The sequence below is a fragment of the Rattus norvegicus genome, chromosome 17 (assembly GCF_036323735.1).
Source record: "Rattus norvegicus strain BN/NHsdMcwi chromosome 17, GRCr8, whole genome shotgun sequence".
In the NCBI taxonomy this organism is placed as follows: Eukaryota; Metazoa; Chordata; class Mammalia; order Rodentia; family Muridae; genus Rattus; species Rattus norvegicus.
Window position 1 is genome coordinate 74,867,716 of NC_086035.1, and position 72,089 is coordinate 74,939,804.

Genomic DNA, 72,089 nt, shown 5'->3' on the forward strand with positions numbered 1-72,089 from the left:
AATGTTATTCCCTTTCCCGGTTTCCTGGACATAAGTCCCCTATCCCATCTCCCTCCCCTTCTTCTATAAGGGTGTTTCCCTCCTCATCCAATGCCCCCTTCCTGTCCCACCTGACATTTCCCTACACTGGGGGTCCAACCTTGGCAGGACCAATGGCTTCTCCTTCCATTGGTGCTCAACAAGGCCATCCTCTGCTACATATGCAGTTGGAGCCATGAGTCAGTCCATGTATAGTCTTTGAGTAGTGGTTTGGTCCCTGGGAGCTTTGGTTGGTTGGCATTGTTGTTTTTATGGGGTTGCAAGCCCTCTTTCAATCCTTTTTCTAATTCCTCCAACGGGGGTCCTCTTTTCAGTTCAATGGTTAGATGTTTTCTGTGTTTGTTATTGCTGTTGTTTGTATATTTGTTTTTGTGTGTTTTATTTTATCATGGGTAGGTTGCAAGGGCGAAGGGCAGATATGAGGGAGATGGGGAGACTGGGGTGCATGATGGGACTCTAACAAAGAATTCATAAAAAGGTTTTTTTCCTTCCTTTTTAAGTTCAGGTTTGGAGTACCTTTGATTTTAAGTCTTTCTTGACACTGAGCATGGAAAATAGATTTAGAACACTATTTTTATTTATTCATGTATTTTATTGATTATTTGAGTGTCTCATATGCACCTTGATTGTGCTCACCACCCAGTCTTCCCATGTGTGCTCCGATCCCATGACTCCCACACCCCGCCACAAACAGAAAAGGCAATTCCATTTTGTGTTGTCGATATACTCAGTGAAGCATAGTCAAATTCTTAGCGGCCAGCCCAGCAGGGAGGATGACTCTTACTCCGTCTGCATCTGCACCAGAAGATATCAAATGGAGGAGAACTATCCATTGGTCAGCAAAGCCTGAGGCCAGTTTTCCTGTGAGGGTCAGGGCCGGCTCTCCAGAGCCCTAAGACCCTAACTTGGCTTCAGGAGGTATCCTCACCATGGACATGGATATCCACGTGGACACTGGTGGTAGCATGGCAACAGACATCATCACTACCCCCAACTCTCTCAGGGCCATTGGCCTACTCATAGACCTGACTAGCTGAATGGGCCACTGGTCTAAACATGGCCTCAGGTGAAACACAGGCCATTCACATCAGAATGCCCCTCCCTCTGCCCCTCAACACTCTTCCAGATAGTAAACCCAAGGACATCACCAAAGTCCGTGGCACGTACTCTGTACCTCTACATGAATCCCTGACTTTATCATGGCCTGGAAAAGAAGCATGGATCACAGACACACTCTTGGCCTCAAGTGGCTTTGCAAATCATCTTAGTTTTTCGAAGAGGGTCAACCCAGAGAGTGAGCCTTGCTTCATCTCAGGCTTCTGTTAATGCCCAGAGTTGAGGGATCTTTCTACCCAGCGGATGCCAGGTTTCAGAGCTGAGTCTTCATCTGTATGAGCTCTAGGCTGTTGTGTACCGACCCTACAGGACAATGACAGCGTGCCCTTTCTTTCATGTGTTGCCCTTCAAGCTGTTTCTGCTTCTCTCTGTAGTGCACACACTGCTCTAATTTATTCTATCTTTCCCACCTCTCCATCATATAATTGTTTATCATAGTGGTGCCTGCCCATCCTGGGCAGTTGCAGGGGTGGTACATGGGTGTCTCCTGCTAACCCTTTGTATATAACATATGAAAGTGATGTACAAAGACATATGTGCACACACACACATCTTCTTGTTGGGTACAATATTGAATATTCATTCTGTTCTTGGTTGCTTTTTATACAAGCTATCATTTTGGTCCTGTGAAGGAATTTTATAATGATTAGCAGCAAATCTTCCTCCATGGAGAAACGGTGTCTAATATCCTGAATCAGAGCTCTAAACAGAACGAATGTTTCCAACTAGTCATTCTTCTTTACATAAAAGACTGAAGGCTTTGGAACCCTAAATTATAAGCACCCCTTATCAGTAACTAAAAGACCAAAACAAAGTGTAGCATAAGGCTCTTAAACTTATTTTTATATTAACAGTGCCTTTCATGGAGTTGTGAGCTCAAGCTCCATATGTACCAAATATTAGTACTACTGTGACTACTTTAAGATTACTTTCTGTGACAATTTGTGATTATCTCTGACAACGTAGTCAGTGTAGACTTGTGCAGAATATCCTTATGGCAAAGGGAGTTCTCATTCGGAGGAGTTTAGTTATGAATGAAAAGTTTGGCATAGAACTATTAGCATAATGCATATTGAGTCTTTTCCCTCCACCACCCTCTCATCACTTTTTTGTCCCTTTGCTCTTTTTTTTTTAAATGTTCTTATTTACCAGGGGACTTAATATACACACAAGTTCTGTGGAAATAACATTGCATTTAATCACACTTAAGACCATACATATGAAGATGTCTGTGGGGAAAAAAAAGTCCTAGAAACAAGAATAGTTGCTTCTTGTATGTTGCTTGCATTAACCTCCCATAACCACTAACAATTGACTGCATGTGAAGTGATATGAAATGAGACAAAAATAGCAAGCATATTTATTTCACTTAATTTTAACCAACTGAATAAACATAACCAGAAGAATAATTTTGTGACAGTAATACAAATACTAGAAAAGAGGTCCAACAGGCAGAGGTCCAAATCAGTAACACCATTGCCCAGGGGACTTGGCAAATATACAAGCTGATGAAAAGGTGCGTAATCAATCAGAAATGGAAAATAGGATCACATAAACTTTTCTATATGACTATACATAATAATATTATTGGGAACTTATTGGCATTGTTGGGTTAGGTTTCTGTGGTTATTAATTAAAGTTCTACCTGTATATTCTCATCTGACACTGATCAAGGCTCTATGAGTTATTCATGTTATATACATTAAGGTTCTCCATATGTCCATTACCAATCAGCTTTATCCATAGGGTGCATTGGGATCTTTGAAGAACTTTTTGTGTAATAACCCAAAGCTGTAAAACTATTTATATTTTGCCAGTTATAAAAATGAGGTTAAACTTCTCTTCAAAATCATGTAGTTCATGATTTGTAGACTCTTAGATTCAAACTTAGGAAATTCTGAGATAAAAGGAAAACAGGAAATAAGAAAGTTGGGGGGCTGTGAGAGCTTTTGATAGAAGAGAGCTGTAAATGGAAACCTACCATTTATAATTAATTCAGAGGGACACATATGTTGTCCCTGTAGTGGCAGCCGGTATGTGCACCATTGATCAGGACTTCTGTCTTCTTGAGAATATTCAAGCTCGTGGACATTTGCCTCTGACTGAGAACAGTGCTGTGCCCTACCCTTTACAGCCATTCTTAGGTAGTGAAGTTCTCCTTCTCCGTATTCTCATGGAGGGAATTTCCATTTCCCGTCTTCTGTCATTTTTCCATCAATCTCTCCACTGTAAACCAAACACAGAAACATGAATATGAACACACATGCTTACACCCACACCAGATCTTTTGGGAAATAAGCTCAGTTCCCTGTAACAAAATAACGTATAATTTCCTTAGGTTTCCATTTTCTGTACTCTCCAAAGACCTGTACACTGACAACACTAAAGTTTCTCATGGTATTTCTTGTGCTGTTCCAATTGAAAACATAGATCATCTAATTATCTCCCATTAGATGCTGAATGATTTTGTTAATCTAGTTTTGATTTGGATTTACTTTGGCATTCTATACTCTCTGAAGGATATATATGGAGATGATTCTGGCTCAATATTAGTTACTAAGGTAATCATCCTGCTACACGACAGGTGACTGGGCAAGTTTCTCCCACAGATTGATTATTGTATTTCACACCCTCGCCTTATCTTTATATATCCTGTTTTTCTTTCTCACTGACATTGGTTTTAATGCATTTTAAAAGTGCATTTGTATTTTAAAAAATAATTTACTTAACTATGCATGTATGTGCCTATTTGTATAAACACATTGGGACATATGTCTCCACATAGGACATATGACTCATGAGGATCAATGTTGGAATGAATTCCTACACTGCCTTTCCACCTTGCGACAGAGTGGATTTGCTTCAGCTTTCTTACTCTATACAGATGGTTAGGATTCCATATCTATTTGTTGAATTGATACCTGCAATTTTGTGAAGCGTTCATAACTGCCTTCTCCTCTCATTATGTTTCTTCATTTATCGTCTCTTGAGGTATTGATAGTTATACACATAAACCATCATTTAAGCAGCAGAAAACATATCGTGTTTCTAAAATCAATTCTGAATGATACAAATTTATACTTGAAGAGTTAATACAGTTATTACAAAAATTTATGGTTGTTACAGGTAGCATAATACTTATCATTTTCAGCACTTTAAATATATGATATTTAAGACATTTATATTGTATTTCAATTATCAAAACCAGTTATCTCCAAACCTTCCAACTTCTTAGATTGAAACTGTGTCTATTAAACAATTCCCCATTTCCTCTCCTCAGCTCCTGATAATCCTCATTATGCTTACTGTACACATACACTTTTCTATTAATATATCATATGAATAGAACAATATAAGATTTGTCTTTCTGTGTTTGAACTGTAATGTTGAATGTTGTAATGCTTCAAGGTTAATACATGCTGTAAAAGGTGTCACAGTGTCCTTCCTTTTTAGGTCTGAACAGTATACCTTTACATGAATATAGAGTATTGTATCTGTATTTCCTTTATCAAGACATATTGGTAAAACATTTACCATTTAGTTATTGATAATGATGTTATTAATACTGTAGGTGTATTTGTAAATATTTCAAAAGCTATTTGAAATTCAGGTGGTTGGTGCTACAGGACCAGAAGTAATGCTGTTGAAATTACAGCCATTCTATTTTTAATTGTTTGAGAAACTGACTAGTTATTTTCATGAGTGGTTGCAGAATTTGGATTCACAATCAGAATATGTAAGTTGCAAGGTTTATTGTATTTATCTTAATGAACTTAATGACTAAGTTATTAAATTACCTGGATTTATTTGGCTTCTGTTGTAGTCTTTTATTCAGCAGTTGGTGATGGAAGGTTCTGGGAATGGTCAAATTCCTGACACCTTTCTCTAGAGCTTAATAACAATGTCTTGGATTCACATGTGTACATCCGGGAGACAAGGGACAAGATAAACCATACAGTGTCACTTGAGGGTGCACTTGGAAGTAGAGCACAACCAGCATCACTAGGAGATTGGTTTTGTAGCATCAATAAACGGCATAAACTCTGCCACCCAGGACATAATGTAATTACGTTCTTGGAATAACACCACCATCAGAAAAATTAAATTCACCACTTAGAAATAAGAAGTAAGTGTATATGAAACCAGTGCTACAAAAGGTTGTCTAGGTAGGAGACTTTGTCCAATGTAGCAGAATGGGAAGGAGGAGGAGGAGGAGGGGAAGAGGGAGGAGGAGAAGGAGAAGGAAGAAGCTGACAATTAACCAGTATCACTGCATTCATTAGATATGTAACCACACACATCAATACCTGTGAGAATCAACTTAAAGGAAAAAGGGTTTATTTTGTCTCATTGCTTCAAGGTATAGACTATCAGAGCAGGAAAGATTTTGTAGTAGGACTGGCTGCTGGTTGTGATGATATGGTCATTGAACTGTTTGTGCATAACTGGGTTGACCAGAAAGCTAGGAGTGGTCAGAAAGAACTAGGCATCAAAATTTCAAGTCCTTAAAACAGTGACTCACTTCTTTCTGCAAGCTCCTAAAAGTCCCTAACAACATCTCTAAACCAGCCCGCCTGCTGTGAGATTGGGTCAAGAAGCCATGCACATGAACCTATGGGGGAATAATTCCTATATAAACAACCACAGCACAGATTATATCACAAACCATTTCACCCTCACATCTCAGTGACATTTGGGAGATAATTTCCTCAGGGTTATTACTTGGCAACAAACAAAACTGATGTTGAAATATTTAATTTTGAGTCACATCACAATCACTGGGTTGAAATTTTCACAGTGAGAGCTAAAGAATGAGACAGCTGACGGCTTAGCACAAATCAAAATGTTAGTTGTAAGCTGTGCATATGGTTTTTGTCTACTTCTCAAATTCTTGTACTCTAGACTGCCATACAAAGATAGGAAAGAAAAATTCTATTAAATTGTTTTCCTTGTGTACCAACCTTCAGTGCACATGCTCGCACACGTACATACACACACATGTACTGTGTGTGTCTTTTTGTGTGTACACTGTAAGAAGCTGGATATACATCTTAAATATTTCTCTTTCATGCAAATATATGGTGATTGCTGTCTTGAGGAACACTTGTAAAATTAATAGAATTATTAGCTACACTAGCTTTGTTATTTTCTCAAACATCATTTTAATTTAAAAGAATGGTTGACTAAGTATGGGATTTTTAGATTGGAGTCATTGGAACACATTTTATCAAAATAACTGCAGTTGGAAAATTAGTAAAGTGATCACTGTGCATACACAAAGACCTAAGACTGATTCCTAGAGCCCACATTTAAAGGGCAAGTATGGTAGTGCCCAATTGCAATTTCAGTTCTGACTGGCAGAGATCGGTTCATTTCTGGTCAGCCAGCCTAGCAGAACTGTCAAATTCCAGGAGAAAGTGAGAGAGCCTATCAGAAAATATTGAGGGTCTGGAAAGATGATTCAGTTATAACACTTGATGTTCTTGCTGTGGCCCCAGTTCATCTCCCAGAATCCACATGGTGGCTCACAGACGTCTGTAACTTCAGTTCCAGGGAATCCAGAGACTTCTTCCATGGACCCTAGGAACACATGCAGTGCACATATGTCCATTTAAACAAAACATTCAAATACATGAAATAACATTCGACAAATGAAAAGTAACAAAAATGATAAAGTTGATGGCATTCTACGGAACAATACTTTATGATCAACACTGATATTCATTCATACATGGGCCCACCAATGTGTGCACACACACACAGACATTACAGTAGTGGATGAAAGGCTATGGCAAGAGCATCAAGTGCTTATCATCATCATCATCATCATCATCATCATCATCATCATCATCATCGTCGTCGTCGTCGTCGTCATCATTTAATCCTTTTTTGAAGTCCAGTCTTCATTCCTCTCCCAATCTGCTCCCTGACTGTTCCCCATCCCATTTCTCATCTTCCAACCCTGTCTCCAAAAGGATGTTCCCACCTGCTACTATCCTTCTACCCTCCAACGCCACCTTAACAGACCTCCCTACTCCCTGGGGTCTTAAATCACTGAGGCCAGAGTAGGCAGTCCTCTGCTATATATGTGTCAGGAGCCTCATATCAGCTGGTGAATGCTGCATGGTTGGTGGCTCAGTGACTGAAAGGTCTCTCGGATACAGGTTAGTTGAGACTGCTGGTCTTCCCATGGGGCTGTCCTCCTCTTCAGCTTCTTCCAGCTTTTCCCCAGTTCAACCACAGGGGTCCCCAACTGCTGTCCATTGGTTGGGTGCTAGTATCTGCATCTGTTTCTTGCTCTTAATCTCTGAATCATCTTTCCACACCCTCAATTTTTGAGGGACAGGCTCTCTCACTTTCACCTGGAATTTGCCAATTCTGCTGGTCACCTCAAAGAAAAGAAACACTGGGATTTATCCCAGGAAGGAGATTAGTACTGCAATACTAAAATAAAATAAAATAATAAAATCTTTGAGTTTTAGAAATGTGATATCTGCCATTAAAATGTCACTTTTTGTTGGTATATGAAATGAGCACCCTTTAGAAAATCCGGGTAACTCAGAACTCTAGGGATTTTCAAAACCTTTTTCACAAGCACACTCAAATAAAGCACCCATTCAATGTGCAGAGTACAACACTGGACAGGATATAATAAAATGCGGACACATCGCTGCTATTGTTGTCCTAGTCTTCACTGCAGTTAATGTTTAAGACGTTATCACCTAAGTTTGAGTCTAGTGTCACGGGGTGAGAGCAACCAAGATGACTCGTAAAAGACTCCTCTATTTTTCAACTCTTTGCATAATGCTGGCTTATTTTTCTCAACCTAAACCACATATTTCAAAGGCTTAAATCCAGGGGAAGACTTAATTATGCAACTGCCTTCGCTAGTATGTATGTTGGAGAGACCAGAAAGCGTAGTTACTATAGTTATTTACTATGTTGTCCTTCGGAAACATTTGTGTTTTCTACAAAAAGTTATAATAGTATATTGCCAATCTACTATTGTTTTCCAAAGATTTAAAAAAGATCTCTTTAACCTCCTCAACATGTATTAGGAAGATCTAAAATCTCATATAAAATTGTGAGACCTGCCCATAAATAACTGCTGAATATTGGGTCATTTTTATTTTACCCACTAGATATGAAAAATGTAAATATCAACTTTTCAGAGGTAGAATTTGTGTAATTTTATCTTAGTATACAGCAAAATGATAGCGCAGTATGTACTACCTTTCACTAAGTACACAACTAAGAAATGTCTCATCAATTGAATTATATCTAACTTGTACGTTCATAAAATAGTGTTATGCTACATCAGTTGGTGTTTTAGGTATAATGCAATCTTAAAGAGAGCGGATACATACTCTCATCTTGTTTGAAGTTATTCCAAAAGCCATTTAGTTTAGTTTGCCTTTTTCAAAGATTCTAGCCCCAAAGGCCTTTGGTCTAGATATCAACATAGCCTTTAACAAGTGGACAAATTGCAGACACCATAGATATACAGTGGTGTAATGGCTTTGTCCCTAGTAATGCCTCATAAGCTCAACAATACACAATGATAATGGGGGATCTGCATCATCCAGAGTGGATCTTTCTTAGAAAAATTATAACCCTCTCCTTAATCTGGTCTTATTGAGCAAATTTGAGAAAACAAATGCCCGAAAGAAAAATGAACTTGGCACATGGTTCCAAAAGAGCTTCTTGTGGTCAAATACAACAGAAACTTAGCTCCATATTCACTAAGAATGGCTTGCCTCCCTTAATCCCAACTTCTGCCTTTGATGGGAACAGATAGAGACCCACAGCTGGACAATGTGCAGTAAGAGAGATCTTGGAACACTTAGAGCCAAATGGGCTGCCTCCATCAAATCCCTTTCCTCAGGGCTCTGGAAATCCTGAAGAAGAGGAGGCAGAAAAGGTAAGAGTCAGAGGGGATGAAGATGTCCAAAGAGTCAAGGTCTAAACACAGCAGGATTGATACACATATGGGTGCTCAGAGTATAGACATGCACACGTTGGGGACCTGTGGAAATCCCTTGACTGAGAGGGGAAGTGAATATAAACCCATATGTCCAACCTTAAAAATGAATAATTAGTTTTCTCTAACAGAAATCTCACTTGGGAGGCAAATCACTCTTAAAGACAGACCCCATTTCCAGCAGTAGATGGCCAATACAAAATCAACTAAATGATTCAATGACATTTTGCGTGTGTGTGAGAGAGCGCACACACGCATAAACATGTGTGATAAAGTTTTGTCAGGGCTTTTTTTTCTAACATCAAATAAATGATATGCTATATTCTCTTTTCTGATTTCGTGGTTTTGTGGAGGAGTTTAGTGTGGTAATATTTGCATCTATATTTCTTTGGCTCCCCCTCCCCCGTTTGTTTAGCTCTATTCTTCCAGTTGTTAGCATTTGTTTTACATTATTGTATTTCATTGTTATTTTTAGATGCTTGGTTGCTTTATAAGTAAAGAAAGGGTAGGAATTTGGAAGGGAGGGGAAGTGGGAGAATCTTGGAGGAGTTGGGAGACAGGAAACCATACTCAGAATATATTCTATGAAAAAAATCTATATTGAATCAAAAACAGAAAAAATATATGAAATGCATCAGTATGTGTGTATGTGTGTGTGCACATGTGCGCGTGCAAGCGTGTGTGTGTGTGTGTGTGTGTGTGTGTTGTAAATAATTAGAGCATTCATTTGCTTCAGGACTTGTTTGAGAAATAATCACGTCCTGAGATGGCTGTACTGAAAGGAGAGAAGTACGTACTGAGTATGTCTTTGTGCTTTCAAACTTAGGTCTCCATGTGTAGGCTCGTCTGGTCTGGAACTTGTGGCAGTCTCAAGCCTCAGTCTCCCAGTTGCTGCGCTTACAGATATATACCACTACATCTGTCCAAACCATCATTCTTGAAAAAAATTGAGGTAACAGATGGACAATAATGCTTGGGGGAATCTTGTGCTGAACGAAATGACTGCAATTATGCTATGAACTTTCTGCCACTTAACACAGACACTTATCAAAATTGTAGGTGACATAAAGCTAAAGATAACAATATATTGGGTAGAAGCGTTAGTCTCTAAAATAATCTCCATAATTTTAATATTAGGTCAAATTTGACAGAGTTAAATTTAGTTAAAAACTATATGTTTTACATTTAAGCATTCAAAGAAGCAGCATACATTCGAGGAAATTATTGATTATCGGCTCAACATTGGTCAAAAAATAAATAACACAACTTCATCAATAGAAATTGGGCTTTATTTTTAGTATCATCATGTCTTTGTCACTTAAATTCATGAGACTTAGTTGACGTGGCAAGACTTTATGCTACCTACTTTCAGAGAACTTAAATTTGAAAAGTAGGGCATAGTTGTACAGAACAATTCTGAAACTTAGGAATCCTTGAAACTGCCATACAAGAAGCTGTGGAGCTTGGAGATAGTAACTCATCCTGTTCCTATACGCTCTCAACACATCCACGGGTTTTTAACTCTATGATTAATATCCAAGAACATCAGTCAAACGTATTGGAAGAAGTTCTACCAGGCATGCCCCAATAGCTCCTGACCTTGAGTTTCCTTCATTTCCTCCTTATTGATCAATACCATTCTTCATTCAATACCATTCTTTATTCAATTTTAATTTTTTAAAAAAGATTAATTATGTGTGTGTTTATTATATATGCCACAAAGGCCAGAAGGACCTACCTGTTCCCCTGAAGCTAAAGTTACAGGCAGTGGTAAACTGCCGGGCAAGTGTCTTGTGCATTAAACCTTGGTCTTTTGTAAGAGCAGTGAACGCATTTGAGTGCAGAGCCAACTCTCACCCTAGTAATTCTTTTCAAAAGTAGCATTTAATGTCGAGGATCCTATTCTTTATCAGATTTAAATTGGATTTGACCTTCTAGACTTCTTTGCTTCAGTCATCGCAGATAAAGTTCAGGGAATTCTATTCCAACTAGATGGAGAACTGACTCAACTTGCCTTAGAGGTACAGGCTCTTAAAACTTTCTAGAAATAGATTTCAAGGGTAAATCTAAAATGCAAATTAGGAGATTATTAGAAGACTCTTATTAAAAACAACTTCCTAGTAGCTAGAGTCATCTAATGTGATTGGAGTGAGCCTTCTTAATGCTAAGGATTTTTCTCACTCCTACAGATTTATCAAGAGAGGGTTCTTCTATTTATGGCATTCTTGAAAAGTCATTAATTAAAAATATGGTCTTTTATTCTGATATATATATATATATATATATTTATATATATTTAAGTATAGATAGTTCTATACACTACTTTATCTCTCTCTCAATATATATATATATATATATATATAATTTTTATTAGATATATTTCTTTACTTACATTTCAAATGTTATTTCCCTTCCCGGTTTCCTGTCCATAAGCCCCCATTCCCTTCCCTCCCCCTCCCCCATATGGGTATTCCCCCATACATCCCCCTTATTGCCCCCCAATATTCCCCTGCACTGGGGGTCCAACCTTGGCAGGACCAAGGGCTTCCCCTTCTCCTAGTGCCCCAACATGGCTATTCTCTGCTACATATGCAGTTGGAGCCCTGGGTCAGTCCATGTATATTCTTTTGGTAGTGGTTTAGTCCCTGGAAGTTCTGGTTGGTTGGCATTGTTTCTTACCAAGCCTTTGGAGGCCAAGGAAATAAGTAAAGGGGTTGAAAATACAATCCAGTAGCAGAGCATTTGCCCAGTGTACATAAGACCATGTGACCTGTCCTGGTTCTAGAATAAGGTAACATAAACTACAAGTCTGATTTTTGTTACTTGGGGTTTGAGGACATGGACAGTGGATAAAGTCCAAGTTCGGCAAGCATGAGAACTAAGCTTGGGTCTCCAAAACATACATAAAGGCCAGCTATATTGCTGTATGCCTTGACCCAAGCCCTGGTCCAGGCGAGAATGAGAGTGAGTCTCTGGGTTTCATCGGCCAACTAGCCTGGCTGAAATAGTACTCTCCAGTTCATGGAGAAATTAGTGGTAGAAAGACAGCTTAGTGAATAAAGAATTTGCCCTACAGCTAAAGGACCTGAGTTTGTTCTCCAGAAACTGTATAAAAACATTAAATATGATGATACATCCTGGAAATCCAAGCTCGGAGACAGAGACAGGAGGATATCCAGGTATTACTCAATAGCAGGTATAGCCCAGTCAGTCGGTAAGCTCTAAGCCAATGGTACAAGGTATCTTAAACAAGCAAAGAGGAGTGCTAACATTATTCAAGGTTGTTTTCACACCTCTGCACCCTCATGTACATGTTGAACATGCCCACAAACAGACACACACACACACACACACACACACACACAGAAATATTTGAATAAAATAGTGATAAAACTACCTACCAGTAAACCAGTACCACTAAACTTTAAAGAAATTTTAACTTATTAAATATATGAAAACAATTGTGTGCATTAATGTTACATATTATAAGCATTTCTTTTTGGAGTTTTATTAAGAAGTCTCTAAAGAAGTTGGTGTGTCACAATATTAAATTCAGATTTACTATTAAATTTAATTAGAAATTAAATTAAAATTAAGTATAAAGTATTTTATCAAGTAAAAGTTGAAAACATGAGTGATACAGAAATGAAAAATCTCGAAGTACAAGAAATGTACTTCTTAAAATATCTCCAATCCCACATAAATTAGTTTGAAACCAAATGAATATGTGTTCCTTCTAAATAAGAACTAATGATTCACTAAAACATTTTGTCAATGGAATGTGGGTTTAAATTGTGACTTTCATTGTTCTGTAAGTTTTAGAAATAATTGTTAGAAACTTCTCATTGTAGACGTGAGTTATTGAATTAATTTCTGTGACTGATGTGAGATATCTCCTGACATTATTGCTTTGACAATATTATTATTTCTTAGGGGGACACTAGAGGGCCCCAAAACCAGCAAAGACTATTGCCATTGCTTTAACATGCTCACTGTCACAAGAGAGTAAGATTCTAGTGATGAAGACACACAAATCAGCTCTTGACTGTACAGGAAACAAACAAACGCAAAAGCAAAACTCTTCTGAAAGTTTCCTCTCTGATGGCTGATGGTACTATGCAGTACCCTGGGGGGAAAAAACCCATCAATGGACCAACCTAAAGGTGGACTCCGTATGCTATAATACTGATCTGTAGACAAGGGAGCCATAGATACTTTGGCAGCATGAGTGTTGTGGGGGTAATCAACTGCTTTCCGACTGAATGTGGATTTGAGGTCTGTTATACAGGAGGACATTTACACCTGTTATTGGAAAACCCATCCCACGTGCAGCCACCAAGCCATCACTGCCGCTGATGCCAAGAAGTGCTTCCTGACAGGAGCCAGATATGGGTCTCCTGAGAAGCTCTGCCAGAGCCCTACTGATACAGAGGATGATGGTTGCAGCTAACCATTGGACTGAACAAAGGGACTCTAATGGAGGAGTTAGAGAAAAGATTGAAGGAGTTGAAGGGGTTTGCAACATCATAGGAAGAACAACAATATCAATTCAACCAGACCCTGCCAGAGCACCCAGGGACAAAACCACCAACCAAAGAGTACACAGGGAGGGACCCATGACTCCAGCCACATATGTAGCAGAGGATGGCACTGTCCAGCATCAGTAGGAGGAAAAGCCCTTGGTCCTGTGAAGAATCATTTCTCCAGTGTAGGGTAATAACAGGGCGTTGAGGTTGGAGTGGGTGGGTGGGAGTGGTAGCATCCTCATAGAAGCGGGGGAATAGGAGAAGGGGTATGAGAGAGGGGGGAAAGGGGATAATATTTGAAGTGTAAATGCATAAAATAACCAAGAATAACATTAAAAAATATTCTGTCCATTGGGCTAACACACACACATATATGTATATATATACATATATACATACACACACACACATATATATACATATATACATACACACACACACACACACACACACACACACACACACACACACACACACACGTGCATGTCTCCCAAGCTTATGGAAGTAACCGGACAGACACTGGGGATTTAGAGGAACACTCTTTAAAAGACATTCAAGCTTTTATGCATGTATACAATTTTCACTATCCCAGATTAAAAGATTTTAAATTACTTTTAGTTTTGTGTATGGGCATTTTGTTTGCTCGCCTGTCTATATCTGAAGCACGTGTGTCCCACTGCCTACAGTTCAGAAGGCAGCATCGAATCCTCTGGAACCGGAGATAAAGGCAGCTATGAGCCACCATGTGGGTGCTGGGCAGGGATCCTGGGACCTAGGCAACATCAGCAAATATTCCCAACCATTAAGCCATGAGAGATATGTCTCTCTTGGATATATCTCTGCCAAATTTGTTCTGAAACCTTCTTGGTTATGATACAGAGCTCATAATTCCCTCTCTCGACTTCCAAATGTGGCACAGACATATTTTCCGGGTGTAAAACTGCTGATGCCCGGCACCAAAACGTTCACATGGACCTGCCCCAAATCCACCAGAGTTTGCCGACCATTATCAATTGACTGTCAGGAGCCACAGCATAAAGGATTTCAGTGAGACCAATATATATATATATATGTTCAGATATATAAATAGACCATGGTTGGGAAAGATATAAACCAAAGTGGGGAAGATCCATTTTCAAATATTTCCCTTTAAATATTATACTCATAGATTAGCTTTTCTTGCAACATTGGCAGGAAGTTTTCATTTTACAGTGGGTTCCAGCCAATGGAAAGACAACTGATAGAACCTGCTAAGAATGTGTGCCTTACTGTGACGATGACAACAATGGCCAGGCTCAGAGAGCATCACAGAACATAGGCGGTGAAGAATTTAAAACTCTGTGATGGGGATGAAAGCTATGGGAAGCTGTGTATTCCTCATATGGCATGGCCATGGTGTCCATAAACTCACAGCAGCTACTTAGCCACATTCAACGTTCACAAGATCAATCTAAACAATAACGCTGTGAAGAATAGTGTATTGGTTCATGAGGATTGTCCCTCTCCTAGCTTTGGCGTGATTGGCTAACTGGTGGCACCTGAAGAACCAGGAGTAATTTTCTTCAGAAATGTGGTCCCTCATTGGTTGCTCATGCAGGTAGGACTAGCTGGACTTAGAGGATAAGAAGAGAAAGAAGTAAAGGAGAAAAGGAAGAGGGAAGGAAAGAGGCAGGGGGCAGGCATGCTGTTGGGAGTAGACATATTAGAAGGGCCAAGAGGGGTTGTTTGCAAAAACACATTTCAAACAACTATCAAGATGTTTTCTACATATGCATGAAATTCTCAAAGCATAAATAAAAATACTTTTAAAATAATTTATGTCAAAAGGTACTTCATATGTCAGATTCTTTATGCTTGAACGCACAGCCCAGAGCTCTCTTAACAATATGTTGTTTTTGGCACTGTAATCATTCAAAATTTTAACTGTGGGGACTTTAAAAGGGAACATGAATAGAATTATTACTTATGGTTATGTCCAGAGGGTGGAAATACGTAGATGTATATATACACGTATTTATGTGTTGCCTAGCAACATTGAAGGACAGAGCATGTGGCTGATAGGCATACATAAAACTATTGCATTTTATGTAGATTATACAACCTTGGATACTGAAAGTCCACTCTGTGGCTTGTCCCAGGACAGGTTTCACACCTCACTATGCATTCCTTAAAGTTTCACAGTATGTATACACAGCATGGGTGTCTTCACTGACAGCAGCCTTACCATAGGGCTTAACACCCCATTTACTTCTGCGAATAACACTGTGTTTATTATTATTTAAGTCTTCGTTGCTTAAAGATTTGTAGCCAGGAACCTTATATCTGCCCCAGTCTCCTTGTCTAACTTGCAACACAAGGTCATTATTTCATAGATTCTGAAACAGAAAGATTTTTCTTCTGTAGAGCTTAACAGCTTCAATTTGCTCTTTCAATTGCCACGTATTAGGTACCTGCTTAGCCAAGCATTTTACTGAAACACCAAAGACACAATATAATGACTGCAATGGTTATTTTGTGTGTCATCTTGGGAGGTCCATAGAGCTCATGTTTGGTTCATACATCATTGTAATTATGTGTCATTATTCTAGATGTGTTTATGGGGGTGATTTGGATGCAATATACATTTAAATCACTTGATTGTTGAGTAAAGCAGATTGCTTTCCATAATGTGGGTGGGCTCTCCTAATCACTCAAAACCAGAATAGAACAAAAGGCTGACCTCTCTCATAGAAGAGAGAATGGTCCAGCAGACGGCCTTCAAACTTCATCTGCAGGATTGGCCCTTCTCACGTCTACAGCAGATGTTCGGCCTGCTGGACTTGCCTCTCATCATTTTCTCTTATAAGCCATTAGATTTATATAGACCAATCTTTTAAAAAGAGATCCCCTGTAGATAATGATCCAAGTAAATGCAAAGACAGGGAGGTTACCCTGATTTCTGTGGGTATCACGCACATTAAAGGCTCTTAAAATTCTCATTGTTCTGTAAGGGTGTGCCCATTTAAATGATGAACTGTAACATAACAGGACGTTCATATATACACAATTAATGCTTTATGAAGGAGTAGCATGGCTGAAAATTAGTTGCAAAAGTTTTGTCGAAAAACATTCTCAAGCCTAGCCTTTAAATGGGAAGGTAGATAACACTTGAAACGTAAATAAATAAAAAAAAACCAATAAAAAATAACTAAAATTGTCATTCATAAGATTTTACTAGATGAAGGAGCTTGTTTTATTTAAGTAGCTATACCTACCAGAGGAAAGAATGGCAACACAAGTTGGAAGAAAATTATGAATTACTTTGTTGGGAAATTCAAAGTAGATTAGAGGCAGGTTCTTCTTTAAAGATAATGATCCACAGGTCTGTACCCTAATAAATAAAACCCACAGAACATACATTTCAGACACACACACACAGCCACACATACAACAGTCACATACACATGGAGAGAGGGAGGGAAAAGGAGGGAGAGAGAAAGAGAATATACAGGACAAGGTCACATGAAAGTGTCCTCCATAGATATTCAATTTTACTTTCCCTTTTATTTATATTTATTTGCTTCTGCCCTTTATGCTCATTTAAAATATATTCCAGCTTGTCAAAGATATCGTAACATAGGACCATGGCTAACTGTGTACTGATTTTCTTCTTTATTCCTTGATAATGTCAATTAGGTAGCCTTTGATTCTGAACGCTATTTATAGCCAAGTCTTTCGTGACTTGAATAAGATGCTGCAAAATAATGAGTACAGAGGATTCCTCTCTTCCATTCTCCTAGCACCAGAGTAAATAAAGTTCTGATTGCACAAGCGCAAGGACTTAAATCCAGATCCACAGCACCTGGGCAAAAAACCAGGCGTAACACCGTGTGTCTGTAGCTGCAGAGTCAGGGACAAAAACAGGTAGATTCATGAGGCTTCCAAAAATAGCCAGGTTAGGGGAAACAGTGAGCTACACATTCAGTGTGACGACTTGCCTCTACATATAAGGCTAAGGGCTGGATAGAAACCCTGCAGTTAGCATATACTGTTCTTTCAGACCTGGGTTCAGTTTCTAACACTGACTATAGTTGCAGCTCCGGGGAACCTAATCTCCTGAGTGCATCTCCAATCATGTGCACATACACAGATAGACCACATACATAAAATTAACATCATATATACTCAATATATATAGCTACATATATATGTATATGTATATATGGGGAGATATATATATATATATATATATATATGAAGATATTGAAAAAGACACCTCACTATAAACCTCTGGTTTTCAAACATACTTGCACATACTTAATACTTAAATATATATTAATGTACATTGATATATATTTAATTATTAATATTAATATATTTTATTAATATATGTTTGAGTAAATATTGAAAAAGACACTCCAAAATCAATCCCTGGTTTCCAAATACACATTCACTTACTCACACTTACACACAACACACATACACATACACACACACACACACACACACACACAAACACAAACACACAGACCCAACTGGAAATCTTAGTTGTCTCAATTATTAGGGCTCAGTTTATTTTTACTTGGACATGATATTATATCAGAAATGATCTCTAGGTATGAATATTTTTACAATTATGGTGTAGCTACTCAAATATATAGAAGAAAGTGCTGCAGAGTTGAAATAGTTAAAAATCATTGCAGAATAAATATAAATATCCTTCCATCTAGTTAAAAATTATATTAATGAAATTTCCATATTTAAAGTAAATATTAGAGTAAGAGTCATTAGATAACATGATTTATTCTAAAATAACAGCAGGGATATGTAGATTTAATAGTTATTCTATAAGTAATGCCAAAGATTCACCTTCAGGAGCTAGCTAATTAGCCCATTAAAATATCCTATCTCGCTGAAAGCTGTTCTCCTTGAAGACTGTCAGCTGTGTGATTGAATGACATGCAGAATCTCTTGGTATTTTATGGATGTGTGATCCTTGGCATTCCGTAATGAAACCTCTCTTCTCTGTTTGTAGAAGAACATTCAATTTTCATGGAAATGTCAGAAAGATTATATTGTTTTCTTTGTACTGTTTGGGTCTGGAATGCATTTGAGAACCTGTCAACAGTATTTTTTGAAGTTGCTTCAAAAGCTATAATACAGGTACGATTTGGCAACGCTAATTTATTTTTTTAATGGCAAAAGATAGGGATCTTATTCAAAAGGAAATCATGTAAGAACCACCAATTTCCAGTTAATGAAACATCATTTTAAGATTTGAGTTCTGCTCTACTAGTTTTCCCAAAATGGTAATAAAACATTCCATGATCGGATAACTGTGTGTGTGTATGTGTATGCAGATGTATGTGTGTGTATGCATACACCTGCACATATACACCTATTATACACATACGTATTTCATGCAAATTACATACCTTAAACTTGATAGACATTAAATAAATCTTTAATAATGAAATCAATAAATTCAGTAACTAGTCAACTCACATGTCATTAATTTGAGATTTCCTTGTGCTTACATTTTTCTAGGATTGTGGTTTCAATAAGTTGTGTCACTGAATGCAATAATGTGTTGTATTTTTAAAACTGATATTGTACTAGTTAACAATCATGCTAAGTCCTAATAACTACTACTCTTGTCTAGACATTCATGTGTGTTTTAAAATGGTGTCTTACAAAAGAAGTTAAAATGACAGACATTGAGGAAAGGGGAAAAGAATCAAACAAAAATGAAGGAACGAGTAAAAACCTATGGAACCTGAGCTAGAATAAACAGAACTCATCAATTCTTTATCCATGCATACATTTATTCAACTGTAAATGTTTATAAACTAACAAGATGCTAGAATAGAGAAGACACTGATGAATAAATATGACATCAAGTCTTAGCCAAATTTGTAAGTGTATTGTGTTCTTGCTCTGGGAATATAAAGAAGGGTCCATAAGTCAATCTTTGAGTGCAAGATGTCTTCCCTCAAGGGTATGCAGAATGTCAAAAGAAAAAAATAAGTGTTAAGAACCAGAGGAATATTCATGAAGGGTTCAAAGAGAGACTGGGAGTTATGTCCAAGTCTTCTTCATTCATTTAGAAATGAACCCATGGCCAGCAGATTGGCTTTAGAAGGGTACATGTCCTTCCATTATGTCAAACACTCTGGTGCAACTGGAGCACTGGCCAGGTGTCTAAATTCTCAGTGATTAACTATGAATAAAAGTACTTATCAATCCCCTAATGTGTGTGTGCATGTCTGTGTGTGTGTGTGTTTGTGTGTGTGTATGAATGTATGTATGTATGTATGTATGTATGTATGTATGTATGTATGTATGTATCTATTTATTTTAAAAAGGGGGGATGACATCTCTGGGATGAGCCAGAAATTCAAAATGGGGGAGACTCCCAGGAGTCTATGAGGGTGGCCCTACCTACTCCTAGCAGCAGAGGAAAAAGAACCTGAAATGGCCAACTCCTGTAGCCAGCCATTACTTCCAGCACAGGGAGTAGGGCACCAACCAACCCACAAAACCCTCGACCCAAAAGTTGTCCTGATTACAAGATGTTCAGGGACACAGATGGAGCAGAGACTGGGGGGAAAAACAAAGCCTGGCCCAACTTGAGACCCGTTCCATGGGAGAGAGCCAACACCTGACGCTATTAATGATATTCTGTTATTAATGATATTCTGCAGATAGCACAACTGGCCTCTGAGAGATTTCATCCAGCAGCTGATGGAAATAGAAGCAGAAACCTACATCCAAACGTTCGGTGCATCTTGGGGAGTCTTGTGGAAGAGTGGAGGCAAGGATTGAAGGAGCCAGATGGGTCTAGGCCCCGGAAGAAGACATACAGAGTCAACTAATTTGGGCCCATGGGCTTCACAGAGACTGATCTACCAACCAAAGAGCATGCATGCGTGGGCTGGACCTAGGCCTCCCTAGATATTTGTAGCAGATGTGTTGCTTAGTCTTCATGTGGGTCTGCTACAATTGGAGTCGGGGCTGTCTCTCTCTGTTGCCTGCCTTTCCCCTAGCTTGGACTGTCTTGTCTCGCCTCTGTGCAACAGAGTTCTTAGTCCTGCTACAATGGGGACAGATTGGTACCCATGAGACTCTTCGCCTTCTCCGAGGAGAAATGAAGGAGGTAAAGGAGAGAGGGGTTGAGAGGTCCTGGGAGGAGGGGGCTGCCGTCAGCAGGCAAACTGGGAAGGAAGGAAGGAAGGAAGGAAGGAAGGAAGGAAGGAAGGAAGGAAGGAAGGAAGGAAGGAAGGAAGGAAGGAAGGAAAAAATGATATGCTTAATTCTCTACTTCCTTAAACAGATGATAATAGTATAATGATTGGGCCTCAGCTTGGACTGAAGAGTCAAACAGCAAACCCTAGGGAATGTAATTCAAGAATGACGGTAGATACTTGGTCCAATGTAAATAAATTACTAAAGAACTGTAGTGTACTTGGAGATCTGTAGATGTCTCACAGTATATAGTTGTGTGGTGAATTTAAGGTTTTGGTTGCTTCTGAAAAGTCTGCTGACTTTTAGACAACACTATGAAACACACACACACAGGGAGAGAGAGTCAGAGAGAGAGAGAGAGAGAGAGAGAGAGAGAGAGAGAGAGAGAGAGAGAGAGAGACTAGCAAATACATTTCTACTTTAGTGGAGGAAATAAACATATTTGGATTTTACTTTTTAGCTTTTTAACCTGAATTCAAAATAATAATTAGGTGGAGAAAAAGAATTTGTACAAAGGGCCAAGAATAAAGTGCAAAACACAAAACTGAAGGATTTGCTATCAGGATGACTGACCTTTTTATCTGCTTTCAGAAGGTTTCTTGTCCTTTAGAATGTTCTACTGATCTCCTCAGTCTGTTTGCCACTCTGGTCATCTTCACCCTGACACTGCAAGTACAGAACCTGATTATATTTACCAGTACCTGCAAAATGTAACTGTACCCCACACCTCCCAACTTTGTGTCTTTTGTTTGTTATTTCTGAAAGTCATAATTTTTTTTCATTTTAAGCCTTCATCTGCAGGAGTCCCATTGGAACATCCTGAGGATTGTCTTCACAACTGTTTATACATTGAAAACATTTTTAAAAGCAAAAATATTTTTACATATTCATTTTTTATTGTATAGTTTATGTGTTTACATTTCATATGTTGTCCCCTTCCTCCCCTCCCCCTCCCCCTGAATTCTGTGAAGATGTTCCCAGTCCCACCCACTCATTCCCACCTCAACGCCCTGGCATTCCCTTATACTGGGGCATTGAACCTTCCCAAGACCAAGGGCCTCTCCTCCCATATATGCCGGACAAGGTCATCCTCTGCTACATATGCTGCTAGAGCCATGGGTCCCTCCATGGGTACTCTTTGGTTGGTGGTTTAGTCCCTGGGAGTTCTGGGGAATCTGGTTGGTTGTTCTTTCTATGGTCTTGCAAATCCCTTCAGCTCCTTAAGTTCGCAAAAAATAATTTTAATAGCAAAATGTCTTATACGTGATCTTTGTTTAAAGAATATCATCCAAACTGTATAATCCTCAGAGTTCATAACACCGGGCTTTCATCTGCCTTCACTGCAAGTCTATGAGTACCGGACTGTTGGCTTTAGAATCGACCATACTGCATGGCAAGATGCACTGTGCTTGCATCCTGCAGCTTCCCTGGTCTGCTTGGGGTCCCAGATTCTTTTCCTCCTCTAATTATGCCCCTGTCAACATTATTTACACTTGGCCATCACTCCCAAATCTATTAGCTTGAAGAAATGACAAATTGATATATTCAATCATTTGATTTTTCTGAGGTCAACTAAATGCTTGTGAAACATTGAAAAAAATAAAAACCAAACAAACAAAATCCCATAAGCGTAAGTTTGACTTCACTGTTGGTCCAGGAACTGGATGCTGAGGATGAATTCTGCAGCACAGGACTGTCTTGCTTTACTTTTGGATTAACTCTTCCCAGGGTCTCCAATCTCACTTCATTAAGAAATGAATCGCATACATTTTTAATTGAACCGGATCTGTTACTTTTAGCTTCCACTCCTGTTTTAACAATTTCATTTTCTCTGATACTGAATTTGTTATCTTTTCCCAACCTTTTCCTCTCTGAAATGGATATTTGTTATTACAAATGTTTGGAAATGTCATATTAATTCCCATCCCCCTCCTTGTCTTTGCTGTTTTCTCCCCTACCTCTTCCTAAGCCTCGTCACCATTTTCTCCCTGAGGTATCTATGCTCCTCAGTTCTGTTAAACTTTCCTACCGTAACTTTTGATTGTTGCAGGATTATATGCATGTACATAGTAGCATTCGACATTTATGTGGAACATTAGGTTAAGTGGACATGTACATGTTCTTGCAAAAGCACTGTTGGGAGTCAAAAATAGATATTGAAAATGAAACAAATGACTGGAAATACAAAACAAATGAGTTTGTGGCTGTGAGCAATAAATTTTATTTATATAAATAGAATTCCCTCCAACTTTAGCCCAGGGTTTTAAATGTTATCTTGATTTTTGATCTACATGTACAACTTTCAAAAGGTAATGAAATACTTAAAATTGCAAATGATTTCCTTGTCCTATAGATTATCTATAAGTGCAGCATAGATGTGTGCTTTCAGGAACAAGAAATAGTCGATGGATGCACATCAGGATGTGAGCAGTGAGCATTAGTCTGCAATGCTGCTTCACTGCACAGAAATCTATTTAATCTGTGCTGTCTGAGAATGAGCAATTGGCAAGCCTCTCTCTCTCTCTCTCTCTCTCTCTCTCTCTCTCTGTGTGTGTGTGTGTGTGTGTGTGTGTGATATTTTTGTTTATATTTTGTTTTATATTTTTACATAACTGTGCTTGCTGTTTGGAGTGTTAGTCTGTTTCTGACTTTGACAGAACATAGCTCACAGACATCTATGTTGTTAAAGTACAGTTCCTTTCAGTTTCCAGGACATAGAATAAGATATGTGGAGACTTTCCTAAGGTGAGATCGGTATTTATTTTAGACTAAGTATACATAGTCACCACTAATATTCTGTCAGAACTGCACATTGCACTCCAAGTAACACAGGTAGGCACACACTTCCATGGACCTGCCTATGCATGTGTATGATATGAAACATTTTCTAAAACGCTAGTATTCAGGGCAGAGTGCTCACATTGAGAATGTTCGCGGAACAGACTTCTTAAATTAGATCTTTCTTACAGCAACCTAAATCAGGCCATTTCCCACTATTGCTTGGATTCCCTCTGCATGCAAATATAACATGCACCACGCATGGTTTCCAGGCTGTACATGTGGCGCAGCTTCTTTTTGCTAATGCACCTTGTGTTAATTTCTCCAAGCCTACTCTATACCAGCCTTCTGGCCTTCCTTCTCTAACTTGTAGAAATAAAAAAAAATAGTTATGCACAGTACTACTTTTTTCAGTTCCATGTTTCCAGGTATAGAATGGTGTCTTACACATGGTAGTCATCTACGCATATTTTGAAATAGGCACAAGAAGACAGGAAGAGCTTCAGGCTGATGGGAGAACTTGAGCACATGGTTTGTGGTGCAAAATTTGTGCTCAGTTTAGCAAAACTACAATAGCGTTATTTATAAGGAAGATATGCTGCATATTAAGGAGGAGAATAATGGTTACGTAGAATTGATGGAAGAACCTATGACAATAACATTCATGGTTAAGTCTAAATTATATTCCATCTTCTATACATGTCCACATATGTAAACTCACTGTACATGGGTCCTGTTGTTCTAGCTGAGTGACTGACAGCCAAGGGAGTAGGAAAACATAATTAGGAACAGGAAGAAAACAGTTTGATCTTCCAGTGACTCAAATACTTCTTGATCATAAGAGAGTTTTGTTTTGATTTTTATTTTTATGATTCAGCCTAGAACTTGAAGTTTTATTCACTTCTGACAATGGAAAATGTCCAGAATGACTAACTCAACAGTATCCCCAAGTAAGCAGTTGAGTAAAAACCAAATATCTTGGTGAAAATGAAAAACAATACATCTATAGTCAGACATATGCAAGTCGCAACCCCAGACAAGAAGGGAATGAGAGTGTATGTTTGACATAGTACTCAAGATGTGATCGACAACATGGCTCCTGTAGGACTCATTGCTTTGTATTTGGAGAAAGCCTTAGTTTCAAGTTCTTGCCAGTTTCATAACTGATTACTCATAAACATTCCAAATGTCAATTTGAACAATTATTTCATCCATATTCATAACTAATTTCTTTTTATTTTTAGAAGTATATGACTAATATCTCTAAGCTAGTCAAAAGATTGAGTAAAAAAAAAATAAGCACAAAAATAACACCAAAAACTGGGCACAGCTAGGGACAGATGTTTACCTTTCCCTTGCGTTCTTACCCATCTCAGTAGATTTCACCCGACATTTTGAAAAGCGATGTGGCTTCATTTTAAAATATTTTAGTGCAAGAGTACTTCCTTATTCTTTGACAATATTCTTAAGATTTTACTGTTGAATGTTCCTTTAGAAACTTGTTTAAACTATGTAGTCAATTTCTGCCAAGTTGGAACTTCTCGATCCACAGTTCTGTAGGGAGGTTTATGAAGACTCAGGCAGAAAATAAAACTTACAGGTCTCAGGAAGCTTGTGAAACTTACAAGATTCACAAAGTAATCCCTAAGGTTGCACAAGTAGAATCAATTGCCTAGGAAAGGTGATTATCTGACAAGCAGTCTCCTAATTAAATCAATAATTCTAAGCCAGTGTAATTGATTTTGTTTCCTCATGTTTAATTCTATCTTCTAAGAAACAAAGTCTGATTCCATCATTGTTTTCTGATGCTTACAACATTGTTGGTCACATGTAATGCTATCAGCTAGAAATCTTGAAAGCATTGATGTTTTGTAAGTAATGAGTTTTGCATCTATTCACTTATTGGCTTTAGAAAATTCCCAAAGCAAGTTCATATTATAAATACATTTATGAATGTTAGTATTATCAACAGCCTCATTTTGTTTATGAAATATCTGGCAGAAATAGTTCTAGATTGTATACATGTTAAAGCTCAATTCCAGGCTCTTGAGATATACAGTAATTCCTTTTCTCTGCATTTTTATATATTCTTATCCCCCATATACTGCGGACACAGTAGTTGAAGTGTCATTATGAGGTTTTAGAGTAAGAGAAATCTTAACTTTGTTTTATGATGAACTTTTTAACATTTTTTTTTTTTTTTTTTGGAGCTGGGGACCGAACCCAGGGCCTTGCGCTTGCTAGGCAAGTGCTCTACCACTGAGCTAAATCCCCAACCCCTATGATGAACTTTTTAATAATGATTCTACTTGATTATTAGTTAGTATTGATATTCTTTTTTGTGCTTAATTTTAAAATTACTTTTATTAGAATAATGTACACTTTAGGAAAAATGTAGCAAGCATATTTAGGGATCATTTTCATCAATGTTTTCAAGTCTCTAATATGGGGATCATAGGACATACATAATGGATTACCCATAAATAAATGACTGGGCAAATGAGTTGTGATACCCTGCATAAGATAAAGTATTTTAGTTAATTGTAAAATGCATATCTATCTATCTTTATATATCTGCATATACATATATACATATACATATATACATAGAAAGATAATTAAATCCAAAGCGTTCTTTTCAAAGTTAATGAACTATTCGGATAGCAACTTTATTTTTGTGAAGAACTGATTATTTCCTACTAAATCTCAAGGAAAGGACTTTAGCTTTCATCAACAGAATAGGGTAATATGAGTAGTATATGCATAGATTAAAATTAATAATTACTCTTTCCCATCTGTGAGGAATACCATTGTTTTTGCAGTTAGTATTAGCTCATGGCCAGTGACTATAATTAGTATTTTGAAACCTCTCCTTGGAAAGAATAAATGGCTGATTGCCATATCTAAAAACTCCTCTTCTGGTACTGGCTTGCCAATCCTCCTGTCTGTGACAACTTAATCAATCTAGTTTCTAGTTCAATCCCAGTTTTAAAATAGGAAGAAACATATATGGACACCATACAAAAGTATGAATTTCTCCACCGTGTAGTAATTGTGGTGTCCTTCAGGGACTCTTAGGTATCTCACTTAGGTAATGCTCAGACATTAAAGAATGGGAAAGGAAAGTAAGGAACTTGATCCAGTTTGTTTTTTGTTTTTTGTTTTTTTTTTTTTTTATTTTTCAAGTCTTTTGGACCTCTACTATCTTTCTCAACCACATTTTATAATCTAGTTGTTGTAGTAACTATTAACTTAACTTATTCACTGTTAATTATAATTGAGAATTAAACTGTTTTCATCACTTACTTGCTTTACCTTTAAATATCTTCCACATGTTACAGGCAAAAAGGTCAAGAAATGTACCACATAATGACTGTTACTTGAATGATCTCCAGCATATGGTGCCTAGCTAAATATTGTAAAGTCATGCTTCAGACTGGTTTCGTCCAGCTAAGCAACCACACTGAATCTTGGGAGAGGCATTCCTTTGGAAGTGGTAAGTGCAGAAAGTCAAGGAGGTGAGCATGGTATTAGAGGGAAATTTCAATTTTTGTTTTGCTTCTCTCCCCAACTGTATCTATTCTTTAGTGGTCGCTCTGCTAATCAGCATAAGTTCATGGCCAGCATTGTCTACAGAAAAACCCTCCTCCTTAAAAACAAGCATGAGTTCCCCCCAAATGCTTCTGACTGCCTCTTACCTTCTGTTTTTGCGGGAGTCCGAACTGGAGTCATCATCCTAGCTCCTTTGTGAAGCAGATGGTGTTGCTAGAGCTCATTCATAATGGTTGGAGGTTGATAGCTAACCATGGCTTCTCTGCTATGTGGCAGGCATGAGACTGATCAGCAGTTACAATCCTTTGCACTCACCAACTGCTCAAGTGTTTAGCTTGTGAGATCTCTTGCCTCAAAGAAAAAGGTCCTAACAATGGAAGATTGACACTTTCTCAGGGGTTGGGGATTTAGCTCAGTGGTAGAGCGCTTGCCTAGGAAGCGCAAGGCCCTGGGTTCGGTCCCCAGCTCCGGAAAAAAAAAAAAAAACAAAAAAACAAACAAAAAAAAAAGACACTTTCTCATTATACTCAAGGGCTAAGCCTTTCAACTTGCTTGGCACTGTTAGTTAACTGAGTTTATGCTTTTAAAACAATTTGAAAGCAACCCTCTTTTCAAGTAAAATCTTCATAAAATCATGCATCATTCCGGGAACCATAAATGAAATGCAAATGTACAGTTGCATTGGGCTTCACTCTGAGCAGAAAATAGCTTACTGGTTTGAATATCTTGACTCCTTAGGGGTTGTATAAATGCACAATCTGTTTCTGTCAATTCCTTATGTCCTAGATTGCTATACATGTTAGTTATTCAATTTGATTCATTTTATGTTTTCACAGTTTATCTAAATATACGTTGACATACAGCAAGCTAAACATTTAAAAAGAACATTTTGCTCATTTTCGACACATGTCTACTCTTGAGAGTCATTAATCACACAGAGAATGCAATCTATCTACATAGATATTATTCTCATACTCTCCATACTACCTGTCCCCATCACCTCTGATACCCAAACAACCACTAAATTTTTTACACCATTTGTTGAAAAGTTACACTATAAATACTGTTTAGCCTGACTTCCTCAGCATTATTATTTAAAGATTCATTTGTACTAGTGGCATTTATCTCTTGTAATTCTTTAGAAAAAATCAATTGCATGCGTGTACTCTTGTCTATCTGTTAACCAAAACTGAGCGTTTGGGTTATTTTTCATTTTTAAATGTAACAAATAAAGCTACACGATCACATGAGTTATTTGATGCAAACACATGCTTTCATCGCTTTTCAGCAAGTACACAGATGTGGGCGCTTTGATCATACACTGGGTTCATGGGTAATGCTTTAAGGCAAATGAGCAGTTTAGTAGTCATCTTTTCAATGTAGAGTTATTCCACATTGTCCTAATTTCTTTTCTACGGCTGAGATAAGGTAGCCGGACAAAAGTAACTTAAGGGAGAAAGGGTTTATTTAGCTCCTGTTTCCGGGTTACTGCAGAGCAGTCACAGTGGCAGAAGCTTAAGAAAGCTGGTCACAATATACTGGAGTCAGAAGAAAATTGTAGTGATGGCATGCAAGTCATGTTAGTATCCAGCTTGCTTTATATAGTCTTGGATCTTCTGCCTAGGGAATGGTTTCACACAAACTTAAGATAAATTTTTGGAAGACATCGTAAATTTGTACGAGCTAGTTAGTGCTGATAAAACATGTTGCAGCTATGGATATCCAGTATGAGTTAGCCTATCATGGGTGCTACTACATTTTCAGAGAAACTCAAATAAGCACCGACGAAATCTGTGTTTGGTAGGATGATTCTTTTGTGTGATTCTGTTTAAATAGTCTTTATCAGATTTGTGCCTACTTCTGTGTAGCCTATACCACTTTTATTCGTCTGCCTATTCCCACTTGTGTGAAATTTATGTTAGACAGTGTGGTAGAAACATCCATCCTTCCAACTGAATAACTGCTCTTTTCTTATCTTCTTGTTGTGAGGCAGACATTGTTGGATTACTTGAAACATAGCCTGTAAGCCAGTCAAGTAAACCCTTTAGTGTTTTAAGTCTTTCAGTTCTGTCCATTTAATAAACTGTGAATACCGCATAAGTCTTTCAATGTTTACAGTCACTATGTATTTTAATTGTCATAAATAATATTCAATAAGAATTTGTATTGCATGTTAATATTTAAGACATTTATTTTTTTAAAGTCTAACTCTATGGATACAAATACAAATCTAAAAGCACATACATTTTGTTCATTTGATGGCCAGGAGTCCTAGACACTGAGTCTGAAAGGATGACTTAGATAGCAGTACCCAATTAGCAGCCAGATTCTTTACTTGAAAAAGAAATCAATGTTAAGAAGACTATGACTTGAAGTGGGGAGGACATGCACAGGGCCCCCACTCACTCAGTGGTATAAGGGTAAGGCTTGTGGGAGGGGGTGAGTAGGAGAGGGCAGTGAGTATAGTATAAAGTGAATATGTAAAAAATAAATAAACAAACAAATACATAAGAAGACTGTGACTCAAAGAGGAAATGAAACAACTAATAGCGAAATTTATTCTTATCAGTCTAAATGTTTCTGGGGAACTGTCTTTAACTATATTAAAACAAGTCATAGTTTATTCAAAGATTTTTGCAGTGGATTCATTTGAAGATTTCTTCATATTCTTTCTTTTTGATTTATAGCATTTAGAAAAATTACCAACATTTTATTGGAATTTAATGTTATATGTTTTTAGATGGGAAAGACATCAGCATTTTATAGCACTTTATCTTAATAATACAAAAATGGAGCAATCAGTGTGTCCATGTTTATTGATGATGTCCAGCAGTACATCTGTCATCTGGAGTGCGGTTATCAGTATTAGAAACCGTGACTTCAGTCATGTAATGCCTTTGAAGTCTGTAAAATATGGAAGTGAGAACTATTCATTCACATCTCCTGTAGATTACAAACCTCCATGACACAAGTAGGCAAAACCCCCAAATTTCATTCTTGTCATCAACTTAATTGGTAGAGTTTAATAATAACTTCATAAACCTAACAGAAAAATGTTATTTGTTTAACATAAGAAAAGTGTCATGATAGATATTAATAATCATTCTATTACATTCTGTAATCAAAAGAAATAAAACAATGACTATATCTCAGTAATACATTTTTTAGTAATGTTTTTAGTTTGGCAACAGAAAACATTTGTTCTTAATGGAAATTTATGCAGTTTACATAAGTCCTAATATTTAAGGATATAACTACTCTTTGGATATGTGAGAAATTTTACTCATTCACCTTCCTATTACTAAAATAATTTTCATTAAGTCATTTTTGGGAAGTACAAATATTTGAAGAAACAATTTGAATACAACCAGATGTCATTCTCTTTAATGGTTTTGAAAGGAAGTGAGCTCTGACCAAAATGGTTAGAAAATTTCAAAAAAGCCAAAAATCATACAATGGAAAAAAGAAAGTATCTTCAACAAATGGTGCTGGTATAACTGTATGTCTGCAGGTAGAACAATGCAAATAGGCCCATATCTATCACTCAAGTCCAATCTGCTCAGAGACTTCAACAAAAACTAGATAAACTAAAACTAATAAAAAGGAGACTGAGGAATAGCCTTAAAGGCATTGCTATATAAGACAATTTCCTGAACAGAACACCAATGGTTCAGGCACTAAGACCAACAATGACTAAACAGTATCTCATGAAACAGAAAAGCTTCTGTAAGGTAAAGGACATTGTCAATAGGAGAAAATGCAGCCTACAGAAGGGGAAAAGATCTTCACCCACCCTACACCCAAGAGAGGACTAATACCCAAAGTACATAAAGAACTCAAGAAATTGGACACCAATAAACCAAAGAACACCAAAAAAGGGGGGTACAGAATTAAATAGCAATTTCTCAAAAGAGGAATCTCTAGAGGCTGAGAAGCACTTAAAGAAATGTTCAATGCCATTAATCCTCAGGGAAATGCAAATCAAAACAACTCCAAGATACCAGCTTACTGCATTAAAATGGCTAAGATCAAAAACTCAAGTGACTGAACATTCTAGAGAATATGTGGAGCAAAAGGAAGGCTCCTCCTGCTAGGGGGCAGCCCCAGGGATGGGGTTGGGGGTGTCTTTTTTCTTGTTGGTTCTTCTTGAGGCAGCAGAGGGGGAAGAGTTTTGGCAGAGAGTAAGACTTGATCTTATGAGATATTTAGGCTTGTTGTATAATAATAAGAATTTTACTTATCTAAGTCTAAGTTCCTATGCTACTATAGCTAACCTGCCTTCTGTGGTCCTCTGAGGCCAGAAACTGCAATTTCTGGCACTTATCACCTCATCCTAAAACAGCAGGAGGTTAAGGATTAATTGCTAGAGCCTTTTCTCTTTTGTCCAGATGTTTCTTGCTTGTTGGGCTAGGGGAAATTTGGAGCAATAAAATTCTATTGAACCAAGAGAAGAGAATAACACTTGTAGAAAGAAAAACGTTTACATAGGCAATATGCATAAACACACATAAATTCATATACAGATTCATGAATGTGCATTTATACATTTCCACTTACAGAAGTTGGATCCAGCTTTATACATTCTCACAATTACATTCTTACACTCATGTGCATACAGTCCCACAATTATATACTTACACACACAACTTACATATGCATATAGAGCAAAAAACCAGCACTGGTGCAGAAAGAACTCATTCACTCTGGGTGAAAAATGAGCTCCAATCTTTATTGCATAGAGAAAGAAAAAGCTTCTATCCTTTAAAGGCTAAATGAATTAAACCCAAGCTTGTAAAAAGAAAGCTTTGTTCCTTAAATAAGACTAAGCCTGCCTTGTTATTAAGAAAAGACCTGTTCTGTCCCATGGTAAGGAGAAGACTGCCTGCTTCTTCTGCTCTCTGCAGCTTTTTCTTTTTCCTCTTTCCCTCTGCATTCTGCACCTTGCTTGCTCTTAGTATTTTATGTTACCTATAGTCTCTAAGTTATTCCACTCTGCATTCTCCTTCTAATGTTGCTCTCTCCTCCTGCTCTGATGTCACAATAATGCTCTAACTCTCAATGCGTTTTCTCCCAATGTTATACCTAAACTTCTATGTTTTTCTTGAGTTCAGTTCTGTCTAAAAACTGTTCTGTCTAAAAACTTCTCCTCAGCTTAGTTTCTCTCTCAGCTCAGTTCTTCTCAGCTCAGTTCTGACTCTTTTGTCCTCAGTACTTAAACATCTTTCAGAATACATAATCACATGTTAAGTTCACGTCAAGTCTACACAAAAAAGTCAAATCATAAATTGAAATGGAAGTTTACAACAGAGAATTTTACATGCATATCCATTAAGAGTAATTATCTGGTTAAACATCCATCACTTGTCTCAGCTTCATAGGTTCACTGAAGGTTTAAAAAAATAACTAAGTTATTAGTGAAGTTTTGTATAGATAAACCCAGTCAATATTTTATCTTCTGTCCTAGCACCTGTAATAAATCATTAGTTCCCTTTTATGACCTTTTGTAAATTATTTTACAACATCTTGGAATGTGTTCTGAGTAGGAGAAAGACTGGTTACCATCTAAGAGCAATAAACTGGTAACACTTGGGAGATTGGCATAGTTCTCATTGTCGTATTGACTATCAGAAAAGAACCTAATAGCAGTTCCACTATAAAAAAAGTTACTAATCACTATATAATTTTAGTGATTCTTACAGGATCATCATTAAGATTTAAGAAGTCATCTATATGTCTATATAGCATCACTACAAGACAGTACATCTTTGTAGATCTGCAGAGATCTGCTCCAAAGGGGTGGATTAACACCTTGTTATTGTTGTATATGTTTAATAATCACAGGAAAAGAATATTAATAGCAAGAATCTTTCCTAAAATAAATTCTTTTATGGCCTTGCCCAATAAGAGTGAACTTGTCTCAGATTATAGAATAATCTGAAGCAGACGATCTCAGGAAGATCACCTCTAGTTCTTAGTTTGTCCTATTATGGCTCCTGATACCCTCCATTGTTTCTGGTGGGCGTGAAAACTTGTATAACCACTCTGGAAATCAATTTTCAGAAAATTTGCAGTAGTTTTACCTCAAGACCCAGCTATACCATTCCTGTGCATATACCCAAAAGATGCTCCACTGTACTACAAAGACACGTGCTCAACTATGTTCATAGCAGCTGTGTTCATAATAGTCAGGAAGGGAAATAATTTAGATGCCCCTCAACCAAAGAATGGATTAGAAAAAATGTGATGCACTTATACAATGGGATACTATTCAGCTACTAAATCAAGGACATCATGACATTTACAGACAAATGGATGGAACTAAAAATATATCTTCCTAAGAGAGATGACCCAGGAAGATATGCATGGTAGATACTCACTTCTAAGTGGATTTAGCCATAAGATAAAAGAGAACCATGTTACAATCCACAAACCCAATGAAGTTAAGTATCAAAGAGGGCCCAAGAAGGGATACTATAATCTCACTCAGAAGGGGAAATAATATGGACATCAGAGGTAGATGGAGGGAGGAGGGAACTGTGTGGGAGAGAAGGTAGAGAGGAGAAATGGGTTGGCGATAGGTGAGGGGAGAGTAGGGTTTGGGGGAGAAGGCTGTCAGAAAGAACAAGAATCCATAGGGGTGAAATCTCTGGAACTAGCCAACGACCATGGAGTGGGAGGCTTTCCATAGTCTATAGAGGTGACCCGAGGTGAGACTCCTAGCAGCACAGTATGGAACCAGAACTAGCCACCTCCTGTAGCTAGGAGGGACATCCAGTGGAGTAAAGGAGAAACCAGCTGTAATAATTTGAATAGGTTTAACCCTCATAGACTCATGTGTTTGAATATGCTTGGCCCAGGAAGTGGCACTATTATGCTTTGTTGATGTAGTTGTGGCTGTGTTAGAGGAAGTCTTTCATTCTATGCATAGACTTTGAGACCCTCTTCCTAGTTGCCTGGATGACAGTCTTTCCTGGCTGCATACTTATAAGATGCAGAATGCTCAGCTCCTCCAGCACCATGCCTGACTAGACAATGCCATGCTTCCTGCCATGATGCTAATGGATTGAACCTCAGAACCTGTAAGCCAGCCCCAATTAAACGTTGTCACTTTTTAGAATTGCCTTCCCCGTGGTGTCTCTTCTCAGCAATGGAAACCCTAACTAAGACACAGCTGATACCAGGGGCTGGGGTATTGTGGGGATAGGCCTAACCATACTTTTGTTTGGAGGAATATAGATTTAGGGACTTTGGTTTAGAAAGCAGTAGAATGCTTTAAGGGGAGCTTAATAGCACATCCTAATAGGGATATGGAAGACATCGGAGCTGAGGGTGATTTGAACTGTGCAGACCTAGCTCAAGAGATTTCAGAGAAGAGAAATTTTAATATATGGCTAAGAGACAATTCTTATAAGAGTCTGCCTGAGGCAAAGGTGAGGAGATTCAGATTAATAGCCTTGAGAAAGGAGATCTCAAAAACCAAACCAAACAAAACAAAAGAAACAGTATAGACTTTGTCCTCTGGTTTACTCTCACAAAGAACATTTTGATCAAGTATCACAAGCTTAGAAAGGGAAAATATAAAATGTATGGTTCAAGTATTAAATGGAAACCAGAAATTGGAATGGAGTTGAAGTCTGTGTTCCAGGAGATAAACAGATTAACGGAGTGGTGTGCCCTTGGGCCAAGATCCCACCCATCTAAGCTTACTGTTTATGCCTTTGTAGTGAACAAGGGATAGTTATATCTAGCCATAATTATTACCTGGTTACTGTTTTCTACTTTTCTTCTTGAATAAACTACAATTCAGAAATGGAGGGTACATCTGTAATCTAAATCTTGTGGCTGGAAGACACAGGCTTTTGATCCAGATCTTGAGGAACAGTGGCAATGAAAAGCTTTTGCCTAGGCATTGTGGTACACACCTTTAATCCCAGGATATAGAGGCAAGAAGATCTCTGAATCCCAGACTGACTTGTATAGAGAAAGTTCCAAGTAGAGAAAAGCTTAAACCCAGACTTGGTTGACCACACCTTTAATCCCAACACTGAGGAGATAGGCATGGATATCACGGAGTTCAAAGTCAAAGAAAGTTCTAGGTTATTCAAGCTTAGGCAGAGAATGTATTCACTGAAAATAGAAAACTGGCAATAATGTAATAGAATGGGTGAGGGAAGAGGTTTCTAGCCCCAGCAAGCAGCAGAACTAAGCAGCTTTGGCCATGTGGCTCTAGCTTTAGAGTCAAGAGGAGAAGGAGGTTACTGGGACAATTGATGCTGGTTGGCTGGAGCTAAGAAATTACACGTGATTAAGAAGAGACCAGAATCACTGTGGTGAAAGCTTCTGGGAAATGTTTTCTAAGAGCAGAAAGCAACTGTGTTCCAAAGACAGTCACAGTTGTACCTCATGCCTCAGTATGATTTGGTAGTGTTTAAGAATCACCCAGGTGGTTTTGAAGGTATGAAGGGGTCATGGACAGCAGTTGAGGCTCGACACTCAGAGAGGTCATGGAAGGTCATTGGTAAAGGTGCAACCTCAGTTGCAGTTGACAGTCTAGGATTAAAGGTGTCAGGCAAAGAAGTTGAGGCTTGATCCCATGAAAGTAGCCTATGAGAAGCTATGAGGGGAGGACCCCAGTGAATTAAAGAAGCCAATACCATGGGATGACCCCCAAGAGCAGCAAAAGCACTGGAGCAGATCAACCAGAGCCTAGAGTACTACAGAGGGCAGAGTTGGAGAAGTGACACCCGAGTCCTTTCGAGGAGCCCAGAAAATCATATGTGGATTCTAGATATTGGGTCAAGAAGCTGTGAAGTTGAAGTTGCCTTGAAGACCCCAGGGTGTTAGAGATGACAGAGTTGTGGGATACACTGAAGAAAGCTGTTAACAGGGAGTGAAACAGCTCAAGAGAAATAAGTTTGTTGCAGTCAACAAAGATGAAAGGAATTGGAGATCTAAAGAGCGCTTTCATATCTGATATGGAGATGGAGAGTTTTGAGTTTGCCCAGCTGGATTTTGGTCTTAATTTGATCCAGTATTTCCTCAATATGACATTTTGGAATGCTAATGTATATCCTGTGATGTTGGAAGTATGTGATCTGTGTTTTGATTTTTTGTTTTATAGGAGGGTTACAACTAAGTGATTCGATGAATCTCAGAGGAGACTTTAAACTTTGGAGTTTTAACATTGTTGAGACAGCTATAGACTATGGGAACTTTTGAAGTTGGCTTAAATGCATTTTTCATTATGCTATGGCTGGCTATGATCCCCATAGCCTCCTATTTTTAAACAATCCTATTAGGGCCAAGGAGTGGAATGTCATGGTTTGAATAGGTTTGACCCCCGTAGACTCATGTGATTGAACATGCTTGGTGCAGGGATTGGCATTATTAGGAGGTATGGCCTTCTTTGAGTAGGTGTGCCCTTGTTGGAGGAAGTGTGACATTGTGGGGGTGGGCTTTGAGACCTTCCTCCTAGCTGCCTGGAAGACAATCTCTCCTGGTTGCAGTCTTATCAAGATGTAGAACTCTCAGCTCCTCCAGTGCCATGCCTTCCTGGATGATTCTATGCTTCCAGCAATAATGATAATGGATTGGACCTCTGAACATATAAGCCAGCGCCAATTAAATGTGGACCTTTATGAGAGTTGCCTTGGTCATGGTGTCTCTACTCAACAATAGAAGCCTTAGACACCAACCCACCCATAAATCTTTCGACCCAAAAGTTGTCCTCTCTACAAGTTATGCAGCAATAAAAATGGAGCAGAGATGGAGGGAATGGCAAACCAAAGACTGGCCCCACTTGAGACCCACTCCATGGCAGAGAGCCAAGTCCTGACACTATTAATGGTACTTTTCTATACTATCAAACAGGAGCCTATTATAATTGTTTTCTGAGAGGCTTCATCCAGCCGCTAATGGAAACAGATGCAGAGACCCACAGACAAACAGGCAAATCTTAGTATGATAGTTTGTATATGCTTGGCCCAGGAAGTGGCACTATTAGGAGGTGTGACCTTGTTGCAGTAGGTGTGTCTTTGTTGGAGGAGGTGTATCACTGTGAGTGTGGACTTTAAGACCCTCCTCCTAGAGGCAGGAAGACAGTCTTTTAGCTACCTTTAGATGAAAAGAACTCTTAGCTCCTCCTGCACCATGCCTGACTGGACACTGCCATGCTCCCACCATGATGATAATGGACTGAACCTCTGAACCTGTAAGCCAGCCCCAATTTAGTGTTGCCATTATGAGACTTGCCTTGGTAGTGGTGTTTGTTCACAGCAATAAAACGCTAAGTAAAATACTTGGGGAGTTTCTGGTAAAGAAGCGGGAAAGATTGAGGGAGCTGGAGGTGTCAAGGATACCAGGAGGAGACCTACAGAGTTAACTAACTTGGCCAAATGGGGGTTCACAAAGACTCACCCACCAACCAAGGAGCATGCATGAGCTAGCCCTGGGCCCCCTATATATATGTAGCAGATGAGCAGCTTGGACTTCATATGGATTTCCCAACAATTGAAGTGGTGACAGTCTCTTATGTTGTCTACTTTTGGATCACTCTCCCCTAGCTGGGATGCCTTGTCTGCCCTCAGTGGGAGAGGATATTCTTAGTTCTGCTGCAACTTGACGTGCCAGGGTGGGTTGGTACCCATGGCGGGAGGCATCTTCATCTCTGAAGAGAAGAGAAGAGGGAAATCAGGAGAGGGTATGTAAGGATGGTACTTGGAGGAGAGGAAAGAAGGTTGTGATTATGAAATGAAGTGAATAAATAAATCACTTAGTGAAAAAAAGGCAGTGGCCATAGATAAAAACCAAACTAGCACCATGAGATCCTTGTTCCGTTAAATAAGTCAACCTCCAAAAGATCTTCGTGTTAGCACTTCACCCATGAGACAGTTTTTGTAGTATGTTCTTGGAATATTAGAATGTATTTTATAAAATATTTTTGCAAAATCATGAAAGAAAGGTAACCTAAACTTTTATTTATAAAATGTTTGTATAATATACTAGGTGTACAGAACCCTTGCTTTGGTGTCAAGTGCAAAATAGTAAATAACTCAAAAAAATGACATTATTAACCCACTGAAGGAAATTTTGTGTATAGATGTAAGTGATAATACATAAGAGTATTAATGTGATTTCAATTAACTTCATTATCACCAAAAATTTTACTATTCTCTTTGGGGTTATTCACAATTAGATGAATCATTTTTTGTCATTGGAACCAAAATCTTAAGTGACTTCTCTTCTCATTTGCAATAAACATATATATTCTTTGAGATGATAATTAGATGCCTTACATAGAATGTACTGAAGGGATTCTGTATCAGCTACTGAGAGATGATTATTTAAACTTATATCAAACATTTTAAATTGGAGAGCTACTAAGTAATTTAAAATTTCTCAAGATTATGTTTCTGAGAGAGCTAAAATGTACTTGAGATAAAACATTTATATTCTAAGTAACAGTCTTTAACAAGTATTGATCTTTCTCTTCATAGTGATATAGGATAATAATCTTGTCAGATAAAAATATGTTAGTATCATGTAGATAAATTTAAAAAATGTTCACTATATTATATTGTTATGTGTATGCACAAATATATCACACAGGTATAAAATAAGAGTAAAAGTGAGAGAAAGTATCAGTAGGAACTACTAGGTGGGGGATGAAGGAGATGCCACAGGGGTGGTTATGATCCAAGTACATGATAGATTTATATCAAAATATCTTTATGAACATCATCATTGTGCACAATGCATACATTCCAACTATTCTTGCCATTAAGTGATATCCTTCTTTCTCAAAAACAAACATGAAACAAATTTAAGAATACTCACAGAGAATAATCTATAGACAGTATGTGGAATAAAACATGTAGTTAGAGTTATCACAAAGAGCAATTTTATAACCATGAGAGACCAGTCTATTGACATCATCAGAGTTTTCTCTTCTCTCTCCATTTTTAGATCTATCACCTTGTTGGATGTAGTGTATCATTTCATGTTCAACTTGTTGTATAATTATACTGATGATTGAAATTTAATGTACTCATCTAGGTATCATTATAAACAGTGTACCATGAACTTTCTTAAACATGCCTGCCCCTTAGAATATAGATACTTATAATTCTGTGACAAGAACTGGGAATTGACTTAATAAGTATTAGTCAGTCTACATTTTAACATGTAGAATAATGCCAAATGATGTTCTAAAATCCATCCGCACAATGTATGAGACTGTTCAAAGAAGTTGCTAGCTAGATTTTAATTTATTATTTATTTGTTTGTTTAGCCATTTAGTGTGTGTGTGTGTGTGTGTGTGTGTGTGTGTGTGTGTGTGTGTGTGTGTGTGTGTGTTTTGGGTGTAGGTCAATAGGCAATTTGGTTCTCTCTTCTCACCCATGTGGTCCTGGAGATCAAACTCAAATTATCCAGTCTAGCGGCCAGTGTCTTTACCTACAGAGCTATCTCCTTGGCGATCTAGTTTCATTTTAGAAACGAGAAGACCGAAATACATAAATTTCAGCTAGCAGTTTTCTATGTTTTGTTCTTTTAGCTACCTTGTTATGGTATAATCTGGTGGAATTCAGTACTTCTCAGGGTTAAGAAACCAAGCTCAGAAACATGAATATAAAGTATTTGAACTCTGGCATTTCCTAAATGGACTTGATGAATCTTTGGTCTCCACAATAGACTTATTGTGGTGTAGGGAGATTTTAATTTTTATGTTTGTATATCTGTGAATGTAATGCTGTTATATATATATATATATATATATATATGTGTGTGTGTGTGTGTGTGTGTGTGTGTGTTATTTATACACACACTATATCTCTATATCTGTATCTATCTCTCTATCTCTATATACCTTTCTCTATCTCTATCTATATATTTATCTATCTGTACATTTCAAATTGAAAGGCATCTCTTCTCTTTTGGCTATTTTTGTGTTGTACTACTCAATTTCCAGTTAAAATCAGGTGGAACATTATGTGTGTGCACTGTAGTGTACGATTGACAACTTGAAATGGACTGAGGGGCTAGATCCATGGATGGAGTACTTACTTACCCAAAATACAAAGTCCTGGTCTTATCCTCAATACCTCAATACTAAAAACCAAAAAGTTATATTAAGTTTGGAAGCTATAAATCACATACATGCACACATAACACATACACACACACACACACACACACACACACACACACACACACCCCACATAGGGAAAGAAGACAATATTTGGTACAACTCTGTATATCAGTAATTATAAAAACTAAGACAATGTTTGTGCGATATACCTCTGTATATCAATCAATACCTATAAAAAAAGAAGACAAATGTTTGGTACAGCTCTGTGCATCGATAACTATATTTGCATATACATGTTTGTTTCCAAATTAATTCAGCATTTTCTGAATTAACAGTGGTCTTTCCAAAATATGCTTATTAAATGTAAGGAAATCTTTATTTAGCATGTCACTTAACTTATAGTGTTTGAAGTCCTCGATTGGGAACTTATAATGTCTTAACTACATGTTTTCAGTTGTGAGGCGTCCTCGTCTCTCGGACCTGTCCCATGAGGCTCTTGGTGCTGTACGTCGGCAGCCATTGCAACACCCAATTACCAAGGGTATCATTCATGTACAGAAGCAGCAGTTTACACTCTCGCATGCTGCTACGTTATGCCATTTGCTAGATAAGGTAAACACATGCTTCCTCCTTAGCTCAATGTGTGACGGGTTAATTGGATTGTAACCCCAGTGCAGGTGGGAGAGCGTCTGAGATTCCAAATGAAACATCAACTTGCCTTTGATGGCAGAGGGGGGCAAAGAGATTTCTTTTGTACAATGCATTTCAATACCACAATTTGAAGAGTGTAGCATTTGACCCGAAAGTTAGCCATCTTCTTTCAAGATTAGTTACAGAGGTTTTAAGAGATCCATTTATTTGTATATTACTCAGTTTAAAACATTGAATTAACACTGGAAATAAAGTATTTTCTTCTGGTTAACATTTTATTTTAATTCTGCAATATTGGACATGTTACTTTGAATGTAAATGACCTTGCGGAAAAAGCCAGGATCAGGCTTTGTTTCCAGAGTTCAGCATGGTGGCTATCATTTGGGTAGAAAAATCAAATCAGCGTGTGTTACAAAACCACAAAAATCACTCTGCTCAGTCATTCTTCGCTCACTCAAACTTCTTCCCCTCAGGCTAAGTGTCAGTCACACTTCCAGCTTGCAGAGCTCTGAATAATTCATAGGGCTTCCATTGAGCCTTTCACCAAGGATTGATAGTAATGCCACTAATGAAATGTCCTGGCCAGCTGTGGCTAAACTACTCCACATTGCCTGTGTTTATCTAGTCAACTTCTCCAATAAATCTGAGACCGTGCTATAACTCTAACAGGTGCACATAGGAACCTACATTATAGTTCTAAGTAAGGGTGGCTAAAGCACCAACCAGGGGACAAGATAATTTAATAAGCATAGATGGAAAACAGCCTCTAAATATAAACTGATACTTTTTTTTTTAAATTTGGATCAAGTTCTTTATGTCTTACAAGTGCTGAAGGATGCTGGCTACTAATTATTCCAAGTTTCAGCTTATTATGAATGAGACATAGATGTCTGATTTATTATCTGTTTCCTATGTTTTTATGAGGCTTGTTAGCAGAACTCTATTATATCTGACTGACTCCCTGATGTCAAGAAGCCATTCTTGATAAAATATTTAATATAAAAATGAGCCAACAAATCATTGAAATGGCTCTGCTAAACAGGAAGAGCAGAGCGAGCTATGAAATACAGTTTACAGCACAATTAACAATATTATTGCAATTTCCAAACAACTCTTTAAGCACCATATAGAGGAGCTGCCTGTGAGGGAAGCAATAACCCGCAGTAGCTCTTTAATGTTTTCTTCTGCGCCAACATGTCCCCTCAGTTTCCACATCAATGCTAGTTGGTTATTTTTTTTAGATTAAGGATTGCATATGGCCAGTTTGAAATGGTATTATTCCAATGATGATTCCTCTGTGAGTCCTGCCTAATGTACCCTCAAGGAAAAGAGTTAATATTTACCAGTCTTGCTAAAGACAGTTTTATTCATTTTTGTTTGTTTGTTTGGGACAGTCTTCAATCATGACCAGATAACCATGTAAAGATCAAGGAGTACACATTCTGGTTTTTATTTTAATATTTTTTTTTAGTTTTAAAATACAACTCTGGCTGGTTTTCTCTGGCTGAGGTATAACAAATTTCCAAGTCAGATGAGCTGTGTTGGAAGAGGGCTTCCTACAACCATAAGTTATGGCACAGAGAGGATACATGTCCCCCACTTTTCTCAGGAGACAGATGGGTCCACTCCTGGGAGTAACAGTAGCAGCTAGAGAAGGCATCTTGTAATCATTGGCCGCAGCAGTAATTAGTGAAACTGCCAGGGGTCAACTCTGGAAGCTTTTTGAAGACATCATTGACATTCCCTTGTTGCTGCTGACATGGACCCTGCCCTCTGGCAGGCCTGCGGAACACTTTCAAGCCTTTTCCTTCACAGCAATATAGAAACGGGCGCCCTTGCCAGCCAATCTTATAGTGAGCCCCCATTGGGGTGCAAATCTCAATGGTTCACTGGGTAAGTTCAGGACTAAGGTGCTCATTTTCACTGTGGATAGAGTCCACCCAGAGTTTATCAGAGCAAATGCTCAAGACAGAGCTGTATCATTGATAGAGTTCAATGTTGTACTTGCCAGCGTATTCACATAAATGCTGCACTGCCAAATTCCTACCCATAATAGCCATGTCCATGTAAAAACAAAATTACCAATTCTGGGTAGGCAGCATCCTACCTTATTTCTACATTTGGAAATTGTAATAGCACTCTGATCGAGGATCCAAAGGCCTCTAAGGCTGGCAAGAACCAGGGTATTATGGTTTTAGCCGGGGTAATAAACTGAAATAAACCACCAGGTTTATTAGATATATCTCATTATCCATGCTTATAAACAGTGATGACTTGAGGGTTTCATGTTTGTGCTTACAACCCCCCATGCTGTGACAAATGGCCCTTCACAATCTCATTCATGTGAACTAGAATGCCGTACTCTGTTAACGTTGGGTCTAATCGACTGAAATCTGCATTATTTATATTCAAACACCAGGGCAGGAGCTTGGAAGATGCTCAGTAAGTGAAATGCTTGCCTTCCGTAAGCATCAGGACCAGAGCTTGATGCTTCAATATCCGTGGTACAAGATAGAATAAAATGCTGATGTGTTAGCGAATAGTCTAATTGCAGCACTGGGGAAATGGAGAGAGTTGGATCCCTAGGGATTGCTGAACAATAGCTTAGCCTCCTTGGCAAGGTGAGGGACTGAGCCATAACAACTGCAGTTGTTCTCTGTGCTCTGTACACGGACATTCACGCACATGGATTCATGTGTATAGGAACACCACACCCTACACACAGACAGCATAAGAATTGGTAATACAGAGTCTTCGCCAAGTGCTATCAATGTGGTGATGCCAGTGCCAGGTCTTACATCCATGACACTCTTTATTTTATTTTTACTATTTTACAACTGGCTGGAGCATCTATTCAGCCATTTGGGACTGCACGTGACTTTAAATGTATCATAGTATTCACCTTGCATAGTTATTTGAGCAAATTGATACGCATCTGGATTCCTTCGATGCACCACTTTGTGAGTCTTGATGTCAGCATGTTCGGGATTATATATCATTAATATCAGCTTGCCCTGGGGCCTACCAAGTCACACAAGTTTTCAGACAAACCTGGAACTGTTGTTTTACAACTCGGTAGTCACTATGCAATGAGGCTATATCCAATTTCTACCCTTCAAACTGGAATAGAAATTTTGTCAGTAGAAGATGTTCTAATTCTTCTCAGACAATTTGTGGCAATGAAGGAAGACAGAGTGTCACCTGTAGCTGTCTTTCACATCATTGAAAACAGTGATGGTTGCATTGAAGGAGGAATTGACAGGACTCATGATCACAAACTAAGAGTAAGGATGATGCTGTTTCCAAGTATGGAGGAATCTACCTTCTGAAATGGCTACATAAAAACTACTTTCATGTCTCATTGTAGCATAACTTATCCTTTTGTTTTAATTAGTAGATTCATGTAAGTCAGTCTTGGAAAATAGTTCTATTTGCTCATAATGTCAATCATATTACCACGTGACTAACACTAGAAAAGAGGGAAGACCCCTAGTGGATGTGCAAGGCAAACAACTGTTAGTTTCTCCCCATAGCAGATCTGGAGAGGAGAGAATTTTCTTAATGTTAAAACTTCTAAGGAATCAAGAAAAATAAATTGTCAGAGATATTATGGTTTTCAAGCTACAAAAAAAATACTTCTTCAATTTCATTGAATCAGAGCAGCAGAATGACTTTAGGGGGTGACTAGATTCTGTGTTTTGCGAGCACATATATCTTTTTGCCCTTTTTTCCCCCCACAAAGTGAAAACCTCTACATATAGAGCTATTAGTCCAATATTTATAATTCAAAGAACAAGAGAAAAAAATGATTTAAATGGTACGTGTGTATAACATATACATATACACATAAAATATTCCTAAAATTTACACATGTAGATATAAAAAATTTATTTATTTTTGGTTGTGAGTGGAAGTCTCAGAGAACATAGTTGACTATGTTAACTTTCCTCCATTGAGTTAAGAAAATCTGATATGAACAGACAAAGTTTACTTGTCTGCTTTATTTTGGAGCCCATCAGGAAGCAAAAAAAATCATCATGAGATACAGCATGAAATGGATAAAATCTTGTGAGACATAGAAAGTGGAGTGGGGGAAAGACCTGGGGACAAGAAAAAGTCCCCTCAGGGACTAACTATCTCATTCATTTTGTTACTAAATCCTTGGTTTTTCACCACCTCCTAAATGCCCATTGGATTATTAATTCATCAATAGATTGATCGGTTAATGACATTAGAACCTTTATAAGCCAAGACATTTCTAGCAGCTCAATATCAGCACTAGTGTGCAGGGAGTGGATATTAGCCCAAATGCTCGAATTACCCTAGATGCACAGAACACACGAAACTCAAGAAGGATGACCAAAATGCGAACGCTTCACTCCTTCTTTAAAAGGGGAACATGAATACCCTTGGCAGGGAATAGGGAGGTAAAGTGTAGAACAGAGGTAGAAGGAACACCCATTCAGAGTCTGCCTGACATGTGGCCCATACATATACAGCCACCAAACTAGATAAGATAGATGAAGCTAAGAAATGCAGGCTGACAGGAACCGGATGTAGATCGCTCCTGAGAGACACAGCCAGAATACAGCAAATACAGAGGCGAATGCCAGCAGCAAACCACTGAACTGAGAACTGAACCCCCATTGAAGGAATCAGAGAAAGGACTGGAAGAGCTTGAAGGGGCTCGAGACCCCATATGAACAACAATGCCAGCCAACCAGAGCTTCCAGGGACTAAGCCACTACCCAAAGACTATACATGGACTGACCCTGGGCTCCAACCTCATAGGTAGCGATGAATAGCCTAGTAAGAGCACCAGTGGAAGGGGAAGCCCTTGGTCCTGCCAAGACTGAACCCCGGGTGAACGTGATTGTTGGGCGGAGGGCAGTAATGGGGGGAGGATGGGGAGGGGAACACCCATAGAGAAGGGGAGGGGGATGTTGGCCTAGAAACCGGGAAAGGGAATAACAATCGAAATGTAAATAAGAAATACCCAAGTTAATAAAGATGGAGGGAAAAAAAAGGAAAGGGGTTTTGCAGAGGGGAAACCAGAAATGTAAATAAATAAATTATTCATTAAAAATTAAATAAAGAAATCTTAAGACATTTGTTATACTTATGATTCCAATGAGGAAAAAAAAAGAAACTTTGAGGACCAGACTATAGCTTATAATAGCAACTGAAGTGTGAGTATTAGGCATGCATGCATCTCGTTTGAACCATTTTAAACTCAAAACTGGAAAAACTCTGTGCAATTACATCTCTGCTCCCCTAGCTTTGTGAAATAGTCGTTTCAGTTTCAAAATGGAATTCTGATATAAAAGCGATAGTGTCACTCATACTGTTAACATTTATAAGAGAGAAGAAGACCTGAAAATAGGGTTAGAGAGAAGGTATAATCTAGTCAGATTCAAGAAATAAAATAAAATTCATGTTGACCATTCAAGCTGAGATAGTACCTAGGTAAAAATACCATAGGTATGAAGAAAAGACTTTCAGAACTACCTTCAATTGATAAGAGCCCCCCATCTTGTTTTAAAAGATGAATTATGAGAGCATCCTTAGCTGTGTTTTCTTCAGATTTCTGCAGATCCGTTAGATGTAAGCTCTTGATTTTGTGTCCTAAGAGGAAAAACATCAGATCTGTGCCCAATTAAGCTTTTATTGTAACATACGTCCAATGAATATTCCTACTCATGTTCAATTTTATTTCAGGAAACCATAGAAGTGTCAAAGTATTTCCCAGATGACAACACAGTTAGCTTTTGGAAAATGAGAAAATTAAGGAACTTGAGGTGATGGACAAGCTAAAAGTTAATTGTGAAGCATAAAACTCGAGGCTTGCAATATCAGGGTTTTTTTTTTCCTCATGTGTAAAGCCAAGCACTGTGTGCTAGAGTGAAGTAGATACAGATATCTCCTAATTATTTAAGAAGAGAGAGAGGGAAGTTGTGACAGCCATAAACAACAGTTGGGACTCTCAATTTGTCAGTTAGAAATTGTCTTACTTTTCTGTCGTCCTGATTATTCAGTTTTTCTTGTTGGTAGCATGCGATCTAGAGACCACTGCATGGGCACTTTTTAAGTAAAAATGAATAACTTTTTTCTCTTGTTAATGGAGGCGACATGGGGTAACTTGCACAAACCATAAAGCCTCAAACATCACAGTGTTTTGTTTGTTTGTTTGTTTGCTTTGTATTTTATGCACAAAAATAACACCCTGGCTCACAATTTCAATTAGCAAAAGCAGACAGAAGTAGAAGAACAGAAACCCCACAGCAAGGTTATCACATTTAGGAATGTTCCTGGATCCTGGGACCATGGGCTGGGTCTTTGATGTATTATATCATTGTTCCTCTGTTGGAAGGTGTTAGGGCCTAAGAGCTAGCATTTAAGGTCAAAATAGTGCCTCCAACATGGTGTCATTTCTGCTAAGGTTGAGAACCTGTTATCCTCTGGATAATTTTCCAATTTTAGTAAATTGTTTTGAGATATAAGAACTAACTACTTACATAACGAAAGCATCTATGGTGCTGTTTCCTGTTAGAAATTTGGTTGCTACTCTTTTTAGATGGTGCATGTTTGCTCAATGTGGCAGAGGGACTCTGTGTCCTACACAAATGTCCTCCTCAACATCCATACCTAACTCTTCCCTTCTTCAAACTGGATTTCCTGGAGACATCTGCTTCATCAATGATTCTAGCCTGATGACCACATTCTCTCTTGGAATGGTGAGTAATGGAATATGGTTTGGTCTGGCAGGATGCCATTAGTGATATTTGATTGGTCTTGGGGAAGGAACCTCACCAATTAAAAAAAATTATAGGAAAGGAAAAGGAGAGATGTGGGGAAGAGAGGAGAAGGGAGAGGAAGAAAGGTGAGAGAGGAGAAAATACAGAAAAATAAAAAGGAGGGAAGAGGAGAAAGTTTTTAGTCTTTCATTCTTTATTTTCTTTTTTAGCTATTTCTTTCCTCCTCCTCCTCCTTCCCTATAAATGATGTATTTGCATCTAGCACCTTGAACTTTGAACAATGCTTTCCAGTTTAGAGATTAATGCTGAAGAGGTAGAACAGGGCATGGGTGCATGCATACATTTCTGGATTCCATTCCCACGACATACATAAGAAAACATTTAGATATAAGGGTAACTAACCAGAATATCTTTCATCCCATTGATGGCTGGGTTGATTCAACTGCTATGGCTGGCAAGGTGACTGGAGTGTTCTTGCCATCACTGCCCCAACAGATGTCCTTCATAGATTGCAATGAAGACCTTTCTTGATAATGGTTCTTCGACTAATGGTATAGGAATAACTACTCACTCCTGCGAGAATTTCCACATAAGCTCTCAAGAGATGGTTAGAGAAAGACAAAATCAAAACATCGGTCTTGGAAAAAGAGAAAAAGTAAAAGATATTTGTTTACTTTTGAAGTCATTGAATATTTGAATATGGATACACTCTGCCTTAAGGCACTATAGGTAGAAAATTAGGTTTCTTGTAGTTTACATAATTTAAGTTTAGAAATTTAATCGTTTGCAATAAAAGTTTCTTAAGTCCTTGACAATATTTATGCAGCTTTCAGCAATGCAGTATTGCAATGACTGTTTTTGCGTATTCAGATAGCAAATATTGACAGGAAAAGATACTTCACACCAAATGACATCAGTTCAATGCTAATTAAAATCATTGGACATTTCTGTGCATGAAGAATTCTGAGGCTCTGACAGTGATGATTTCTTGCAAGCAGGGAAGTAATAAGAGGGACCTCATCTTGCTGGTTAGGAAGCATAAACATTGTTTACGCAAAGCTAATGAAGAGTGTCTTGTATATAAGAATTCATGAAAACTTAGTATACTCTGAAATGCAAATTCATGGTATAGCAACATGGTATTAGTGGTGAATGTTTTAGAGATAGAAACAACAACACATAATTAACAACAAATATGTCTGTTTTTGTAGAACCAACAAAGGTCTGAGACACGCTAGGACTCAGAAAATCATGAAATTATCTGTAGCTAAGTAAGAAAGCCGAGAGAGGAGAAAGTTGATATTTAAAGGGACATGAAATAATACCCATTAGCCTTGCACTTATGACATTAACTTAAACTCCATGAGAATGGTTACTTTATCAACCTCACTCTGTTTCAATATTTTAAGCCAATTATGTCTCAGGGCCTACAAAAGACTGTTAAATGTCTTTAATCACATATATTTGAGACAATTGCTTGATGGCATAATCCAGATAATTCAACATGGGTTTGCAACCAGAATATTAAACTTAAAAAAGAAACCACAAGGAAACCTCGCCGTCCTTGTGGAAATTTGAATATCTCTTCTATATTCAGGACTCTGCTACAATTCGTGAATGAGTTTGAGCTTGCAGGTTTGCTGATGTCGTTTTTCAAAAACGGAGAGAAAGAAGGACTGAAAGAAAGAAAAAGAAGGAAAGAAAGAGAAAGAAGGAAAGGAAAAGAGGGAGGGAGGGAAGGAAGGAAGAAAGGAGGGAGGGAGGGAAGGAAGGAAGGAAGGAAGGAAGGAAGGAAGATGAAACATATTTAGACACTTCCTAATAGAGTAAGGGAAAAAATTTTAATATAACTAATTCTTTTACCTATGCTAGCATAAATTGTTGTCCCAGATAGCTCTCCACAGGCCCCTCTCATTTCTTCCCTCTTTCTGCTCTCTCTGTCCTTCTCTTTTTTTTTTAAGATTTATTTTTTTTAAGATTTATTTTTCTCTGTCCTTTTCTCTTTCCCCTCCTTTCTTCATTCTGCCAACTTAAAAAAAAATAGCTCAATTATAACTTGCTTTGTCTCACAGTGACATTTGGAAATTATTTTCTGTACTTAATTTGTTAACAAGTAAATTTTTTCACATATGCCAAAATATATAAAACACATATTGTGCCATCTGGACAAAGCTTTTGCCCATCTGGAACGTACTATCTTGGAAGTAGAGCAAACTTTTCTAAATCTAGCACTTTCTCCATTTAAAAGACCCATGTATTTGAATCAAGTTATAACTAAAAACAAAGTCTCTGACAATTCTCAGACAAAGGCTGGTGTGATTTAGCTCCCATGCCTATGTCAGACCACTTTTACACAGCAGGTAGATTGTAATAATCTTACTTCGGGTTATTTAGCTTGAAAGGTTCTATTCCTAACCCAAGCCCTATTGATTCCCTGTCCTGATTTTTTTCAAGGCAGATTGTATAGATTGCCACTATGTCAGTCAAACCTGATGGGATTTTTTTTTTTCCTTTGAATGTAGCTGGACCAGCTCTAATAGAATCGTTAGGTGATTCATAGTTTAAACAAAGCTGTCATGAGAGCCTTAAGACTTTATTAGCCCTACACTCTGTCTGTTGAGATCTTGCTTTGTATTGATGAAGATTTTCATGAGTTGGCAATACTGACAAGAGCCTGGTATGGGTTGAAATCATATACTAGATACGATAAGATGATTTCCTTGTATGTGGTGAAAAGAAGTGTTTTGAAGTTGGTAACCTTGGATTTGAGCTGGGGTTCTGATATTTATAAACATAAGCTTAGATTATTTTTCAATTAAAAGTGGTTTATGTAAGGCTATATGTACAAAGCCTAGATTAAAGTCATATGCATCAGGGAAGCGTCTATGTTCAGGCAGCTATTAATATTATGGCCAGTACCATCCTTGAGGCCCTGAAAAAAAATGGAGCAGGATGATATCTGGAAGCAAAGATTTGGGGGAGGGGAGAATTTTCTTCAGGGCATGTAACAGTGAGGGGTTTTTTTGTTTGTTTGTTTGTTTGTCTTTGATTGACTGATTGATGCTTCTATTTACTGCAGAACCATTTCTATTATGTATAGAAACAAAAAACCAAAAATTTTCTCCATCAATTTTCTTTCCTGCCTAAGTGGAAGCTTGACCATTGCTAGAGCTTGGGAAGCCAGCTTCTGGAAGTGACTTCTGTGCTATTTTAGAGAATGACTACGCGATCTGTAGAGCTGGGTATAGCCATGCACACTTTGAAAATAGTTATTTGAGAAGAGTTGCCCACCAGCAGCTTTTTCAATCAAAGGTTTCCAAATACATCCAACGGTCATAAAACGCATATGTCCTGTGATTTGTGGAAATTTAGGAACATATAATCTTGACAATGGAATCTCTGAGGCAGTAATTCCTTGCTTGTAGATATTACTCTCCATCATTCCCTTACTATGACTTAGATTTTAAAATTCATGCTTGCTTGTATGTGTGGGTCGAAAAAAATCATGTAAACAAAAATATGTAAGATATAAAATGTTACTTTATTTTTTCTATTAAATTATTTTATTTATTTGGACTCCAAAACTTGCCCCCCTTCCCCGTCCCCCCTCCCCTAATTCTTCACCCCTTCCCCTAGCCCGGATCCTCAGAGGGTGCTCCCCAACCTGCCTACCCAGCACCACTTTGTCCCCACCAGCATCTCTCCTCTCTGGGGCATCAAGTTTCCACAAAACTAAGTGTATCCTCCCCCCACTGAGGCCATACAAGGTAGTCGTCTGCTACACAGATACCTGGGGGCAAGGACCAGCCCATGTATACTCCTTGGGTTTTGGCTAAGTCTCTGGGAGCTCTGAGGTGTAGGGACTCAACTAACAGGGGTTAGTTGACACTGTTCTCCCTATGGGTTCCAGTCCCCTTCAGCTCCTCCAGTGCTTCCTTTAACTCTTCCCTATTTGTCTCGGACTTCAATCCAAGGGTTGGCTGTATCTGCATTAGTATCAGTCAGTTGCTGGTAGAACCTTTCAGAAGATGGCCTTGCCAGACTCCTGTCTGTAAGCACAATATGGCCTCAGTAATAGTGTCAGGATTTGGTGACTGCTCCTGGGCTGGATCCCAAGTTGGGCCGGTAACTGAGTGGCCTTTCTTTCAGTCTTTGCTTCATTTTATTCCCTGCGTTTCCTTTAGATAGGAACAATTATGGGTTAAAATGTTTGAAGACTGGTGAGTGGACCCCTGACTAAATTGGGGGCCATGTCTATCTACTCTTCCGGTTCTATCTCTTGACTGTAAGGCATTTGGCTAATGCCATTCACTCAGTTCTGGTAGTCTCTCACATCCCAGGTCTCTGGGATTTTTCTAGAGGTGCTCCCCCATCCCCACTGCTGCCTATTTAAATTCCCTCCCGCTTGAGATTCTTATCTTAGCCATTCTGATTGGTGTAAGTGGAATCTCAGGGTCATTTCGATTTACATTTCCCTGATGATTAAGAATGTTGACTGTTTCTTTAAGCGCTTCTCAGCCTTAAATTGGAGATTCCTCTGTTGAGAACTCTCCATTTAGCTCTGTCCCCCATTTTTTAATTGGTTTGTTTGGGGTTTTTTGGGGGAGAGGGGTCTAACTCCTACATCTGATAGAGTGCTAATATCTATAATGTTATTTTAAAGTAGCAGTTTTAAAACTATATTCAAAAGATCTCTAGATTGTCTATGAACAACTCAAGATTTAAAATGGGTAGAAAAAAAAGGCAGATTTGACTGAGCAGGTCTAACGTTAATTGCTTTATGTGTAGGATTAGACTAAGAGCAGATGTACAAGCAGACTAATTTAAAAGAGAATGGATTTCTGTCAGGATTTCCAGTGCTGCATTGGCTGACTGACGCTCTGCACTTGTGATTGTTCCATAGTCAAGGCGTTTGAGACCGATGTCTGCTTTCCAATCATATGAGAGTTTAAATATAACAGTGAAGTCTTTTGCAGATTCTTAGTTCTGCTCTACTGGAGTAATCCCAGGGTACCTATGTATTGGATATCACCCCTCCTTACCAGGAAGGACAAACAGGCATCTAAGGACCAACAAAAATCTAGGAAAAGCTAGATGACTCCAATGTTACACTCGTTACGTTGACTGTGTTCTATTGGCTTAGTCTTTCAGTAATTAGCCAGGAGACAGACTCAGAGGGTAATTAATACTCGGAATCAGGCGTCAACCTAAGGCCTAGTGGTTCTCCATTAAAAAAAAAATGGCTAGAATGAAACTGAAATCTGATGGAGGAAAAAAAATCCCTCTATCACACAGTCTCTTGCTGTTTTTATTCCCCTCAAATTGCAATGCTACGGAATTTTTATTAATTAAGCATTTTATGTATGGCTTCAGGCAAACATGGCAGAGATTTGTAACGATGACACGAAAGAGCAAATATTAAACTTAATGTCAGTTAATGCTGAGAAAAATTCAGGCTTGTGTTTTATGTACTGTTTCTATGGATTCTTTTGAAATGTTTTTAAATCTTTAAAATTTATGTTCTGGATAGAAATTTCTAAGTGAACTAATGTTGCTTGCATTTGATATGAAAATGATACATTTTAAAAAGGCATGACATAAGATAAATTGTTTAGCTTATACGAAATTACACAATGAATGCTTTTTAAGCCCATTCAATATTTTTGTTTAATAAATTGGAAATTATTAAATAGAAATTTGAGCACTTAAAAGTGCACATTAAGTTGAACTGTTTCAGATAGATATAGTATTTCCTCTTTTCAAATAGCAAAAAAGCAAGTATACAACAAGTAAGTTATAAGTATGTTATTGTAAGTATTCTATACTTATTTAAATATTACATAATTTTAAATTAAGAAATATAATTTGCAATATTTATTACATATTATCTATTTATTTACTAATAGTTCTCAAAATATAAACAATTTTAGCTAAAGTGAAACTCATTAGAAAATCCTCTAAACCTGCAAAAGAATGCCAACGTATTGTAAATAAGTAAACCACTTAATTATAATCGGAAAATGTGCCTTCTTGGAGGGGAAAAGGGAACCCTAAAAATAGTGGGGCATTACAAAGTTTTAAAAGAAAAATATTTCAAACTGGCAATTCCTACTTATTAGAATTACACTCTAAATATGAAGGCAAAACCAATGACAGACAGAAATAAGGACTGAGTTAGTCTGACCTTGTCAAACATGACAAAATCCTCTTGTGTGGAAGTAAGCTGTACAAACGATTCTTGCAATGCAAAAGGAAACAAACAGAAAGGCAATTATGCTGAAAGTTTGAAGGGCATGGTGAATGTGTCTTTATATTCTTCCAGGCAGCTTAAAAATATGATTGCATTAAAAGTTAACAGACAATATCGGTCTAATCATAGTAAATAGGGATGAAATATATAACATAAATAAAATAAATTTCAGAGACAAATAGAGTTAATTTGTATTAGAGTTTCTACATATTTACAGTTTAAAAGAATGATTTCAATATGTATGAGTGTTTTGCTTGGATGTGCACCAGAGACATGAAAGATGCCTGAGGAGGACCAAACAGCTTGTTAGTGACCTATGATTATGCGCTGCTATTTGCTTCCTGGGAACATAACCTAGGTCCTCTGCAAGTGTTCTTAAACACTAAATCTTTTTGGTTCCATATTCTCTTAGAATTAAATTAATATTTATATAAAACTATCTGACCCGATGTTCATTGTAATTCCTAGGACACCATAATTCCAAATTCCCATAGCTCAGTGTAATTTCAAAGAGTTACATTCTAAATATGAATCCGAAATCCACAGGTAAGAGTAGCTCCTACCCTTCATCAAAGAAGCTCTTTGTTCTCTTTTTAGCAGACAGAGAACATTACAGACTACAACAACTGTCCAAAACGAAGACAACACACTAATCGTGATGTGCCCAGCCTCAGTGCATGCACGGATAACACAAGGCTAACACCGAGGCTCAAGGAACATTTGGAAGAGGGCACAGAAAGATTGTAATGGCTCAAGGACCAGGAAGTGGGCTATGTCTCCTAGAAACAACAGAGAAGCTACACCCATGATACAACTACAACATGGCTACCTAAACAGGACCTGAACGATGCCAGCAATAGCCATGGAACACTCGAAGCATCCTGTCCCTAGACAAAGGACTATAGGCAACAGATGATATCTAGGAGAGGAAGAATTAGTATTACAAAAGAATGAAACTCTTAATTGGTTAGCCAAAACACCCAACTGATAAGCCTTGAAATCATTTATAAGCAACTCCAAATGAACTCAAAAGAATATATATATATATATTCATATATATAATTCTCCAATAAACTGCATGTGCATTGGATATAATACATATAATGTGTGTACATATTTCTGACATATTTCTCCATATATAAAAAGGTTAATTCGTGTAGTTTCTTCAGGTTTCCTGTTTTGTAATGTGAGAGATTAAATCTGACCTCCTATGTTATCATAACCAGAACAGAGATGCTGAATTCAAATTGAATATCCTCATGTATACTTGTAGCTATAATAAACTATTGTGATAAAGTCTACCTGTGGAATTACAATATAACATTAAAATGTTAAAGGACAAGTCAAATATAGCTGTTTTCCCTTTACATTTTAAAGTGAAAAATATCTTTATAATAACATATAATAACACATGAAATCATGCATTTATATTGTATACAAATTTATGTAACATGTGTGTATATGTATTCAAATATGTTTCAGATAAGATATAAGCATACTCAGTTGTAGGATTGTGTAAAAAATGATAGGGCTTTCTGAAAGGGATTTTTCAAATTTGCATTAAATGTAGGTACCTTATAAATTTTTCTTTGTTTATTCTTTTTATTGAAAAATTGATCTGTTCTTTTCACATATGTAGCCTCATTAATGTTTCTCTTCCCTCTACTCCCAGTCTCTCACTTCTGCCCCTATCTGGATCCACTCTCCTTAATATAGGCATGTCTATGTGCCCTGTGACATTTCAAACAGGAACTAGATTGCATGTTCATTAGCTTAGCTTTTTTTGCTAAGAGTTAAAGAGACATTTGTGTCATTATAGCTGTAACAAGATATGAGAGTTCCAAAATGAAATAATGAATCTACAGTTTCTAAGATTATAGAACTATAAAACAAAATCTGTGAGGACCTTAAAAGTATATGAACCTGGTTATTTAAAATTTTATAGGCACTAAAATTTTTCTCTTTAAAATTACTTTCATTTGAAAAATTTATAACATTTATACAATGTTTATGATTACTGTGACACACATCTTCTCTTTTGATCTCTTCTTATCATCCGTTTCAAATTCCTCTCTTCACCCAGAGTCCCTTTCACGGACCCATTTATTCTACTAGAGCTTTCTATATGACTGTGGGATAGAACTACACACTAGTGAGATCAACAACAGGTACACTTTGAAGGTGAACATTTTTTCTCCCTGAACCTATCATTATCTAATAGTTCAACAACATGGGGATGCTTCGCCCAGCCTGTCCTTCATCCATGCCAACAGTTGGCTAGCCCATTTGAGTTAAGACTCATTACAGGTACATGCATTCCCTATGATTGTGGATGAGAGAGCTATGTCTAGCCCAGGAGATGGCAGTTCAGTCCTCCTGCCTTTCTTTTGTCTTTAGAATTCTTCCCATCTCCTGTCTCCTTTTTAAATGATGGTTTGTGAGCCTTAAAGAAGATGCTTTGTCTGTGACTTGAGTACTCATTTCTCGTTTCTTTCACCCACTGTTCCACCCTCAGTTTCTGGATTCAACTTTCACTAAAATATGAGTCTTCTTTCATCAAGAGTAGGCAGATACAATGTAGATATTAAAAAGGCAGGATTATTTTATCCCAGTTTGCTGAAGCATAACAAAACAAAGGCAGAAAAAAAAAACAGTTTTCAGTTCACCCCAACTTGGTCTATGATCTCTTTCTTCTCCATGCATTTTATCCAGGGCCAACATGGTGTCCTCCTAGAGAGGAGGTCTCCAACTCAGTCATAGATTAGTTTCTTTCCCCCTTACCAGTAATACCACTATTGCTCAACTGTCAAGATAATGCTTGGCTAACTGTTTGTCATATGTGATTATAGAACTCACATCTAGGTAAAGCCAGTTAAGATTATTCTTCACCAGCAACATACATAGCACCTTTTGGAACTATGATTGCCAGTCAGTGAGGAGAAAGCTTCTAGTTGAATTCCCGATTAACTTTTTCTACTTCATACATCTGAGGTTTGATTGTCTTCAGCAATGTCTTATCATCTAAATCTATCAGGCAGCAAAAAGGAACAGCAAGTGTCTGCATTGCTTTGAGGACATTTACATCTCCGTGGTTAATAGCACATAAAGATATATCCCACCTTTAGCAATGGGGATTTTGTTTCTGGCAGCAACTTAACCAAGCATGGAAAGTGAAGTCCTTCAACTTATGGCATCTTCATATACCTCCTTCATTTAAGATACTTTTGTATTCAGATCCTGTTTTTCTTAAAAGCATTTAAGCATTTTCTCCTGAAGTGTACAGTTTACTAAATATTGATGTCTATAACTATCATATAAGTATGATAATATTTTACAGGCAATTCAAAGACTGCCATACATTTATGATGAAACTTTGTTCCTCCACATTGCAAATCAATACCTTTAAAATATTTAACCTAAGAGTCTGACATTGTTCCTTTAACATATCTACTTGTTATTATTTTTGTTTTATGTATTAGGGAGGTAACTATATGGAAGTTGAATTTGCCTCAATATTTTTTAATAACTAAATGTTTAAAGAGGCTGCTATGTCTTGGGATAGGAAATTGACTACAAAGGAGATTTCACTGAATATTCCAGTAATGTGGCAAGATCGACACAGCAGCCTCTGAAATGTTTTCTCCATTCTCTTCAAAACTGATATTAAAACTGACCTCTCATAGACACTGAAATATTAAAGGTAATATGTATGTTGTCCATGGCTATCAATTGAATAATTCATGGATTTTGATATAACTTTCCCATCCTTTAGTTTTGCATTACCAATTGATTTTTGCTAAATTTTTTTTCTGGAAGAATGTAACTCGGTATGTTTTCAGGTCATAATGGATACATATAGTTGTAGACATATAGCTTACAACCAGAAAGTCATTAGAATACAATTGATTATTATGGCAGTATAAAATTTCATAGGAAAAATCAACATACTGTGGAAAGTTCAGTTATGATTTCCTTAAGTCAGAAAAAAACTGGAAAAGCTGGCTACAAATTTACAACATACCATACTACTAACAGCAGTGGTTCTTAATAGCGTGTAAATTAATTATTGTCATTTTATCCTCAATGTGCTTAAATTATACAGGGGAAATGAATAATTAAGCACTATATAATAGTGTTAAATAAACAAAATAAAACTCATCTAAATGACAAATTAAACATAATGCTGAAGTAGAAGCAACCAGAAAAAAATTTTAAACATAAAGCATGTATTGAATTGACCATATTATATACAACTAGAGGATGAATATATCTTAGGAGTACAATGACCCGAGTTAAGTGAGACAACCTAAGAAACCATCATGGTTGACTAAACTGTAAGAGAACTGCTCTTCTAGAGAACTCCAGTCCCTGGACCCAAGTCAGGTAAGTCACAACTGCCTGTGACCTTAGCTTTAGAGCCTGGACACCTTCTTCCGGCATCTGTGGACAGCTTTATATTCATGCCATATGCACTCACACATACACCAAAATAAAATACAAAGCTTAAAATGTTAAAGAAAAAGGACTGAAAGTACAGAAGAGCCTCTGGAACTTTGCCAATATCTTCCTCTCCAGATCCCCCAACTTCTATAAGGATCTGAGCTGTCTTGCATAAAAGAGATTGATATTAATTCACTAATATCATGCATTGAGTCTTAAGATTTGGGGTGATTGACTGTGATATATTATAGATCTTAAATATATAAAATGTGTAAAATGAACTAAGAATAATTACTTTAAAGATTAGCCATGCCTCTTTGCATTAGATCACATTACAACTTCATATAGTTCAGAAGTGCATTTATTTCCATTTTCCTTTATATTAAATTACTTGTACACAATCCATTTGAGATCTTGATATTAAAAAAGGCATCATTCTACTACGTTCTTTTCTTAAAACACCAAACCACAAAGGGACCTTTTGGAAGCTTTAGAATATCTACATCTATATGTATATCTGTATCTATATCTGTATCTGTATCTATATCTATATACATTACATTATATAAGATATATATCATATATACATGATATATATATGTATATATGTGTATATATATATATATATATATATGTGAGCACAATTCTCTTCTTATTCCTATGCTAGTGAAGAGATGCTAGTTTAGAGAAACACTATCTATCTTGTCAGCCAGGAAGGAGCATGACAAGTGTCCATTGAATTCTGGTTCTGAAAAGACTTTCTGTCTCTTCAAAACAATGGTGTTTCCTGAAATCTGACAAGAGTCATCCTTCAAGCTATGGGAAAATAATCAGAAGATCAATAGAAACCAAACGAGTTTTCATTTTTTGAAATTGAAATGGTGTTTTAACATCAATCAATCTTCAGCTTTTGGTGTCTGGCAGTGTATTTTAAGCAAAATAGTTTCTCATGTGTTTTATGACATTAGACATATGAAGGCATTAGCCATCATTATTTTTAGGGACTATACTGATTTTCTGAAATCTCAAACATAAGATTTAATTAGAGTTCATTACTTCCTCTCTGGAGCTGTGTTTTCTAATGGGCAGAGAACAGTTATGGTTGTATTCATTTCAATAGGAGAACCAAATCAAATTGCATAATACCTACATCCACTGAAAATGAGGCCTAAACCTACCAGTAAGAACTGGACTATAGTTCAAGGATGGCAGTTAATTAAGATTGTCAGTGAGAGAAATAAGAGAATTGTCTTTCGGCTTTGAAGTCCCTAGAAGAGTGGAAAATATTTCTAAAGCATTAACCTAATAGTGAAAAAGATCATTCATGTTTCTTTTGTTTGTGGGTGAGCAGAAAGCTGATCTTGAGGCCAAAATATCATTGATTTAAATCGAAGCAGAAAAAGTCACAAAGGAGACTATGGAACAGAAAAAGATTCAGAGCAATGTAACTGAATCCTTCACCCAAGAGTAACAGCTCCACCTCACGCAAACTCTGAGCTTTCCTTACACTGATGTTTATCCTATTTTAAAAGAAAGGATCCATACTTTATGAAAACTAATGACAATCTGGAGGTTTCACTGGTACCTATTCACTGAGAACATAAGATGCTCCCAAGTGTTCTCAGAATAATCATAGCCTTTTTATGCTCTTGAGAGAATATTCCATAAAATTTACTGTCACTAAATATGTAGAGGAATCCAGCAACATGGCTACTATGGCATGGGAGCACATCCAAAGATCTGATCATGCCAAATGCAGACACTCTCGATTACAGTATGATCTGGATGAAGTATAGACATGCCCTTAGTACACACATTAAATCATCAACAATAAAGGCAATGTTGCTGTACTGGCTCATTGTATGTGTCAACTTGAGACAAACTAGAGCTAACACAGAGAAAGGAGCTTCCTTTGAGGAAATGACTCCCTGAGATCTAGCTGTAAGGCATTTTCTCAACTACTGATCAAGGGGGAGAGCCCAGCCCATTGTGGGTGGTGCCATTCCTGGGCTGGTAGTTCTGGGTTCTATAAGAAAGCAAGCTGAGCAAGCCAGGGGAAGCAAGCCAGTAAGCAGCAACCCTCCATGGCCTCTAAGTTAGCTCCTGCCTCCAGGTTCCTGCTCTTTGTGAGTTCCAGTCCTGACTTCCTTTGGTGATGAACAGCAATGTGGAAATGCAAGCTGAGTAAACCCTTTCCTCCCCAACTTGCTTCTTGGTCATGATGTTTTGGGTAGGAATACAAACCTTGATTAAGACAAATTGGTACCAACATAGTGGGGTATTTCTGTGACAACCTGACCATTTTTGGGGGAAGACTGTGAAAGGAATTTGGAACTTTGGGCTAGAAGAGTCATTGGAGTGAAGAGCTTTGTGGTGTGTTCTGTAGGAGCTTGGAAGATAATGTTGAGAACAGTGCAGATGATGAAGGCCTGGCTTGTGAAATTTCAGACGGAAGATTAAAGACTTTTATCAGGCCCGTTGCTGTTTTGATCGTGAAGATTGTGTGGTTTTGATTAGCTGGGGCTGAGGAATCAGCTGTTATTAACAAGATACCAGAACTACTAAAGTCCCATTTACTATTGATGCTTGTTAGCTGGAACTAAGAAGTTAGTGATGATTACGAAGAGATCAGCATCGTTGAGGTGAAATCTTCTGGGAAGTGTTTTCTGAAAGCAAAAGAGCCTGTGTTCTAGAGAGAGCCAAAGTTGTAACTCTTGCTACAGCTGCACTTGCTGATTTGTAAAACTCACCCAGGTGGTACTGGTTTTGAAGGCATAAAGGGGTCATGAAGAGCAGCTGAGGCTTTACACCATGAGAGACCAATGGAAGACCATTGGTGAAGGTTCAACCTCAGTTGCAATTGAGGGCCCAGGTCCGAAGGGGTCATGCAAAAGATTTGAGGCTTGGCACCATGAAGAGAGTCTATGAGAGGCTATTTGCAGTGGAAGACAGCCATGTTTTGGAGATGCCAGCACCATGAGATGACCACCAAGAGCAGCAGCAGCAGCAGCAGCAGCAGCAGCAGCAGCAGCAGCAGCAGCAGCAGCAGCAGCAGCAGCAGCAGCAGCGGAGAACAGGCAGCTGGAGTCTGGAAGAAAAGGTGTGTGATATATAAAGGGCAGAGCTAGAGAAGTGACCCAAGCTCTTGGAGGAGCCCAGAAGATTGGGAGTAGATCCCAGACCTTGGATGATTAGAGTTTGATTTTGCTTTGGATTGCAACTGTGCCCTGATATTTTTCCCTCTTGAAGTAAAAAAGTATTTTAGTGGGGCCCACAGTTGGGAGACTTTGAATTGTAAAAAGACTTTGAATTTGAAGAGATTAGATATTTTAAGGGGATTGAAATTTTAATGTGTAAGAATTTTAGACTGTGGGACTTTTAAAGTTATTTATTTCTGGGAATGAATATGAAAGTAAGGGTTGTGCCTTAATAGTGATGTATTTGTCTATCAAGTTGACAAGGGGTTGGTTGTGTTCTCTGGTTTTATGTGTACCTTGAGAAAAGCTAGTGATACAGGGAAAGGAGCTTCCCTTGAGGAAATGCTTCCATGAGATCCAGCTGTAAGGCATTTTCTCAATTAGTGATCAAGGGGGAGGGCCCAGTCTATTGTGGGTGGTGCCATCCCTGGGCTGATAGTTTGGGGTTCTTTAAGAAATCAAGCTGAGCAAGCCAGTAAGCAGCACCCCTCCATGGCCTCTGCATCAGCCCCTGCCTCCAGGATCCTGCCGAGTGATTTCCTGTTCTGACTTCCTTTGGTGGTGAACAGTAAAATGGAAATGTAAGCTGAGTAAACCCTCTCTTATCCAACTTGCTTCTTGGTCATGATTTTTGTGCAGGAATAGAAATTTTGACTAAGAGTGTTGGAATATAGATGGAAGCAGCCATGTTGGATAGGTCTTTTAATTGACAGCCAGACAAAGTGGTGGTATCAACATATGATTTGACAGAAGAAGCCAGAGTTCAGAAAGAGCTAGAAAGTGAGTTTATTCAGGAGTTAGTCTCGGAGGCTGAAACATTCTTGGCTGAGATGAGCAAATGGGGGCTGGAAGCTGAAGCCTTCAATATCCAGACTGGCAAAATATTAGATTGTACAGAGGCTAGAAGCATCAAGGCCCAGACCTACAGATAGATAGAAATACTAGAGTTCAAGCCATGTATTTGTAAAGCTTGGGTACTGCTCTCAGTTTATCCCTTCCCCCAAGGAAATAAAATGAACATTTACCAAAATAGCTCTACGTGTTACTAAATCTCAGAATTTCTAGTAAGGATAACATGTAGGAGTCACAGTTATTTTTAAAGTGGAACTTTTTATATTGTCTCTGTAACATGTGTTAGCTCTCTTTAGACTATTACAGTTATCGTGAGTTGAATTGTTCTCTATAGAGATGTTTCTTTGATTCAGGCATGCAAATCAAAGACTGCTGTAGGGAAAGGGCTTCTTTACGACAAAATCCCACAAAAACTCTAGTGACTGCACATACTGGCAAGTATGTGGAGGAAGAGGAACACTCTTCCTTTGCTGGTGGGATTGCAAAATGGTATGACCACTCGAAATCAATCTAATCTGGTAGTTCTTCTGAAAATTGGAAATAGTTCTTCCTAAAGACCCAGCTATACCACTCCTGGACATATACCCAAAAATTATTCCACCATACCACAAGGGTATGTGCTCCACTATGTTCATAGTAGCCTTATTCATAATAGGCAGGAGCTGGAAACAACCCAATATCCCTCAACTGAAAATAGATACAAAAAAATGTGGTTCATTTCCACAGTGGAATACTATTCAGCTATCAAAAATCATAAATTTTGAGGAGGAAATAGATGAAACTAGAAAATATCACCCTGAGCAAGATAAAAGGATATTAGTGGTACATACTCACTGGTAAGTGGATATCAGCTAAAAATTAAAGAATACCTAGGATACAATTCACAAACCATATGACATTTAACAAAGAAAGCCCAAATGAAGATGTTTTAATTCCAGGGAGAAGAAAATCATCACGTGAGGCAGAGAGAAGGAGGGACCTGGGTGTGAGAGGAGAGGGGAAAGGGAAAAACAGAGCAAGATCAGGTATGGGAGGCAGATGGTAGAGAAGCCCAGAGGGTCAGGAGAATGAATGGAAATATGTAGCTGCAGGGATGCCGGAGCCAAGAGGAACCTCGAGGAAGCCCCAGAGACCTGGGATGTGAGAGGTTCCCAGGACTCGTGGATGACCTTAGCCTAAATGGGGAGATTGAACCTGAAAAGACCACCTCTAGCAGTTAGGGTCCCCAGTGATAGAGCTAGTCACCAGCCTTCAATAATTTTGACCCAGATTTTTTCCTCTCTAAAAGAAATGCAGAGACAAAAATGTAGCAGAGACTGAAGGAATGGCCATGCAGTGACCAGCTCAACTTGGGATCCATCCATTGGGCCAGCATCACACCCTGACACTATTACTGATGCCATGTTGTGCTTAAAGACAGGAACTTAGCATGGTTGTCCTCTGAAAGGCTGCACTAGCAGCTGACAGATGCATGCATAATATATTTACAGCCAGCCATTGGACTGAGGTTGGTGACCCCGATAGAACAGTTAGGTAAAGGATAGAAGAAGCCGAAGGGATGGCAACCCCATAGGAAGCCCAGCAGTATCAACTAACCCTGACCCCTGGAAGCTCCAAAGAGCATGCATGGGCTGGTCTGTGGCTGCCAGCACATACGTAGCAGAAGACTGGCTTGTGCGACCTCAGCGGGAGAGGATGTGCCTAATCCTGTAGTGACTTGATACCCCAGGGAAGAGGAATACTGTGGTCTGGGGGTTGACATGAGGGTGGGTGGGTGAGGAGCATGGGTAGGTGAGGGGGTTAGGGGTCGGGGAATACCCTCTTAGAGGCAAACAGGAAGGGTTATATCATGACGAACTGTAGGAGAGAGGGTCTGGGAAGTAGGGCAACATTTGAAATATAATAAATAAAATAATTTGATAAATCTAAAAAAAGAAGGACAAAAGCCCTACCCTGTGGCATTATCAAATCAGCATAATTACAGAGCCTCCAAAATGGATCTGTTTGTATTAAGAGGGATCCACCCAGCTTTATAGAAGTGCATATGAATGGGTGGGAAGGTTGCTACCCTCCTAGTTTTTCTTAACTTGATGAACCCTCCCTGGGCAACATTTCATAATAGAAAATGGATCTTACGATCATAAGCTAATTTAAATTTATTCTTTCCCCCTTCACATCCATGTTTTAACTCTGTAAAGAAATGGAAGGCTGGTGGTCAAATGTCAGCAGTATTTCAATGAATAAGAGTGTTTAGTGTAACTATTCCAAACATTCTATATCTTTGCCAACCCAGGGAAGAATCAAAAAGGACTTCTGGTAGCCATGGCAACAGAACCAGGAAACTGCTCAAATTTGGGCAGTCTTTCTTGCATCCTATTCCCTTTCCATTTTGCAGAAAATCAGAATCTAATTGGACACAGCTGCCTTCACTTTGGTTTGCTTATTAAGCTAAATTCAAATTATGTCTTGTTTTATTCATTTAATTAATAGGGCATCAGTTTTTGACACTCCAATCCATTTTATTTGAAGGACAGAGATTTATGAGAAAGTTTCACAAGGAGAGTTTTACTGGAAGATAGGCAGAAAAGCACAGCCAGATAACACTTTTAATTATTTCATTAAAAATCATTCACACATAAAATATCTTAATCTGTCATCGACGAGATGACTTCAGCTGAGTAACAAATTATTACAACCTAACGAGACAGTGGTAATAGAAGAAAAATCTCATCGATAAAAAAGATACTTATTCATATATTTATTGAAATGAGCTATTTGGTCCATTACAATACAAATACCTGTTACTACTGTTTCTGTACCTTAGTAGCATGTTACATGTGCTACACTTATACATGGCATACTTACGACTCGGTCTGGAAGTTAAATTCAAAACTAGATTCGTACCTAAAGCTTGCAAAGTTCATGTATTCAAGACATTGGCATTCTGAGTGATTCATTTTGATTTAAAGCTTATTTATCATTTATTGGTTTAATTCAGGCTGGGCTTGTCAGTAAAGATCAGTAATCCCAGAGCTCAAAATGATAGTAGGAAAACATATGAGTGCAATCTTCGTCTGGGATGTCAAAAAGATTCTACTACAAAACAAAATGTGTTTTCTTTTTAAAAGTAGTATGTTTATCAGATAATCAAATCGACTAATTCTAATTCATTTCATAATTCGGGTGAAACTGTGTCCACAACTAAAAATCTCATTTTTCCCCCCTGAGCTTTCAATCTTTACTATCTTGATCTAATCGATGGGTATTCACCTACTCAAATATGTATGAACTCATAGTCACACAGGTAGATAAAACAAACATGGCTGTTTAATGAAATAGAGTGCCCACAAGTAGACACATAAAAGCAATTTAAATGTAGCCAGAGAGATGTGGTAGAAAGATACAAAATATAAGATAGGGATTATCAAAGCTTGAGGAATGCATATTTCATAGGTATATAGCAGAGAAAACACACAGCTTTACTTGGGAAGAAAGGGTAGATTAGGAAAGCGATTCAGAGGACTGGATGTTTAAACCATATCCTGAAGCAAGAGTCGTACTGCCTTAGCTGTGCAGCAGATGCAAAGGCAGAGTGACACAGAACCTGCTGAGTGGGAGAAGTTGCCAGGTGTGCTTCTGAGATCTCCCTGGACCTCTATTAAAGTCAAAGGATGCTCTGTTGTCAGGAAACCAGGGTGGAGCACTGATGTGGAGAGAATTTACCAGAACTGGTTAGTTGCACATCTGCTCTGCAGCTCTAATCTAGAAAAGAAACTAGTAATTACTGTGTCCAGCACAAGGCTACTCCTACAGGCTTTGTCTCATTGGTATTATTCTCACTTTCCCCTCATGGATAGGAAAGCTGAGGTTTAAAAGTTTAGAGGAACGGCCCAAAACTAGGAGCAAAGACTTTGCTTGTCTTCAAAGAAATTGTCTCCCAAAGAAAAATCATCTCAATAGCACTGTCTCAGAGACTGAGGCTTTTGACATAAGGCATTGGTGTCAAAGGATGAGAAGATATCGAGGGCAATGATAACATCAGGCTGGCCTTAATGGACTTCTCAGGAAAGAACTCTTGTTTTTATGAAGTTATCAGTCAACAAACGCACAAAAAAATTGTTGAGCTTGGTAGAGTATGTGGTGTGTGTGTGTGTGTGTGTGTGTGTGTGTGTGTGTGTGTGTGTGTGTGTATGTGTATGTTGTTATTTCCTTTTAAAATTAAACTGGCTCACGGCCTCACTGGCCATGCCTTCTTCCAGAGGATGACTTTCACTTCATTCACAACATAAACTGTGAGGTCCCAACTCTGTGTAAAGTCTAAATGCATTGGAATTGTGACACTTGCATCTATTTACCATCCTTTTTAATTTGTACTAGAAGAAAACATCCTGATCTTGTGGCCATAAATAATTTAGCATTCCCACACATCCTAATATAACATGTAGTACATTGAGAGGTCCAGTACAGTTTTTCAGAATTTCAGAATATTTGTACTTAGGAGAAAGAGTGTAACTTCTTAAGTTCTTTGGCTATTTGAACATTAATTCTCTATCGCTTGTAGTGTTAGTAAAGATCTTTTCCCACTCTGTAAGTTGCTGCTTTGTTCTATTGACAGTGTCCTTTGACTTACAGAAACTTTCAGTTTCATGAGGTCTCATTTGTTAGTTGTTTTTAGAGCATGAGCCATTGATTCTTTTCAGGAAATTTGCCTCAGTGCTAATGTGTTCAAAGCTCTTTCCCACTATCTCTTCTATTGATTAATTGCATATATTATATATGGCCACAAGATCAGGATATGTCATACCTGATTTTTCAGTCCTAAGAATCCAGGAACCTTTAGTGATAAGCTTACCAATATCGATTAATATCAGATAATGTGTCAGACATAGAGGTTTCTTCAACTAGATGGTCCCTCAACTCACCATCATGAGGCAGACCTAGAGGGAGTTCATAAACAGTGGGGTCACGCTCAATTCTCTAGATGTAAGAAGCTAGAGCAAAAGGTACTAGATTCATAATGATAAGAGCAAGAGGAAAAACCATGTTCAAAGTCTTACTTTTACAGCCATATGTGACATTTAAACAATCTATAAAGATAGCATTTTTCTCTGAGTATTAAACTAGTTTTCAAGTAAACACAAAGAAGTAAAAATTATTTTTCTTTCCTAATAAAATGTATTTCTTCCAATTTGTTTTACTAAATTAAATTTCCCTAATTTAGCAACAGCAAGTTACTTCTAGTTGTGATTTCACTTATTTCACAATCAATACAAACATTAAAATAATTTCTAGAAACATAATGTGAATTAATGGTATTTGTGTAGGTATCAGCACATTTAGGTATTAGATAAAGAACATATCTCAGCTGGTTTACCCTTATGAGGAGTATTTTGATCAAGCATAGTGTCTTAGTCAGAGTTTCTATTCCTGCACAAATATCATGACCAAGAAACAAGTTGGGAGGAAAGTTCAGCTTACACTTCTAATTGCTGTTCATCACCAAAGAAAGTCAGAATTAAGGGAATGTTGACCTCAGGAAAAGATCCCACCCAGCTAAGCTGATTGTTTGTGTCTACAGTTGAAGGAATATTTATATCATGCTATGTGTTATTGCTACCTGGTTTTTGTTTTCATTTGGATGTTTTAGTTCAATTGGAATGAACAAAAATTCAGAAATGGAAGGCACACCTTTGATCCAGATCTTGAGACTAGAAGACATAGGTGTTTGATCCAGATCTTGACCTGAATGGCATGTACATGCCTTTGATCTGTATCTTGAGGAATAGTGGCCATAAAAACTTAAGGTCTAGGCATGATGGTAATATACCTTTGATGCAAGGACACAGAGGCAAACAGATCTCTGAATTCAAGACCAGCCTGGTAGGAACAAGTTCCAGGTAAAGAAAAGCTTAGATAGTGAAAGAATTGAAAAACAGAAAAGCTAGTAATGATGTAATACAATGAGAGGGGACATATTCCAGCCCCAGCAAGCGGCATTACTTGGCAATTTTAGCCATGTGGCTCTGACTTCAGAATAGTCAAGAATAGTTACTGGGATAGCTGGAACTAAGAAATTAGTGATGATTAAGAAGAGCTCCACCTGCATATGTAAAAGAGGATGGCCTTGTCTGGCATCAAAGGAAGGGGAGGCCACTGGTCCTGTGAAGGCTTGGTGCCCCAGTGTAGGGGTATGCTAGGACCATGAGGTGGGAGTGGGCTGGTGGGTCGGGGAGCACCCTTGTGGAGGGAGGGAGTGGGATGGGGAATTTTTGAATAGGAAAACAGGAAACATTTGAAATGCAAATAAACAAAATAACCAATAAAATTTTAAAAAAGAGGCCAATGGGAGGCAGTTGGGGAGGGGAGAGAGAGGAGAAAAGGGAAACAGGATCAGGTATGGAGGGTGGGGACAGGAGAGAAGACTAGAAGGCCAGGAGAATGAATGGACATATGCATTCTTGAGGACTGGGAAGTGGAGTGGTGAGGGTGGGACTCTAGAAAGTATCAGAAACCTGGGAGGTGAGAGACTCTCAGAACTCAAAGAGTATGATATTATCCAAAATGCCTAACAGCGCGGTGGGAGAGAACTTGAAGAGTTCACCTCCAGTAGAAAGACAGGGCCTCAAGTAGAGATGGGCTTACCAAACCAGTCAAAATTTCTGACACAGAATTGTTCCTGTCTAAAAGAAATGTAGGGACAAAAATGGAGAAGAGACTGAAGAATAAGGTGGTCCAGTGACTGGCTCAATTTGGGAATCCATCGTATGGGGGTTGGGAGGGCATCAAAGCCTGACACTATTACTGATGCTATGTGATGTGCTTACAGGCAAGAGTCTAGTATGGCTGTCCCCTGAAGCCCTTCCAACAGCTGACTGAGACAGACACAGGTACTTACACCCAACCATTGGACTGAATTCAGGGACTACTATGGTTGAATTAGGGGAAAGATTGAAGAAGCTGGAGGGGAGGGCGACTTGTAGGAAGACAAACAGTATCAACTAATCCAGACCCCTGAGAGCTCCCAGAGACTGAGCTAACAAACTGTCAGCATACAGGGCTGGTCTCACCCCCCTCCCTCCTATTGTGACTATATAGCAGAGGACTGCCTAGTCTGGTCTCAGTGGGAGATGGTTTGCCTAATCCTAGAGAAATGTGAGGCCACAGGGAAGGGACATATCTGGAGGTGGGGGAGAGGGGAAGCACCCTCTCTGAGGCAAGGGAGAGGAGGAATGGGATGAGGAATTGTGGGAGGTAGGACTGGGAGGGGGCAACAGCTGGAATGTAAATATAATAATCATAATCATAATCACAATCATAACCATAAAAAGAGTAGACTAATGTCACTGTGGTGAAATGTTCTTCTGGGAAGTGATTTTGAGAGAGAGAGAAAAAAGAAATCTGTGTTCCAGAGATAGCCAAGATTGTACCGTGTGCTGCAGCCAGAATTGGTAAAATGTAGGAATCACCCAGGTGATATTGATTTTGTAGGCATAAAGGGGTCGTGGAGAGCAACTGAGACTTGGCACTGTGAGAGGTCAGGAAAGGCTATTTGTTGGTAAAGGTACAGCCCCGGTTGAAGTTGGTGGCCCAGGACAGAAGGGGTCATGCTAGAGGCCTTGTACAATGAAGAGAGCCTGTAAGAGCCTATTGGTGAAGCCTAGTTGCAGCAAAAGACCCAACCATGTTGGAGATGCCAGTACCACGGGATGAGCTCCAAGAATAGCAGCGGCAGTGGAGTGGAGTCAACCAGAGCCTGGAGTGCTACAGAGGGCAGAGCTCGAGAAGTGATCCAAGCCCTTTGGAAGAGACCAGAAGATTATGTATGAATCCCAGACATGGGAGGAAGAAGCTGTGAAGCTGAAGTTGCTTTGGAGACCCCAAGATGGCTGATGCCAGATGTCAGAGCTGTGGGATACCTGCTGAGGAAAGCTGCTAACAGGGAGTGAAACAAATGCATTGCACGCACCAAAACTGAAAGGAGCTGGACATCAAACATAGAAATCCAGAGCTTGAAGTTTGCCCAGCTAATTTGTCTTGCTTCGGTCCAATGTTTCCTCATTATGATATTTAGGAATGGTAATGAGTAGTTGGTGCCATGATATATTGGAAATATGTCATCTGCTTTTTTATTTTGATTTGATAGGGGATTACAATTAAGCTATTGCTTGCATCTCAAAAGAGATTTTTATCTTGGGACTTTTAAACATTGTTGAGACTCTGGATGACTATGAGACTTTTGAAGTTAGACTAAATGTATCTTGCACTATGCTGTAGACCCATGTGTTTGAACAAGCCTATGGGGGCCAGAGAGTAGAATGTGGTAGTTTGAATATGTTTGGCCCATGGTAAGTGACATTATTAGGAGGTGTGGTCTTGTTGAAATAACTGTGAATTGAACCTCTACAACTATAAGCCATTTGCAATTAAATGTTGGTCTTCAAAAAAGTGACTTTGGTCATGGTGTCTCTTCACAGCAATAAAACCCTAACCAAGACACCACGTCTATTGGTTGTTTATTCCCCACAAACTCATGGTAAGGGCCTATTACTGAGGACAGCAGCTGTATAAGGTATTGGACATGGAGAATTAGAGATAGTGACTGCCTAGAGCTTCCACGTTTATCGCTGACTAGTGCATGACACTGGCATTCTGCGTGCCAGCAAAAGAATGGTAAATACCGACAGAACTATAAACCCTTCCACTCCTTTGGTAACCTAAATGCAAGAAGTGCTACTACAATGGAGCACAAAGCTTTGTGGGACTAACCAACTGATATATGATTGGATTAAGGCCCTCCGAATAAGATAGAATCCATCTCCGGATGTCCATGCTGGCCAAGAACCTGAAATTACACAGGCTACAGACATAGGGGAAAACTGAAGAATACTCTTCTGCTAGAGAAAGGTAGCAGCAGAATGACTTTTAATGAAACTCTGCTATATTCTTAGATCAGTGTCTTGCTCAGTCAGATAATTCCTCCTGCAGTAGATGGGAATAAATATGGGGACCCGCATCTGGACACTATGCAGCAAGGGAGAGCTAACATGTAACAGACAGTGCTAAATGAAATGGCTCAATTCATTCCCTTCCTTCGGGAGGTGGAGAACCACCTGAAGAGGATGCTGAAAGGTTTTAAGAGCCAGAGGAGATGGAGAGAACCAAGGAAGGAAGGCCTTCTGACCACAGCAGGACCGAAGATATGTGGACTTAACAGAGACTGTGGCAGCATGCACAAGGCCTGGACATGTCTGGGCCTGATCAGGTCCCAGTGCTGAAAGTGGGTATGAACCAAAGCTCACATTTAACTTAGAAACTGTCACCAGCTGATACCATCTTCAAATGGAAAAACAAAACAAAACAAAACTGGTATTCTTGGCGTCTATGCAACCCATGCTTAAGACCAGGCCCATGTGCAGCATTGGATGGCCAACTCGAAATGAACCCAGTTGTATTTTTGGAGGTTTATTTTCTCATGATGCTTTGTCTGGCCATTCTTCTTTTTGTCCTTCTTCTTACCTCACACAGGTCTTCTGATTATATATTATGGCATTTGACCTTTCTGTTTTTAGAGGTCTGTGTGCACTAATGTTTGTGCATCTCTGTCTATATGCATGTGCTTATATTTTTTCTATGGCTGTTTA

General features: G+C 38.3%; 1 long non-coding RNA gene across 1 annotated transcript; it reads right to left on the reverse strand.

Moving 5' to 3' along the window:
* Positions 1–2,487: 2,487 nt before the first annotated feature.
* On the reverse strand, positions 2,488–27,612 carry LOC120097900 (uncharacterized). Its single transcript, XR_005495777.2, has 3 exons — positions 27,363–27,612; positions 21,460–21,552; positions 2,488–3,381 (listed from the first exon to the last, which is right to left on the reverse strand). It is a non-coding gene; the product is annotated as an uncharacterized LOC120097900 (long non-coding RNA).
* Positions 27,613–72,089: the final 44,477 nt, after the last annotated feature.